The sequence below is a fragment of the Coregonus clupeaformis genome, unplaced genomic scaffold (genome assembly GCF_020615455.1).
Source record: "Coregonus clupeaformis isolate EN_2021a unplaced genomic scaffold, ASM2061545v1 scaf0433, whole genome shotgun sequence".
NCBI classification, from domain to species: domain Eukaryota; kingdom Metazoa; phylum Chordata; class Actinopteri; order Salmoniformes; family Salmonidae; genus Coregonus; species Coregonus clupeaformis.
The window spans coordinates 85,447-157,535 of NW_025533888.1; the positions used below are offsets into that span (position 1 = coordinate 85,447).

Consider the following 72,089-nt stretch of genomic DNA (forward strand, 5'->3'; position numbering starts at 1 on the left):
ACTAGACCTTAATGGGAATCTTAGCTAATGTTCTGGGAATGTTCCCAGTTTGCTGGGTTACCCTGACCACGAGGACAGCACAGACTTCACCCCAGCCCAGGTCATGAACTCCTCTCAGCTATGTTCATCACATCCTCCGCCTCCTAGACGGTGGGCCACAGCCCAGACCCGTCAGAACACCCAGATGGAAGATATCTGACCCCAGATTGACCCCCTTTAAGCTCTGTGTGTCTGTGTGTGTGTGTGTGTTTGCAGATACAGTAGGATTATTTGGGCTAGGTTGTCCTCTGGTTTGTCTTAGGTGTGCTTTTGACAATTAATTGGGGTAAGTGTATTTTTAAAGTTTTATGGATTTTCATGATCAAGTTTTGTGAATGTGTTGCAGGCTCTTACACTTCTGCTACTGTTGCTGCCGTCGCATTTAGCAAGTCTTTTCCAGTGTGACTTATCTGTAGTAGTGCTGTGTATACGGAAAGTACTGCAGGTTGATTTAAACTAAACATTGAGGCCATCCATACAAACATGTCTGCACACAAGACTGTAAGTCGCGTAGGATAAAAGGGCCTAGCATAAATAACATGTTGTGGACTTTGATTTTGATGTAGCGCACGTTCAATTAATTGATTAACTACAGCCATTCATTGGCATGCACTTAGGCTCACTTATTGGTCATACAACTTAAAGTTGATTTCCCAGGTATACTGAATGAATTGATCAATCAACAATAATGTGATACTAGAGTGACATAAGTAACTAACCTACTACTCAAGGTAGTGTATATCTCAGTTAGGGCTCCGTTTTTTAAACAGAGGCTACTGCAGAATCAAAAGTATTGAATATTTGTTCTTAGGCGACACAACAAGTCTCTAAATATGTCATAACAATTGTACAGTTATAAAGATTTAAGGTACAGAATCGTTAGCTTTAAGGGTGGTTATTTGTTTGGAGAAATCTCGTTTCCGACACCCACTCATAGATGTGTCCCAAATGTCACCCTATTTCCTATATAGTGCACTACTTTTGACCAGATAGTATACTACTAGTGTACAGTCTAAAACATGTACAGCATAGAAACACATCATTGGTCTAAACTGGAGGGTCTATTAATGCGTCCAAAAAGGCACCCTGTTCCCTAGAGCCCTTTGGGCTCTGGTCTAAAGTAGTGCCCTTTGGGCTCTGGTCTAAAGTAGTGCCCTTTGGGCTCTGGTCTAAAGTAGTGCCCTTTGGGCTCTGGTCTAAAGTAGTGCACTAAGGGCTCTGGTCTAAAGTAGTGCACTAAGGGCTCTGGTCTAAAGTAGTGCACTAAGGGCTCTGGTCTAAAGTAGTGCATTATGGGCTCTGGTCTAAAGTAGTGCACTATGGGCTCTGGTCTAAAGTAGTGCACTATGGGCTCTGGTCTAAAGTAGTGCACTATGGGCTCTGGTCTAAAGTAGTGCACTAAGGGCTCTGGTCTAAAGTAGTGCCCTTTGGGCTCTGGTCTAAAGTAGTGCCCTTTGGGCTCTGGTCTAAAGTAGTGCACTAAGGGCTCTGGTCTAAAGTAGTGCACTAAGGGCTCTGGTCTAAAGTAGTGCACTAAGGGCTCTGGTCTAAAGTAGTGCATTATGGGCTCTGGTCTCAAAGTAGTGACTAAGGGCTCTGGTCTAAAGTAGTGCACTAAGGGCTCTGGTCTAAAGTAGTGCCCTATGGGCTCTGGTCTAAAGTAGTGCACTAAGGGCTCTGGTCTAAAGTAGTGCACTATGGGCTCTGGTCTAAAGTAGTGCACTATGGGCTCTGGTCTAAAGTAGTGCACTAAGGGCTCTGGTCTAAAGTAGTGCACTAAGGGCTCTGGTCTAAAGTAGTGCACTAAGGGCTCTGGTCTAAAGTAGTGCCCTATGGGCTCTGGTCTAAAGTAGTGCACTAAGGGCTCTGGTCTAAAGTAGTGCACTAAGGGCTCTGGTCTAAAGTAGTGCACTAAGGGCTCTGGTCTAAAGTAGTGCACTAAGGGCTCTGGTCTAAAGTAGTGCACTAAGGGCTCTGGTCTAAAGTAGTGCACTAAGGGCTCTGGTCTAAAGTAGTGCACTATGGGCTCTGGTCTAAAGTAGTGCACTAAGGGCTCTGGTCTAAAGTAGTGCACTAAGGGCTCTGGTCTAAAGTAGTGCACTAAGGGCTCTGGTCTAAAGTAGTGCACTAAGGGCTCTGGTCTAAAGTAGTGCACTAAGGGCTCTGGTCTAAAGTAGTGCACTAAGGGCTCTGGTCTAAAGTAGTGCACTAAGGGCTCTGGTCCAAAGTAGTGCACTATGGGCTCTGGTCTAAAGTAGTGCACTAAGGGCTCTGGTCTAAAGTAGTGCACTAAGGGCTCTGGTCTAAAGTAGTGCACTAAGGGCTCTGGTCTAAAGTAGTGCACTAAGGGCTCTGGTCTAAAGTAGTGCACTAAGGGCTCTCTGGTCTAAAGTAGTGCACTAAGGGCTCTGGTCTAAAGTAGTGCACTAAGGGCTCTGGTCTAAAGTAGTGCACTAAGGGCTCTGGTCTAAAGTAGTGCACTAAGGGCTCTGGTCTAAAGTAGTGCACTAAGGGCTCTGGTCTAAAGTAGTGCACTAAGGGCTCTGGTCTAAAGTAGTGCACTATGGGCTCTGGTCTAAAGTAGTGCACTATGGGCTCTGGTCTAAAGTAGTGCACTAAGGGCTCTGGTCTAAAGTAGTGCACTAAGGGCTCTGGTCTAAAGTAGTGCACTAAGGGCTCTGGTCTAAAGTAGTGCACTAAGGGCTCTGGTCTAAAGTAGTGCACTAAGGGCTCTGGTCTAAAGTAGTGCACTAAGGGCTCTGGTCTAAAGTAGTGCCCTATGGGCTCTGGTCTAAAGTAGTGCACTAAGGGCTCTGGTCTAAAGTAGTGCACTATGGGCTCTGGTCTAAAGTAGTGCACTAAGGGCCCTGGTCTAAAGTAGTGCACTAAGGGCTCTCTGGTCTAAAGTAGTGCTCTAAGGGCTCTGGTCTAAAGTAGTGCACTAAGGGCTCCTGGTCTAAAGTAGTGCACTATGGGCTCTGGTCTAAAGTAGTGCACTATGGGCTCTGGTCCAAAGTAGTGCACTATGGGCTCTGGTCCAAAGTAGTGCACTAAGGGCTCTGGTCTAAAGTAGTGCACTAAGGGCTCTGGTCTAAAGTAGTGCACTAAGGGCTCTGGTCTAAAGTAGTGCACTAAGGGCTCTGGTCTAAAGTAGTGCACTATGGGCTCTGGTCTAAAGTAGTGCACTAAGGGCTCTGGTCTAAAGTAGTGCACTAAGGGTCCTGGTCTAAAGTAGTGCACTATGGGCTCTGGTCTAAAGTAGTGCACTATGGGCTCTGGTCTAAAGTAGTGCCCTATGGGCTCTGGTCTAAAGTAGTGCACTAAGGGCTCTGGTCTAAAGTAGTGCACTATGGGCTCTGGTCTAAAGTAGTGCACTATGGGCTCTGGTCTAAAGTAGTGCACTAAGGGCTCTGGTCTAAAGTAGTGCACTATGGGCTCTGGTCTAAAGTAGTGCACTATGGGCTCTGGTCTAAAGTAGTGCACTAAGGGCTCTGGTCTAAAGTAGTGCACTAAGGGCTCTGGTCTAAAGTAGTGCACTAAGGGCTCTGGTCTAAAGTAGTGCACTAAGGGCTCTGGTCTAAAGTAGTGCACTATGGGCTCTGGTCTAAAGTAGTGCACTAAGGGCTCTGGTCTAAAGTAGTGCACTAAGGGCTCTGGTCTAAAGTAGTGCACTAAGGGCTCTGGTCTAAAGTAGTGCACTAAGGGCTCTGGTCTAAAGTAGTGCACTAAGGGCTCTGGTCTAAAGTAGTGCACTAAGGGCTCTGGTCTAAAGTAGTGCACTAAGGGCTCTGGTCTAAAGTAGTGCACTATGGGCTCTGGTCTAAAGTAGTGCACTAAGGGCTCTGGTCTAAAGTAGTGCACTAAGGGTCCTGGTCTAAAGTAGTGCACTATGGGCTCTGGTCTAAAGTAGTGCACTATGGGCTCTGGTCTAAAGTAGTGCCCTATGGGCTCTGGTCTAAAGTAGTGCACTAAGGGCTCTGGTCTAAAGTAGTGCACTATGGGCTCTGGTCTAAAGTAGTGCACTATGGGCTCTGGTCTAAAGTAGTGCCCTATGGGCTCTGGTCTAAAGTAGTGCACTAAGGGCTCTGGTCTAAAGTAGTGCACTAAGGGCTCTGGTCTAAAGTAGTGCACTAAGGGCTCTGGTCTAAAGTAGTGCACTATGGGCTCTGGTCTAAAGTAGTGCATTATGGGCTCTGGTCTAAAGTAGTGCACTATGGGCTCTGGTCTAAAGTAGTGCCCTATGGGCTCTGGTCTAAAGTAGTGCATTATGGGCTCTGGTCTAAAGTAGTGCACTAAGGGCTCTGGTCTAAAGTAGTGCACTAAGGGCCCTGGTCTAAAGTAGTGCATTATGGGCTCTGGTCTAAAGTAGTGCACTAAGGGCCCTGGTCTAAAGTAGTGCATTATGGGCTCTGGTCTAAAGTAGTGCACTAAGGGCTCTGGTCTAAAGTAGTGCACTATGGGCTCTGGTCTAAAGTAGTGCACTAAGGGCTCTGGTCTAAAGTAGTGCACTATGGGCTCTGGTCTAAAGTAGTGCACTATGGGCTCTGGTCTAAAGTAGTGCACTAAGGGCTCTGGTCTAAAGTAGTGCACTAAGGGCTCTGGTCTAAAGTAGTGCACTAAGGGCCCTGGTCTAAAGTAGTGCATTATGGGCTCTGGTCTAAAGTAGTGCACTAAGGGCTCTGGTCTAAAGTAGTGCATTATGGGCTCTGGTCTAAAGTAGTGCACTATGGGCTCTGGTCTAAAGTAGTGCACTATGGGCTCTGGTCTAAAGTAGTGCACTAAGGGCTCTGGTCTAAAGTAGTGCACTAAGGGCTCTGGTCTAAAGTAGTGCACTAAGGGCCCTGGTCTAAAGTAGTGCATTATGGGCTCTGGTCTAAAGTAGTGCACTAAGGGCTCTGGTCTAAAGTAGTGCACTAAGGGCTCTGGTCTAAAGTAGTGCACTAAGGGCTCTGGTCTAAAGTAGTGCACTAAGGGCTCTGGTCTAAAGTAGTGCACTAAGGGCTCTGGTCTAAAGTAGTGCACTAAGGGCTCTGGTCTAAAGTAGTGCACTATGGGCTCTGGTCTAAAGTAGTGCACTATGGGCTCTGGTCTAAAGTAGTGCACTAAGGGCTCTGGTCTAATGTAGTGCACTAAGGGCTCTGGTCTAAAGTAGTGCACTAAGGGCTCTGGTCTAAAGTAGTGCACCAAGGGCTCTGGTCTAAAGTAGTGCACTAAGGGCTCTGGTCTAAAGTAGTGCCCTATGGGCTCTGGTCTAAAGTAGTGCACTAAGGGCTCTGGTCTAAAGTAGTGCACTAAGGGCTCTGGTCTAAAGTAGTGCACTATGGGCTCTGGTCTAAAGTAGTGCACTAAGGGCCCTGGTCTAAAGTAGTGCACTAAGGGCTCTCTGGTCTAAAGTAGTGCACTAAGGGCTCTGGTCTAAAGTAGTGCACTAAGGGCTCTGGTCTAAAGTAGTGCACTATGGGCTCTGGTCTAAAGTAGTGCACTATGGGCTCTGGTCTAAAGTAGTGCACTATGGGCTCTGGTCTAAAGTAGTGCACTAAGGGCTCTGGTCTAAAGTAGTGCACTAAGGGCTCTGGTCTAAAGTAGTGCACTAAGGGCTCTGGTCTAAAGTAGTGCACTAAGGGCTCTGGTCTAAAGTAGTGCACTATGGGCTCTGGTCTAAAGTAGTGCACTAAGGGCTCTGGTCTAAAGTAGTGCACTAAGGGTCCTGGTCTAAAGTAGTGCACTATGGGCTCTGGTCTAAAGTAGTGCACTATGGGCTCTGGTCTAAAGTAGTGCCCTATGGGCTCTGGTCTAAAGTAGTGCACTAAGGGCTCTGGTCTAAAGTAGTGCACTATGGGCTCTGGTCTAAAGTAGTGCACTATGGGCTCTGGTCTAAAGTCAGTGCACTAAGGGCTCTGGTCTAAAGTAGTGCACTATGGGCTCTGGTCTAAAGTAGTGCACTATGGGCTCTGGTCTAAAGTAGTGCACTAAGGGCTCTGGTCTAAAGTAGTGCACTAAGGGCTCTGGTCTAAAGTAGTGCACTAAGGGCTCTGGTCTAAAGTAGTGCACTAAGGGCTCTGGTCTAAAGTAGTGCACTATGGGCTCTGGTCTAAAGTAGTGCACTAAGGGCTCTGGTCTAAAGTAGTGCACTAAGGGCTCTGGTCTAAAGTAGTGCACTAAGGGCTCTGGTCTAAAGTAGTGCACTAAGGGCTCTGGTCTAAAGTAGTGCACTAAGGGCTCTGGTCTAAAGTAGTGCACTAAGGGCTCTGGTCTAAAGTAGTGCACTAAGGGCTCTGGTCTAAAGTAGTGCACTATGGGCTCTGGTCTAAAGTAGTGCACTAAGGGCTCTGGTCTAAAGTAGTGCACTAAGGGTCCTGGTCTAAAGTAGTGCACTATGGGCTCTGGTCTAAAGTAGTGCACTATGGGCTCTGGTCTAAAGTAGTGCCCTATGGGCTCTGGTCTAAAGTAGTGCACTAAGGGCTCTGGTCTAAAGTAGTGCACTATGGGCTCTGGTCTAAAGTAGTGCACTATGGGCTCTGGTCTAAAGTAGTGCCCTATGGGCTCTGGTCTAAAGTAGTGCACTAAGGGCTCTGGTCTAAAGTAGTGCACTAAGGGCTCTGGTCTAAAGTAGTGCACTAAGGGCTCTGGTCTAAAGTAGTGCACTATGGGCTCTGGTCTAAAGTAGTGCATTATGGGCTCTGGTCTAAAGTAGTGCACTATGGGCTCTGGTCTAAAGTAGTGCCCTATGGGCTCTGGTCTAAAGTAGTGCATTATGGGCTCTGGTCTAAAGTAGTGCACTAAGGGCTCTGGTCTAAAGTAGTGCACTAAGGGCCCTGGTCTAAAGTAGTGCATTATGGGCTCTGGTCTAAAGTAGTGCACTAAGGGCCCTGGTCTAAAGTAGTGCATTATGGGCTCTGGTCTAAAGTAGTGCACTAAGGGCTCTGGTCTAAAGTAGTGCACTATGGGCTCTGGTCTAAAGTAGTGCACTAAGGGCTCTGGTCTAAAGTAGTGCACTATGGGCTCTGGTCTAAAGTAGTGCACTATGGGCTCTGGTCTAAAGTAGTGCACTAAGGGCTCTGGTCTAAAGTAGTGCACTAAGGGCTCTGGTCTAAAGTAGTGCACTAAGGGCCCTGGTCTAAAGTAGTGCATTATGGGCTCTGGTCTAAAGTAGTGCACTAAGGGCTCTGGTCTAAAGTAGTGCATTATGGGCTCTGGTCTAAAGTAGTGCACTATGGGCTCTGGTCTAAAGTAGTGCACTATGGGCTCTGGTCTAAAGTAGTGCACTAAGGGCTCTGGTCTAAAGTAGTGCACTAAGGGCTCTGGTCTAAAGTAGTGCACTAAGGGCCCTGGTCTAAAGTAGTGCATTATGGGCTCTGGTCTAAAGTAGTGCACTAAGGGCTCTGGTCTAAAGTAGTGCATTATGGGCTCTGGTCTAAAGTAGTGCACTATGGGCTCTGGTCTAAAGTAATGCACTAAGGGCTCTGGTCTAAAGTAGTGCACTATGGGCTCTGGTCTAAAGTAGTGCACTATGGGCTCTGGTCTAAAGTAGTGCACTATGGGCTCTGGTCTAAAGTAGTGCACTATGGGCTCTGGTCTAAAGTAGTGCATTATGGGCTCTGGTCTAAAGTAGTGCACTATGGGCTCTGGTCTAAAGTAGTGCACTATGGGCTCTGGTCTAAAGTAGTGCACTAAGGGCTCTGGTCTAAAGTAGTGCATTATGGGCTCTGGTCTAAAGTAGTCAATCAATCAATCAATCAATTTTATTTTATATAGCCCTTCTTACATCAGCTAATATCTCGAAGTGCTGTACAGAAACCCAGCCTAAAACCCCAAACAGCTAGTAATGCAGGTGTAGAAGCACGGTGGCTAGGAAAAACTCCCTAGAAAGGCGAAAACCTAGGAAGAAACCTAGAGAGGAACCAGGCTATGAGGGGTGGCCAGTCCTCTTCTGGCTGTGCCGGGTGAAGATTATAACAGAACCATGCCAAGATGTTCAAAAATGTTCATAAGTGACAAGCATGGTCAAATAATAATCAGGAATAAATCTCAGTTGGCTTTTCATAGCCGATCATTAAGAGTTGAAAACAGCAGGTCTGGGACAGGTAGGGGGTTCCATAACCGCAGGCAGAACAGTTGAAACTGGAATAGCAGCAAGGCCAGGCGGACTGGGGACAGCAAGGAGTCACCACGGCCGGTAGTCCCGACGTATGGTCCTAGGGCTCAGGTCTCTCAGTTGGCTTTTCATAGCCGATCATTAAGAGTTGAAAACAGCAGGTCTGGGACAGGTAGGGGTTTCGTAACCGCAGGCAGAACAGTTGAAACTGGAATAGCAGCAAGGCCAGGCGGACTGGGGACAGCAAGGTGTCATCATGCCCGGTAGTCCTGACGTATGGTCCTAGGGCTCAGGTTCTCAGAGAGAAAGAGAGAACGAGAGAATTAGAGAGAGCATACTTAAATTCACACAGGACACTGGATAAGACAGGAGAAGTACTCCAGGTATAACCAACTAACCCCAGCCCCCCGACACATAAACTACTGCAGCATAAATACTGGAGGCTGAGACAGGAGCGGTCCGGAGACACTGTGGCCCCATCCGAAGAAACCCCGGACAGGGCCAAACAGGAAGGATATAACCCCACCCACTCTGCCAAAGCACAGCCCCCGCACCACTAGAGGGATATCCTCAACCACCAACTTACAATCCTGAGACAAGGCAGAGTATAGCCCACAGAGGTCTCCACCACAGCACAAACCAAGGGGGGGCGCCAACCCAGACAGGAAGATCACGTCAGTAACTCAACCCACTCAAGTGACGCACCCCTCCCAGGGACGGCATGAAAGAGCACCAGCAAGCCAGTGACTCAGCCCCTGCAACAGGGTTAGAGGCAGAGAACCCCAGTGGAGAGGGGAACCGGCCCGGCAGAGACAGCAAGGGCTGTTCGTTGCTCCAGAGCCTTTCCGTTCACCTTCACACTCCTGGGCCAGACTACACTCAATCATATGACCTACTGAAGAGATAAGTCTTCAGTAAAGACTTAAAGGTTGAGACCGAGTCTGCGTCTCTCACATGGGTAGGCAGACTGTTCCATAAAAATGGAGATCTATAGGAGAAAGCCCTGCCTCCCGCTGTTTGCTTAGAAATTCTAGGGACAATTAGGAGGCCTGCGTCTTGTGACCGTAGCGTACGTATTGGTATGTACGGCAGGACCAACTCGGAAAGATAGGTAGGAGCAAGCCCATGTAACGCTTTATAGGTTAACAGTAAAACCTTGAAATCAGCCCTTGCCTTAACAGGAAGCCAGTGTAGGGAAGCTAGCACTGGAGTAATATGATCAAATTTCTTGGTTCTAGTCAGGATTCTAGCAGCCGTATTTAGCACTAACTGAAGTTTATTTAGTGCTTTATCCGGTAGCCGGAAAATAGAGCATTGCAGTAGTCTAACCTAGAAGTAACAAATGCATGGATTAATTTTTCTGCATCATTTTTGGACAGAAAATTTCTGATTTTTGCAATGTTACGTAGATGGAAAAAAGCTGTCCTTGAAACAGTCTTGATATGTTCGTCAAAAGAGAGATCAGGGTCAAGAGTAACGCCGAGGTCCTTCACAGTTTTATTTGAGACGACTTTACAACCATCAAGATGAATTGTCAGATTTAACAGAAGATCTCTTTGTTTCTTGGGACCTAGAACAAGCATCTCTGTTTTGTCCGAGTTTAAAAGTAAAAAGTTTTCAGCCATCCACTTCCTTATGTCTGAAACTATGGGCTCTGGTCTAAAGTAGTGCACTAAGGGCCCTGGTCTAAAGTAGTGCATTATGGGCTCTGGTCTAAAGTAGTGCACTAAGGGCTCTGGTCTAAAGTAGTGCACTATGGGCTCTGGTCTAAAGTAGTGCACTAAGGGCTCTGGTCTAAAGTAGTGCACTATGGGCTCTGGTCTAAAGTAGTGCACTATGGGCTCTGGTCTAAAGTAGTGCACTAAGGGCTCTGGTCTAAAGTAGTGCACTAAGGGCTCTGGTCTAAAGTAGTGCACTAAGGGCCCTGGTCTAAAGTAGTGCATTATGGGCTCTGGTCTAAAGTAGTGCACTATGGGCTCTGGTCTAAAGTAGTGCACTAAGGGCTCTGGTCTAAAGTAGTGCACTAAGGGCTCTGGTCTAAAGTAGTGCACTAAGGGCTCTGGTCTAAAGTAGTGCACTATGGGCTCTGGTCTAAAGTAGTGCACTAAGGGCTCTGGTCTAAAGTAGTGCACTAAGGGCTCTGGTCTAAAGTAGTGCACTAAGGGCTCTGGTCTAAAGTAGTGCACTAAGGGCTCTCTGGTCTAAAGTAGTGCACTATGGGCTCTGGTCTAAAGTAGTGCACTAAGGGCTCTGGTCTAAAGTAGTGCACTAAGGGCTCTGGTCTAAAGTAGTGCACTAAGGGCTCTCTGGTCTAAAGTAGTGCACTATGGGCTCTGGTCTAAAGTAGTGCACTAAGGGCTCTGGTCTAAAGTAGTGCATTATGGGCTCTGGTCTAAAGTAGTGCACTAAGGGCCCTGGTCTAAAGTAGTGCACTAAGGGTCCTGGTCTAAAGTAGTGCACTAAGGGCTCTGGTCTAAAGTAGTGCACTATGGGCTCTGGTCTAAAGTAGTGCACTAAGGGTCCTGGTCTAAAGTAGTGCGCTGTGTAGGGAATAGGGTGACATTTGGGACAAAACCATAGCGCCTTCCTGTTTAGCTCTCTGGAGGCAGCTCAGAGAGCAGAGAGCTGACTTAAATAACATCCTGCCATCTCTGTAACCCATTATTTGGATAGTCCCAAACAGATGCTTTGAAGATTGTCCATAGATTTCAACATTTCAACTAACTATCCACTAACCCCAATCTTAACCCTTATCTTAACCCTAATCCTTATCTTAACCCTTATCTTAACCCTACCCTAACCCTAGTAAGCTGTTGCATATCAACAGAGTTACAGCTGATAGTTTGTTGATATTTGGTCATCTGTAACATTGATAACATCTCACGGCTGGGTCATAACATTACTACAACATTAACAACATCTGGATCATAACATTACTACAACATTAACAACATCTGGGCCATAACATTACTACAACATTAACAACATCTGGGTCATAACATTACTACAACATTAACAACATCTGGGCCATAACATTACTACAACATTAACAACATCTGGGCCATAACATTACTACAACATTAACAACATCTGGGCCATAACATTACTACAACATTAACAACATCTGGGCCATAACATTACTACAACATTAACAACATCTGGTCCATAACATTACTACAACATTAACAACATCTGGATCATGACATTACTACAACATTAACAACATCTGGGCCATAACATTACTACAACATTAACAACATCTGGATCATAACATTACTACAACATTAACAACATCTGGGCCATAACATTACTACAACATTACAACATCTGGGCCATAACATTACTACAACATTAACAACATCTGGATCATAACATTACTACAACATTAACAACATCTGGGCCATAACATTACTACAACATTAACAACATCTGGGCCATAACATTACTACAACATTAACAACATCTGGATCATAACATTACTACAACATTAACAACATCTGGATCATAACATTACTACAACATTAACAACATCTGGGCCATAACATTACTACAACATTAACAACATCTGGGCCATAACATTACTACAACATTAACAACATCTGGGCCATAACATTACTACAACATTAACAACATCTGGGCCATAACATTACTACAACATTAACAACATCTGGATCATAACATTACTACAACATTAACAACATCTGGGCCATAACATTACTACAACATTAACAACATCTGGGCCATAACATTACTACAACATTAACAACATCTGGATCATAACATTACTACAACATTAACAACATCTGGGCCATAACATTACTACAACATTAACAATAGGCCTGAGAAAATCAGCGTTTTTTTCACTACTGTCATTAATCTGCATGTCCAGCCCTCATATTTAGCCTCACAATGAAGTGTTTTACTGTGCTCTTTCCAGGACAACCAGGGCTACAAGTAGAACACAAAATAATTTGAAACAGTTACATTCATGAGTTTTATTGACAAATGTCAATAATAAAAACAAGGTCCGCCAAACAAAAACCTGATAATGAATTTATAAGAATGTTGTAAGTACAGAAATTGTTTGCTGAGGGGGAAATTAATATCCAAATAGTCAGTGACAACTGTGTGGAGTTTGGAGACAACAACCATGTGAGCTTATTACAGTATTATCGTCACTATGTCCTGGGATTTCCTATGATCTTCTATGTAGAAGAACCATTACCTTCTAACAACTCTACTGTGGCTTGTGAGCAGCATAGAGCAAAAATGACATGTACGTTTTTGTGAGAGTCTCAGCTTTTCATAGATGGGTCATAATAGTTTGTAGCTCAAACCGTTCTGTCTCTACATACAGCGCATTCAGAAAGTATTCAGAGCCCTTGACTTTTTCCACATTTTGTTACGTTACAGTCTTATTCTAAAATGGATTTTTTTTTAATCCTCATCAATCTATACACAATACCCCATAATGACAAAGCAAAAACAGGTTTTAAGAAATGTTAGCAAATGTATAAAAAAATATGTATCACATTTACATAAGTATTCAGACCCTTTACTCAGTACTTTGTTGAAGCACCTTTGGGCAGCGATTACAGCCTTGAGTCTTCTTGGGTATGACGCTACAAGCTTGGCACACCTGTATTTGGGGAGTTTCTCCCATTCTTCTCTGCAGATCCTCTCAAGCTCAGTCAGGTTGGATGGGGAGCATCGCTGCACAGCTATTTTCAGGTCTCTCCAGAGATGTTAGATCGGGTTCAAGTCCGGGCTCTGGCTGGGCCACTCAAGGACATTCAGAGACTTGTCCCGAAGCCACTCCTGCGTTGTCTTGGCTGTGTGCTTAGGGTCGTTGTCCTGTTGAAAGGTGAACCTTCGCCCCAGTCTGAGGTCCTGAGTGCTCTGGAGCAGGTTTTCATCAAGGATCTCTCTGTACTTTGCTCTGTTAATCTTTCCCTCGATCCTGACTAGTCTCCCAGTCCCTGCCGCTGAAAAACATCCCCACAGCATGATGCTGCCACGACCATGCTTCACTGTAGGGATGGTGCCAGGTTTCCTCCAGATGTGACGCCTGGCATTCAGGCCAAAGAGTTCAATCTTGGTTTGATCAGACCAGAGACATCATTGATATACACAGAGAATAGAGTCGGCCCGAGAATTGAACCCTGTGGCACCCCCATAGAGACTGCCAGAGGTCCAGACAACAGGCCCTCCGATTTGACATATTGAACTCTATCTGAGAAGTAGTAGGTGAACCAGGCGAGGCAGTCATTTGAGAAACCAAGGCTATTTAGTCTGCCAATAAGAATGCGGTGATTGACGGAGTTGATGCCTTGGCCAGGTCGATGAAGACGGCTGCACAGTACTGTCTATTATCAATCGCGGTTATAATATTGTTTAGGACCTTGAGCGTGACTGAGGTGCACCCATGACCAGCTCGGAAACCAGATTGCATAGAGGAGAAGGTACGGTGGGATTCGAAATGGTCGGTGATCTGTTTGTTAACTTTGCTTTCAAATACTTTCGAAAGGCAGGGCAGGATGGATATAGGTCTGTAACAGTTTGGATCTAGAGTGTCACCCCCTTTGAAGAGGGGGATGACCGTGGCAGCTTTCCAATCTCTGGGGATCTCAGACGATACGAAAGAGAGGTTGAACAGGCTAGTAATAGGGGTTGCGACAATTTCGGCGGCTAATTTTAGAAAGAAAGGGTCTAGATTGTCTAGCCCAGCTGATTTGTAGCGGTCCAGATTTTGCAGCTCTTTCAGAACATCAGCTATCTGAATTTGTGTGAAGGAGAAGCGGGGGGGGGGCATGGGCAAGTTGCAGCGGAGGGTGCAGAGCTGGTGGCCGGGGTAGGGGTAGCCAGGTGGAAAGCATGTCCAGCCGTAACAAAATGCTTGTTGAAATTCTCGATTATTGTAGATTTATCAGTAGTGACAGTGTTTCCTAGCCTCAGTGCAGTGGGCAGTTGGGAGGAGGTGCTCTTATTCTCCATGGACTTTACAGTGTCCCAAAACTTTTTGGAGTTAGTGCTACAGGATGCACATTTCTGTTTGAAACAGAGGAACTCTGTAGCTCTGTCAGAGTGACCATCGGGTTCTTGGTCACCTCCCTGACCAAGGCCCTTCTCCCCCGATTGCTCAGTTTGACCGGGCGGCCAACTCTAGGAGAGTCTTGGTGGTTCCAAACTTCTTCCATTTAAGAATGTTTTGGTACCCTTCCCCAGATCTGTGCCTCGACACAATCCTGTCTCGGCGCTCTACAGACAATTCCTTCGACCTCATGGCTTGGTTTTTGCTCTGACATGCACTGTCAACTGTGGGATCTTATATAAACAGGTGTGTGCCTTTCCAAATCATGCCCAATCAACTGAACTTACCACAGGTGGACTCCAATCAAGTTGTAAAAACATCTCAAGGATGACCAATGGAAACAGGATGCACCTGAGCTCAATTTCGAGTCTCATAGCAAAGGGTCTGAATACTTACGTAAATAAGGTATTTCTGTTTTTGATTTTTTTATGAATTTGCAAACATTTCTAATAACCTGTTTTCACTTTGTCATTATGGGGTATTGTGTGTGGACTGATGATGGAAACAATTCATTTAATCCATTTTAAAGTAAGGCTGTAACGCAACAAAATGTGGAAAAAGGGGAAGGGGTCTGAATACTTTCCGCAGGCGCTGTGAGAAGCCCCGACGCTGGAACCCTTGTCTCTAGCTCAGCCCCTGTTAATCAGACAGATGGTTGGTATCTACGGATGGTTGGTATCTACGGATGGTTGGTATCTACGGATGGTTGGTATCTACGGATGGTTGGTATCTACGGATGCAGAAGAAATAGATTACAAACACACAATGTTTAAAAGAGGTTAGAAGTGCAATATGGACTCAAGGAAACGCGTGTGTCATAATATTACTGTAAGATGAACAACATGTCATAATATTACTGACGTTGCTGTCTATTATCTCTTTCTCCAGGGCTCCAGGGCTTTCTCCAGTGCTCCAGGGCTTTCTCCAGTGCTCCAGGGCTTTCTCCAGTGCTCCAGGGCTTTCTCCAGTGCTCCAGGGCTTTCTCCGGGGCTCCAGGGCTTTCTCCAGCGCTCCAGGGCTTTCTCCAGGGCTCCAGGGCTTTCTCCAGCGCTCCAGGGCTTTCTCTGGGGCTCCAGGGCTTTCTCCAGCGCTCCAGGGCTTTCTCCAGTGCTACAGGGCTTTCTCCAGGGCTCCAGGGCTTTCTCCAGTGTTCCAGGGCTTTCTCTGGGGCTCCAGGGCTTTCTCCGGGGCTGGAGGAACCATGAAACATGTGTTTCTGTTTCTGTGCTGCCTCGCAGCAACCCTTTCACAACAACCTGGAAGAATAGACCCACATGAAGATCCCAAACTTCACGAAGGACCAGGACCCCACACTCACACACACACAGAAACCGTCGTTATCACATACAATTGGACACACGTAGATAACCACTCTACACCCAAACCTCCATCCCCCTGTGATCGTAAGTACTTTAAAGCCCTGTCTATGAACTATCCTATCTTAAACTTTGAAGAAATAATTACTTCTCATAAGATACATTAAATCAATGTCTCTTAAAGACAAACTACACTAAAAAACTATATTTTAGTATATTGTGCATTAATCCACTGTTACTACAATCCCAAACAATTGTGCATGTCAGCAGGCAAGTTTTCAAGATAAAGCACTTTCAATAGAGCAAAAATCTTCCTTGATGCATCATATGATACAAAACGCATTTTTATACATTTTTGATAAGTTGATAAGATTTCCAGTGTAGAAGATAAGCATGCAGGAATCTGACAGTGTATTTCAGTGTGAATAAGCTTGTGTCACTATGATCAAACACAATCAAATACAATTCTATTTGTCACATGCTTCATAGACAACAGGTGTAGACTAACAGTGAAATGCAAACAGGAAGTACCAGGTAATAACATGGATATATACAGGGAGTTCCAGGTAATAACGTGGCAATATACAGGAAGTACCAGGTAATAACGTGGCTATATACAGGAAGTACCAGGTAATAACATGGCTGTATACAGGGAGTACCAGGTAATAACATGGCTATATACAGGAAGTACCAGGTAATAACGTGGCTATATACAGGAAGTACCAGGTAATAACATGGCTATATACAGGGAGTACCAGGTAATAACGTGGCTATATACAGGAAGTACCAGGTAATAACATGGCTATTTACAGGGAGTACCAGGTAATGACATGGCTATATACAGGGAGTACCAGGAAATAACATGGCTATATACAGGAAGTACCAGGTAATAACATGGTTATAAACAGGGAGTACCAGGTAATAACATGGATATATACAGGAAGTACCAGGTAATAACATGGCTATATACAGGAAGTACCAGGTAATAACATGGCTATATACAGGAAGTACCAGGTAATAACATGGCTATATACAGGACGTACCAGGTAATAACATGGATATATACAGGAAGTACCAGGTAAAAACATGGCTATATACAGGAAGTACCAGGTAATAACGTTGCTATATATAGGAAGTACCAGGTAATAACGTCGCTATATACAGGAAGTACCAGGTAATAACATGGCTATATACAGGAAGTACCAGGTAATAACATGGCTGTATACAGGGAGTTCCAGGTAATAACGTGGCAATATACAGGAAGTACCAGGTAATAACGTGGCTATATACAGGAAGTACCAGGTAATAACATGGCTGTATACAGGGAGTACCAGGTAATAACATGGCTATATACAGGAAGTACCAGGTAATAACGTGGCTATATACAGGAAGTACCAGGTAATAACATGGCTATATACAGGGAGTACCAGGTAATAACGTGGCTATATACAGGAAGTACCAGGTAATAACATGGCTATTTACAGGGAGTACCAGGTAATGACATGGCTATATACAGGGAGTACCAGGAAATAACATGGCTATATACAGGAAGTACCAGGTAATAACATGGTTATATACAGGGAGTACCAGGTAATAACATGGATATATACAGGAAGTACCAGGTAATAACATGGCTATATACAGGAAGTACCAGGTAATAACATGGCTATATACAGGAAGTACCAGGTAATAACATGGCTATATACAGGACGTACCAGGTAATAACATGGATATATACAGGAAGTACCAGGTAAAAACATGGCTATATACAGGAAGTACCAGGTAATAACGTTGCTATATATAGGAAGTACCAGGTAATAACGTCGCTATATACAGGAAGTACCAGGTAATAACATGGCTATATACAGGAAGTACCAGGTAATAACATGGCTATATACTGGAAGCACCAGGTAATAACATGGCTATATACAGGAAGTACCAGGTAATAACGTTGCTATATACAGGAAGTACCAGGTATTAACGTTGCTATATACAGGAAGTACCAGGTAATAACGTTGCTATATACAGGAAGTACCAGGTAATAACGTCGCTATATACAGGAAGTACCAGGTAATAACGTGGCTATATACAGGAAGTACCAGGTAATAACATGGCTATATACAGGAAGTACCAGGAAATAACATGGCTATATACTGGAAGCACCAGGTAATAACATGGCTATATACAGGAAGCACCAGGTAATAACGTTGCTATATACAGGAAGTACCAGGTAATAACGTTGCTATATACAGGAAGTACCAGGTAATAACGTGGCTATATACAGGAAGTAACAGGTAATAACGTGGCTATATACAGGAAGTACCAGGTAATAACGTGGCTATATACAGGAAGTACCAGGTAATAACATGGCTATATACAGGAAGTACCAGGTAATAACATGGCTATATACTGGAAGCACCAGGTAATAACATGGCTATATACAGGAAGTACCAGGTAATAACATGGCTATATACAGGGAGTACCAGGTAATAACATGGCTATATACAGGGAGTACCAGGTAATAACATGGCTATATACAGGAAGTACCAGGTAACAACATGGCTATATACAGGAAGTACCAGGTATTATCATGGCTATATACAGGGAGTACGAGGTAATAACATGGCTTTTTAAAGGAAGTACCAGGTAGTAACATGGCTATATACAGGAAGTACCAGGTAATAACATGGCTATATACAGGAAGTACCAGGTAATAACATGGCTATATACTGGAAGCACCAGGTAATAACATGGCTATATACAGGAAGTATCAGGTAATAACATGGCTATATACAGGGAGTACCAGGTAATAACATTGCTATATACAGGAAGTACCAGGTAATAACGTGGCTATATACTGGAAGCACCAGGTAATAACATGGCTATATACAGGAAGTACCAGGAAATAACATGGCTATATACAGGAAGTACCAGGTAATAACATGGCTATATACAGGAAGTACCAGGTAATAACATGGCTATATACTGGAAGTACCAGGTAATAACGTGGCTATATACAGGAAGTACCAGGTAATAACATGGCTATATACAGGAGGTACCAGGTAATAACATGGCTATATACTGGAAGCACCAGGTAATAACATGGCTATATACAGGAAGCACCAGGTAATAACTTTGCTATATACAGGAAGTACCAGGTAATAACGTGGCTATATACAGGAAGTAACAGGTAATAACGTGGCTATATACAGGGAGTACCAGGTAATAACATGGCTATATACAGGAAGTACCAGGTAATAACATGGCTATATACAGGGAGTACCAGGTAATAACATGGCTATATATAGGAAGTACCAGGTAGTAACATGGCTATATACAGGAAGTACCAGGTAATAACGTGGCTATATACAGGAAGTACCAGGTAATAACATGGCCATATACAGGAAGTACCAGGTAATAACATGGCTATATACAGGGAGTACGAGGTAATAACATGGCTTTATAAAGGAAGTACCAGGTAATACCGTGGCTATATACAGAAAGTACCAGGAAATAACTTGGCTATATACAGGGAGTACCAGGTAATAACATGGCTATATATAGGAAGTACCAGGTAGTAACATGGCTATATACAGGAAGTACCAGGTAATAACGTGGCTATATACAGGAAGTACCAGGTAATAACATGGCTTTATAAAGGAAGTACCAGGTAATATTGTGGCTATATACAGGAAGTACCAGGTAATAACATGGCTATATACTGGAAGCATCAGGTAATAACATGGCTATATACAGGAAGTACCAGGTAATAATGTTGCTATATACAGGAAGTACCAGGTAATAACATGGCTTTATACAGGAAGTACCAGGTAATAACGTCTTTATATACAGGAAGTACCAGGTAATAACGTTGCTATATACAGGAAGTACCAGGTATTAACGTTGCTATATACAGGAAGTACCAGGTAATAACATGGCTTTATAAAGGAAGTACCAGGTAATAATGTGGCTATATACAGGGAGTACCAGGTAATAACATGGCTTTATAAAGGAAGTACCAGGTAATAACGTCTTTATATACAGGAAGTACCAGGTAATAACGTCTTTATATACAGGAAGTACCAGGTAATAACATGGCTTTATACAGGAAGTACCAGGTAATAACGTCTTTATATACAGGAAGTACCAGGTAATAACGTTGCTATATACAGGAAGTACCAGGTAATAACATGGCTTTATAAAGGAAGTACCAGGTAATAATGTGGCTATATACAGGGAGTACCAGGTAATAACATGGCTTTATAAAGGAAGTACCAGGTAATAACGTCTTTATATACAGGAAGTACCAGGTAATAACGTCTTTATATACAGGAAGTACCAGCACTGAGTCGATGTGCAGTGGTACCAGGTAATAACATGGCTATATACAGGAAGTACCAGGTAATAACATGGCTATATACAGGAAGTACCAGGTAATAACGTCGCTATATACAGGAAGTACCAGGTAATAACATGGCTATATACAGGAAGTACCAGGTAATAATGTCGCTATATACAGGAAGTACCAGGTAATAACATGGCTTTATAAAGGAAGTACCAGGTAATAATGGCTATATACAGGGAGTACCAGGTAATAACATGGCTTTATAAAGGAAGTACCAGGTAATAATGTCGCTATATACAGGAAGTACCAGGTAATAACATGGCTTTATAAAGGAAGTACCAGGTAATAATGTGGCTATATACAGGGAGTACCAGGTAATAACATGGCTTTATAAAGGAAGTACCAGGTAATAATGTCGCTATATACAGGAAGTACCAGGTAATAACATGGCTTTATAAAGGAAGTACCAGGTAATAATGTGGCTATATACAGGGAGTACCAGGTAATAACATGGCTATATACAGGAAGTACCAGGTAATAACGTGGCTATATACAGGAAGTATCCCCATTAGCTGCTGCCAACATTACATTACATTCATAACAGATTTCACAACAAATTAAGTGTGTGCCCTCAGGCCTCTACTCCACTACCACATATCTATAACACAACATATGTTATAGTGTGTTTGTATGCGTGTCTATGTTTTTGTTGCTTCAAGTCCCCGCTGTTACATAAGGCGTATTTGTATCTGTTTTTTAAATCTGATTCTACTGCTTGCATCAGTTACTTGATGTGGAATAGAGTTCCATGTTGTCATGGCTCTATGTACACTGCTCAAAAAAATAAAGGGAACACTAAAATAACACATCCTAGATCTGAATGAATGAAATAATCTTATTAAATACTTGTTTCTTTACATAGTTGAATGTGCTGACAACAAAATCACACAAAAATTATCAATGGAGATCAAATGTATCAACCCATGGACGTCTGGATTTGGAGTCACCCTCAAAATTAAAGTGGAAAACCACACTACAGGCTGATCCCACTTTGATGTAATGTCCTTAAAACAAGTCAAAATGAGGCTCAGTAGTGTGTGTGGCCTCCACGTGCCTGTATGACCTCCCTACAACGCCTGGGCATGCCCCTGATGAGGTGGCGGATGGTCTCCTGAGGGATCTCCTCCCAGACCTGGACTAAAGCATCCGCCAACTCCTGGACAGTCTGTGGTGCAACGTGGCGTTGGTGGATGGAGCGAGACATGATGTCCCAGATGTGCTCAATTGGATTCAGGTCTGGGGAACGGGCGGTCCATAGCATCAATGCCTTCCTCTTGCAGGAACTGCTGACACACTCCAGCCACATGAGGTCTAGCATTGTCTTGCATTAGGAGGAACCCAGGGCCAACCGCACCAGCATATGGTCTCACAAGGGGTCTGAGGATCTCAGCTCGGTACCTAATGGCAGTCAGGCTACCTCTGGCGAGCACATGGAGGGCTGTGCGGCCCCCCAAAGAAATGCCACCCCACACCATGACTGACCCACCGCCAAACCGGTCATGCTGGAAGATGTTGCAGGCAGCAGAACGTTCTCCACAGCGTCTCCAGACTCTGTCACGTCTGTCACATGTGCTCAGTGTGAACCTGCTTTCATCTGTGAAGAGCACAGGGCGCCAGTGGCGAATTTGCCAATCTTGGTGTTCTCTGGCAAATGCCAAACGTCCTGCACGGTGTTGGGCTGTAAGCACAACCCCCACCTGTGGACGTCGGGCCCTCATACCACCTCATGGAGTCTGTTTCTGACCGTTTGAGGAGACACATGCACATTTGTGGCCTGCTGGAGGTCATTTTGCAGGGCTCTGGCAGTGCTCCTCCTGCTCCTCCTTGCACAAAGGCGGAGGTAGCAGTCCTGCTGCTGGGTTGTTGCCCTCCTACGGCCTCCTCCACGTCTCATGATGTACTGGCCTGTCTCCTGGTAGCGCCTCCATGCTCTGGACACTACGCTGACAGACACAGCAAACCTTCTTGCCACAGCTCGCATTGATGTGCCATCCTGGATGAGCTGCACTACCTGAGCCACTTGTGTGGGTTGTAGACTCCGTCTCATGCTACCACTAGAGTGAAAGCACCGCCAGCATTCAAAAGTGACCAAAACATCAGCCAGGAAGCATAGGAACTGAGAAGTGGTCTGTGGTCACCACCTGCAAAACCAGTCCTTTATTGGGGGTGTCTTGCTAATTGCCTATAATTTCCACCTGTTGTATATTCCATTTGCACAACAGCATGTGACATTTATTGTCAATCAGTGTTGCTTCCTAAGTGGACAGTTTGATTTCACAGAAGTGTGATTGACTTGGAGTTACATTGTGTTGTTTAAGTGTTCCCTTTATTTTTTTGAGCAGTGTAGTTCTGTGCGCCTCCCATAGTCTGTTCTTGACTTGGGGACTGTGAAGAGACCTCTGGTGGCATGTCTTGTGGGGTATGCATGGGTGTCCGAGCTGTGTGCCAGTAGTTCAAACAGACAGCTTGGTACATTCAACATGTCTCACAAAAACAAGTAATGATGAAGTCAATCTCTCCTCCACTTTGAGCCATGAGAGTTTGATATGCATAGTATTAATTTTAGCTCTCTGTGTACATCCAAGGGCCAGCCGTGCTGCCCTGTTCTGAGCCAATTGTAATTTTCCGAGGTCCCTCTTTGTGGCACCTAACCACACGACTGAACAGTAGTCCAGGTGCGACAAAACTAGGGCCTGTAGGACCTGCCTTGTTGATAGTGCTGTTAAGAAGGTAGCGCAGCGCTTTATTATGGACAGACTAGCTACTGTTCTATCAATATGTTTTGACCATGACAGTTTACAATCCAGGGTTACTCCAAGCAGTTTAATCTCCTGAACTTGCTCAATTTCCACATTATTCATTACAAGATTTAGTTGAGGATAGGGTTTAGTGAATGATTTGTCCCAAATACAATACTTTAGTTTTGGAAATATTTAGGACTAACTTATTCCTTGCCACCCATTCTGAAACTAACTGCAGTTCTTTGTTAAGTGTGGCAGTCATTTCAGTTGCTGTAGTAGCTGACGTGTATAGTGTTGAGTCATCCGCATACATAGACACTCTGGCTTTACTCAAAGCCAGTGGCATGTCGTTAGTAAAGATTGAATAAAGTAAGGGGCCTAAACAGCTTATGCAGTATGTTTGCCAATCGGTTGTGCAGGCAGACCTATTTGCCATCTCTTTTGCCTCATCCCTCTTAGCCATACAATTTTCAGTTCCTCATCAATCCACAGGGATTTAACAGTTTTTACAGTCATTTTCTTAATGGTTACATGCTTATTAGTAACTGGGATAAGCAATTTCATAAATGTGTCAATTGCAGCATCTGGTTGCTCCTCATTACACACCACAGACCAACAAATATTATTTACATCAACAACATAGGAATCACTACAGAACGTATTGTATGACCTCTTATACACTATATTAGGCCCAGCCTTTGGAACTTTGGTTTTCCTAGATATGGCTACTATATTGTGATCACTACATCCGATGGATTTGGATACTGCTTTCCAACAAATCTCTGCAGCATTAGTAGGGATATGATCAATACATTGTGGTCCTCTGTAGCTCAGCTGGTAGAGCATGGCGCTTGTAACGCCAGGGTAGTGGGTTCGATCCCCAGGACCACCCATACACAAAAAAAAATTATACCACGCATGACTGTAAGTCGCTTTGGATAAAAGCGTCTGCTAAACGGCATATTATTATTATTGATGATTTAATTCCTGTACTGTTTGTAACTACCCTGGTAGGTTGACTGATAACCTGAACCAGGTTGCAGGCACTGGTTACAGTTTGAAGCTTTCTCTTGAGTGGGCAGCCTGATGAAGCCAGTCAATATTTAAATCACCCAGAAAGTATACCTCTCAATTGATATCAAATACATTATCAAGTATTTCACAACTGTTATCCAGATACTGACTGTTAGCACTTGGTGGTCTATAGCAGCTTCCCACCAGAATGGGCTTTAGGTGAGGCGGATGAACCTGTAGCCATATTACTTCAACAGTATTTAACACGAGATCCTCTCTAAGCTTTACAGGAATGTGGTTCTGAATATAAACAGCCACACCTCCACCGTTGGCATTTCTGTATTTTCTGTAGATCTTATAACCTTGTATTGCTACCACTGTATCATCAAAGGTATTATCTAAGTGAGTTTCAGAGATCGTCAGAATATGAATGTCATCTGTTACAAGCAAATGATTGATTTCATGAACCTTGTTTCTTAAACTACATATGTTAACGTGGGCTATTTTTAACACTGTTCTGGGATGCTTGATTATTTTTCTTGCTACACTGGGAAGCTTAGCAGAGTGTCAAGGCATCAGTGTAATGCGGTAGGACAAAATCAGGCGCAGGACACAGAGCTAATCGAAAAACGTACTTTACTCGTAGGTATCTTAATGAGCATACCTCCACGCAGGGAGGAAAACACCCGCTCACATACGACAACCAAAACACGGACAAACACGCACAACACACAGTGTGAGCCAGCGGGTTAAATAGGGAAGACATAACTACATGATGGGAAACAGGTGAGACCAAAACAGACAAAACAAGTAGAACATAGACACATGGATCGGTGGCAGCTAGTACTCCGGTGACGACGAACGCCGAAGCCTGCCCGAGCAAGGAGGAGGGGCAGCCTCGGCTGAATTCGTGACACTTGATTATTTTTTATTAGTGCAGGGTAAGCTGCACACAGTGGACTTCCAACTAGGGCACACCACCTCAGTGATAACAGTATTACTCTGGTTCATAGGCATATGATTACTGCATGCAATAGCTGTAGGATCAGCAGAGACATTCAAGGCAGTAAGAGGGACATAAATTAGGTTATTTATATACACGCCCCTGGGATCATGTACATTTGCTGAAGCATTATGCCAACTCAGCGTCACAGTGGTAGGGATTAAATGAGCTGGGCTTGGGTCATTGATAAGTCATTGTCTCAACGCAGCCTTATAATACTGTGAAAGGATCCAGGAACCCAAATGATTTGGGTGGATCAGGTAATAACATGGCTATATACAGGAAGTAGATGTCCTCTGTCTTCCTGTAGAAGTGATTGAGTGTCCCATTGACCTGTGCTTCAAAAGCAGTGCACTATGTAGGGAATAGGGTGCCATTTGGGACACAGATAATATGATGTCCTCTATCTTCCTGTAGAAGTGATTGAGTGTCCCATTGACCTATACTTCGTGATGGACTCCTCTGAGAGCATCGCCCTGCAGCAGCCCCCTCCAGGAAGCCTGGTGAAGAGGGTGGCAGAGTGGACCAGGGAGTTTGCCCTGAGGCTCCGGGAGGAGGTGTACAACAGACAGGTGAAGATCAGCTGGTTTATGGGGGGACTCCACTTCTCCCAGACACAGGAGCTCTTCAGTGAGATCACCAGCAGAGATAAATTTGTCAAGAATATGGATGCTATCGACTGGTTAAAGTCTTACCTGGGCAAAGGTAAGACCGCCAACCCACATTAGCATACTTCTTCTTTATGGATCTAGCATACTTCCAGTCAGCATGTCAATGTTCTGAACAGTAGTGTGTTGAGAACCTTCCAGTCAGCATGTCAATGTTCTGAACAGTAGTGTGTTGAGAACCTTCCAGTCAGCATGTCAATGTTCTGAACAGTAGTGTGTTGAGAACCTTCCAGTCAGCATGTCAATGTTCTGAACAGTAGTGTGTTGAGAACCTTCCAGTCAGCATGTCAATGTTCTGTACAGTAGTGTGTATCCTGTGCATATGACAAATGAACATTGATTTGATTTCAGGTACCTACACTGACTGTGCCCTGGACAAGATGACCGAGGAGATGCAGCGCCACGATCTCCGGGGACACAACTCTGTCCGCTTCGCTGTGGTGGTCACTGACGGCCATGTGACTGGTGCCCCCTGTGGGGGGGTCAAGGTGTCTGCAGAACGGGCTAGAGACCAGGTACGAGGGGCAGACACAGTACAGGTCTTTAAATCGAGGGGCAGACACAGTACAGGTCTTTAAATCGAGGGGCAGACACAGTACAGGTCTTTAAATCGAGGGGCAGACACAGTACAGGTCTTTAAATCGAGGGGCAGACGCAGTACAGGTCTTTAAATCGAGGGGCAGACGCAGTACAGGTCTTTAAATCGAGGGGCAGACGCAATGCAGGTCTTTAAATCGAGGGGCAGACGCAGTACAGGTCTTTAAATCGAAGGGCAGACGCAATGCAGGTCTTTAAATCGAGGGGCAGACGCAGTACAGGTCTTTAAATCGAGGGGCAGACGCAATGCAGGTCTTTAAATCGAGGGGCAGACGCAGTACAGGTCTTTAAATCGAGGGGCAGACGCAGTACAGGTCTTTAAATCGAGGGGCAGACACAGTACAGGTCTTTAAATCAAGTTTGCAAATCCATATTTTTAGCCTTTAATCAGTGATGTTACTGTATAGGTCAGTGATGTTGCTGTACAGGTCAGTGATGTTGCTGTACAGGTCAGTGATGTTGCTGTACAGGTCAGTGATGTTGCTGTACAGGTCAGTGATGTTGCTGTACAGGTCAGTGATGTTGCTGTACAGGTCAGTGATGTTGCTGTACAGGTCAGTGATGTTGCTGTACAGGTCAGTGATGTTACTGTTTATTCATCTTGTTTTATATTACTTTATTCATCCATTTTATTCTTTTCGCTTGTTGTTTTACTGTAAATGTATTGATTGGAAATGCTCTTGAAATAGTTGATTTGATTTGACCAATCACAGCGCATCAGCTTGTTCTCAGTAGCTGCTTCCAAGGTGGTGGAGGAAGCAGGGATGGGGCTGATCGCTAGCTCTCCTGCAGGGGTCTACCGCTCCGACTACATGGCTGTCAATGTCACAGGTGGGACTCATTTGCATGTTTAACCTAACACGTCATTTAATTGGTTAATTGACAGATCATGTCATCCTAACTCTGTGTATTTAAACCCCCAGTTTTTTTTTTTTTTTTGGGTTGTGGACAGCTGCCCACAGGAAGTGAATGCAGTCTAGAGGCATGCTGGATCCCAGGGTTTTTAGGATGTGACTGCTTTGTTTGTTGAGATCACGTGGATAATGGAGTTGTTTGAGCTATGGAGATTTTGAGAAAATGGACGCCTGCCTCCTGGGCTGCATCACTTCCTGTATCCCTTTTTATTTTCTTGGTTTGTTTGTTTGTCTGATTTAAACTAGCATAGTAGTTACAGTTCAAAAGTAAGATAAATTATATTTATAGAAGCAAAGCAATTGAACGAAAATGGGGACTGGAATGTGTTTGGAACTAAATAATGGAAAACATGCCTTAAAAAATGTAATGTTGAAAACTGTCCTTTTGTTGTCTGCCTCTGTTTCACTGTGCCTGCTCAACCCAGACCTTAAAGCCTGTCACAGTCCACCATGTGACTCCTCCACTGGGAAAATAGTCACATCATCCATCAACAACATTATCAAAGCTATGGTGATTATATGTAGTGTTTTATCCAGCTTTGAATATTCATGTCTGAAACATTTTCTATGATCATATATCTAGGGCTGTCAAACGATTTGCTATTAATCGCAAATTCCGAATTTTGGTCAAAGTGTGCTGTATTTTAAGATTTTTCATACAAAAAAACATTACAAAAATATTGACATCTTGATTTTGTCTAAAGTAGGAAAATTGAGAAATCACACTTTATTTAAAAATGTGCAATTAAAAATGTGCACTAAAATTACAAAAAGTGAACTAGAGTTAACTGAATAACGCTGACAGCCCTAGATATTTCATTTAGTATTCTATTTTTGATACCAGTTTTTCCAAAACAAACATCTTCAAGTATTTTTGTTTGCACTTCTCTACAGAAATATCAAGCCTATCTGCAGGTAACTAAGAGTCTGTAACCTGATGCTTCTGAACATTTCTATCCAACGGATATAGCTTCATTTTCCTTGTGTGTAACGCTGTTTACTTCACAATGTTTTTCTCCATGAATTCTCCAGTGTTCCAAACTCCAGTGTCTGGAGCTTCCAGGTCCCCCAGGTCCGAAGGGAAACCCAGGACCAAAGGTGAGCTTCCTTAATTAAGTAAAACATCTGAGATTTTTGCAAGAATGAAATGTGTTTATTCATGTTTGTTTTATGAAGAGTTTGTTTATGTTTATTGTAATGTATCTGTTTATTTTAGGGAGTGAAAGGAGGAGTTGGGCTTTCAGGCGCTAAAGGAACCAAAGGAAAACAGGTAGGTGTTCTGACTACAGAAACACTGACAAGGGAACCTACACATTTATATATATTTCCATATTTAAAAAAACAAACATATTTTCTTCCAAAGAATGTAGATGATAATGTTTTTATTATTTGTGTTCAGGGGGACTCTGGTATTGAAGGTCCGATTGGTCCCGCAGGTCACAAGGTTGGTGTGTGTTTGGCTTTCCTCCCTAACCAATACAGATATTCACCTTATAGTGGATCCGGACTATTTTTTTCAACCTGTCTTTGTTTGCTTCTGTTTAGGGTGCGATTGGTCTGAAAGGTGAAAAGGTAAGAATAACTCAACATTATTCTAGTAATTATCATGTGTAAATCTTATCATTTTTTTAATCAACATTTTTAAATGAGACACGGATTTGATCTTTCCCCAGGGTGAATTTGGATCAGGTGGAACCAAGGTAAACTACACTATTGATTCTGACATAAACGTTCTGAGTGTGTACGCCTTCACTTCTATTTCTTACCGGATATGCTATACTTTCCTATTTTAACACTCTGAATGACGTCTCAATCACCAGGGAGTGTCAGGAGAACACGGCAGGGATGGGACAGATGGGCAGAAGGTACGAGGTGCTGGCACACATCCCCTTGAACTGTAGCAGGCGCCAAGGGGAACCCTGAGAAGATGACCACCAACCTGTCACTCGGGTCCAGGCCCATTGGGTCTATACGGGAGGGTTGACTCATGTGGATACAAGCATTTCGCTACACCCGCAATAACATCTGCTAAAAAAAAAATGGATTTGTTTTAATTTAATTTGATACTAATAGGAATCTTTTCTGTGGTCATTCTCAGGGTAAAATTGGTCGGATCGGAACTTATGGTTGTAAAGGAGATCCGGGTGAAAGGGTAAGTGAAACGTTATCCTACAGTACGTTACGTATACAGTACACACACACACACACACACACACACAAAATAATGAATGCAGTAAAATGTTGATGTGATAACAAGGAATGGCCTCTTACTACTGATGTTTTTGAAAGGGCCCAGATGGTTATCCGGGAGGTGCTGGTGATATAGGACCGCCCGGTGACCACGGAGAGAAGGTACCTGAGAGAACCCTCAGTCCGTCAAGGCTACTACAAGACCTCCTGTACCACAGAAACTCCAGACTTAGTTTATGTAGTGTTTTAAAGACAACTGCGTTTACTAAACTTTGTTTATGTACAGTTTTTTATAGACCACTGTGTTTAATGTGTGAATGTTGATGATCCCAGGGAGACCCTGGTCATAATGGCAAACCAGGTCCCGCTGGACCTCCTGGAGAAGCTGGACTACCGGTACAGTAATGGCATCATAATACACTCTCACCTGGACCTAACAGTAACAACAATACAATACATGCAGATGTGAGGTACGCCATCTAACGACATCACAACACAACTCAAGGAGGATTCTCTCTCTGAAGATGACATGAAGAGTCAGTTGTTATCACATTGATACATCCTCTAATCGTTCTTCTTCCTTGCAGAGTTATCCAGGAAGCCCTGGAATTCCAGGCTCACCGGGAATAAAAGGAAAACCAGTGAGTGACTTACATAGACCTGGCTATCCTTATCATTAGAAGTGACTTACATAGACCTGGCTATCCTTATCATTAGAAGTGACTTACATAGACCTGGCTATCCTTATCATTAGAAGTGACTTACATAGACCTGGCTATCCTTATCATTAGAAGTGACTTACATAGACCTGGCTATCCTTATCATTAGAAGTGACTTACATAGACCTGGCAATCCTTATCATTAGAAGTTACTTACATAGACCTGGCTATCCTTATCATTAGAAGTGACTTACATAGACCTGGCTATCCTTATCATTAGAAGTGACTTACATAGACCTGGCTATCCTTATCATTAGAAGTGACTTACATAGACCTGGCTATCCTTATCATTAGAAGAGACTTACATAGACCTGGCTATCCTTATCATTAGAAGTGACTTACATAGACCTGGCTATCCTTATCATTAGAAGTGACTTACATAGACCTGGCTATCCTTATCATTAGAAGTGACTTACATAGACCTGGCTATCCTTATCATTAGAAGTGACTTACATAGACCTGGCTATCCTTATCATTAGAAGTGACTTACATAGACCTGGCTATCCTTATCATTAGAAGAGACTTACATAGACCTGGCTATCCTTATCATTAGAAGTGACTTACATAGACCTGGCTATCCTTATCATTAGAAGTGTAGTGTTGTAGTGTTGTAGTGCTGTAGTTCAGTAGTGTTGTAGTGTTGTAGTTCAGTAGTGTTGTAGTTCAGTAGTGTTGTAGTGTTGTAGTGTTGTAGTTCAGTAGTGTTGTAGTTCAGTAGTTCAGTAGTGCTGTAGTTCAGTAGTGTTGTAGTGTTGTAGTTCAGTAGTGTTGTAGTTCAGTAGTGTTGTAGTGTTGTAGTTCAGTAGTGTTGTAGTTCAGTAGTGTTGTAGTGTTGTAGTTCAGTAGTGTTGTAGTTCAGTAGTGTTGTAGTGTTGTAGTTCAGTAGTGTTGTAGTTCAGTAGTGTTGTAGTGTTGTAGTTCAGTAGTGTTGTAGTTCAGTAGTGTTGTAGTGTTGTAGTTCAGTAGTGTTGTAGTTCAGTAGTGCTGTAGTTCAGTAGTGTTGTAGTTCAGTAGTGTTGTAGTGTTGTAGTTCAGTAGTGTTGTAGTTCAGTAGTGTTGTAGTGTTGTAGTTCAGTAGTGTTGTAGTGTTGTAGTTCAGTAGTGTTGTAGTTCAGTAGTGTTGTAGTGTTGTAGTTCAGTAGTGCTGTAGTTCAGTAGTGTTGTAGTGTTGTAGTTCAGTAGTGTTGTAGTTCAGTAGTGTTGTAGTGTTGTAGTTCAGTAGTGTTGTAGTTCAGTAGTGCTGTAGTTCAGTAGTTCAGTAGTGTTGTAGTGTTGTAGTTCAGTAGTGTTGTAGTTCAGTAGTGTTGTAGTTCAGTAGTGTTGTAGTTCAGTAGTGCTGTAGTTCAGTAGTTCAGTAGTGTTGTAGTTCAGTAGTGTTGTAGTTCAGTAGTGTTGTAGTTCAGTAGTGCTGTAGTTCAGTAGTTCAGTAGTGTTGTAGTTCAGTAGTGTTGTAGTTCAGTAGTGTTGTAGTTCAGTAGTGTTGTAGTTCAGTAGTTCAGTAGTGTTGTAGTTCAGTAGTGTTGTAGTTCAGTAGTGTTGTAGTTCAGTAGTGTTGTAGTTCAGTAGTGTTGTAGTTCAGTAGTGCTGTAGTTCAGTAGTTCAGTAGTGTTGTAGTTCAGTAGTGTTGTAGTTCAGTAGTTCAGTAGTGCTGTAGTTCAGTAGTGTTGTAGTGTTGTAGTGTTGTAGTTCAGTAGTGTTGTAGTTCAGTAGTGTTGTAGTGTTGTAGTTCAGTAGTGTTGTAGTTCAGTAGTGTTGTAGTGTTGTAGTTCAGTAGTGTTGTAGTTCAGTAGTGTTGTAGTGTTGTAGTTCAATAGTGTTGTAGTTCAGTAGTGTTGTAGTGTTGTAGTTCAGTAGTGTTGTAGTTCAGTAGTGTTGTAGTGTTGTAGTTCAGTAGTGTTGTAGTGTTGTAGTGTTGTAATTCAGTAGTGTTGTAGTTCAGTAGTGTTGTAGTTCAGTAGTGTTGTAGTTCAGTAGTGCTGTAGTTCAGTAGTGTTGTAGTTCAGTAGTGTTGTAGTGTTGTAGTTCAGTAGTGTTGTAGTTCAGTAGTGTTGTAGTGTTGTAGTTCAGTAGTGTTGTAGTGTTGTAGTTCAGTAGTGTTGTAGTTCAGTAGTGTTGTAGTGTTGTAGTTCAGTAGTGTTGTAGTTCAGTAGTGTTGTAGTGTTGTAGTTCAGTAGTGTTGTAGTTCAGTAGTGTTGTAGTGTTGTAGTTCAGTAGTGTTGTAGTTCAGTAGTGTTGTAGTGTTGTAGTTCAGTAGTGTTGTAGTGTTGTAGTTCAGTAGTGTTGTAGTTCAGTAGTGTTGTAGTTCAGTAGTGTTGTAGTTCAGTAGTGTTGTAGTTCAGTAGTGTTGTAGTTCAGTAGTGCTGTAGTTCAGTAGTTCAGTAGTGTTTTAGTTCAGTAGTGTTGTAGTTCAGTAGTGTTGTAGTTCAGTAGTGTTGTAGTTCAGTAGTTCAGTAGTGTTGTAGTTCAGTAGTGTTGTAGTTCAGTAGTGTTGTAGTTCAGTAGTGTTGTAGTGCTGTAGTTCAGTAGTTCAGTAGTGTTGTAGTTCAGTAGTGTTGTAGTTCAGTTGTTCAGTAGTGTTGTAGTTCAGTAGTGTTGTAGTTCAGTAGTGTTGTAGTTCAGTAGTGCTGTAGTTCAGTAGTTCAGTAGTGTTGTAGTTCAGTAGTGTTGTAGTTCAGTAGTGCTGTAGTTCAGTAGTGCTGTAGTTTAGTAGTTCAGTAGTTCAGTAGTGTTGTAGTTCAGTAGTGTTGTAGTTCAGTAGTGTTGTAGTTCAGTAGTGCTGTAGTTCAGTAGTTCAGTAGTGTTGTAGTTCAGTAGTGTTGTAGTTCAGTAGTGTTGTAGTTCAGTAGTGTTGTAGTTCAGTAGTGTTGTAGTTCAGTAGTTCAGTAGTGTTGTAGTTCAGTAGTGTTGTAGTTCAGTAGTGTTGTAGTTCAGTAGTGCTGTAGTTCAGTAGTGTTGTAGTGTTGTAGTTCAGTAGTGTTGTAGTTCAGTAGTGTTGTAGTTCAGTAGTGTTGTAGTTCAGTAGTGTTGTAGTTCAGTAGTGTTGTATTTCAGTAGTTCAGTAGTGCTGTAGTTCAGTAGTGTTGTAGTGTTGTAGTTCAGTAGTGTTGTAGTGTTGTAGTTCAGTAGTTCAGTAGTTCAGTAGTGTTGTAGTTCAGTAGTGCTGTAGTTCAGTAGTTCAGTAGTTCAGTAGTTCAGTAGTGCTGTAGTTCAGTAGTTCAGTAGTTCAGTAGTATTGTAGTTCAGTAGTTCAGTAGTGTTGTAGTGTTGTAGTTCAGTAGTTCAGTAGTGTTGTAGTTCAGTAGTGTTGTAGTTCAGTAGTTCAGTAGATCAGTAGTGTTGTAGTTCAGTAGTTCAGTAGTTCAGTAGTGTTGTAGTTCAGTAGTTCAGTAGTTCAGTAGTTCAGTAGTGTTGTAGTTCAGTAGTTCAGTAGTTCAGTAGTTCTTCAATCTAAACTAACTGATTCCTAATTCCTATTCCTGATTCTTTCAGGGACTCAACGGTGGACCGGGACCAAAAGGCCAAGCTGTACGCTGACTTGGCTAAGTGATACATTCTGAAATGATAAGTTAAATATTAAATGCAAAGGGATGGCTTTTGTTAAACAATAAATATTGTCTACATGTCTGTCGTTAGGGGCGACCAGGAGACCCTGGACCTAAGGGACTTCATGGACGAGCTGGACCTAAAGGAGGAGAGGTCTGTCACCGTTCACAACCCCAGGCTTCTACCATGCATTCACAGGGCATACTATATAGGAAATGTTATGCTACACTCTTAGAAATGTCTTTTCCCACCTAGATCCTCGTGGGAGAACCCTTTGAAGATGTAGAACCCTTTCCGCAGAGGCTTCTAAATGTTGTACATGGAAACCAAAAGGGTTCTTAAAAGGGTTCTCCGACGGGAACAGTCGAATAACCTTTTTGGAACCTTAATTTCTAAGAGTGTACATTCTGTAATACCAATAGATAAAATACAGTTGAAGTCTGTTTCAGTTCCTGCTGCGTTCAGACAGATTCCAGGCAAACTGCCCATAACAAAAACAATGGCTGACTGAAAATATGATGTCTGTTTGTGTAAATATTTGACCATGAATATTGAGTTCAAACTAAGCCTAATGTATTCTGTCATTCCCAGGGTGAACCTGGTCTACAAGGGAAGCCAGGTCCTCATGGGGATATCGGCCTCAAAGGATCTAAGGTCAGAGAAACGGAGAAGAGAATGTTGCATTCTGGGTACATGATTCAGCAGTAACTCCCATGGAAACATAGACAGACAACACAGGGGGTTTCTCACTAAGATACAGTACGTAACTCCCATGGAAACATAGACAACACAGGGGGTTTCTCACTAAGATACAGTACGTAACTCCCATGGAAACATAGACAGACAACATAGGGGGTTTCTCACTAAGATACAGTACGTAACTCCCATGGAAACATAGACAACACAGGGGGTTTCTCACTAAGATACAGTACGTAACTCCCATGGAAACATAGACAGACAACACAGGGGGTTTCTCACCAAGATACAGTACGTAACTCCCATGGAAACATAGACAACACAGGGGGTTTCTCACTAAGATACAGTACGTAACTCCCATGGAAACATAGACAGACAACACAGGGGGTTTCTCACTAAGATACAGTACGTAACTCCCATGGAAACATAGACAGACAACACAGGGGGTTTCTCACTAAGATACAGTACGTAACTCCCATGGAAACATAGACAGACAACACAGGGGTTTCTCACTAAGATACAGTACGTAACTCCCATGGAAACATAGACAGACAACACAGGGGGTTTCTCACTAAGATACAGTACGTAACTCCCATGGAAACATAGACAGACAACACAGGGGGTTTCTCACTAAGATACAGTACGTAACTCCCATGGAAACATAGACAGACAACACAGGGGGTTTCTCACTAAGATACAGTACGTAACTCCCATGGAAACATAGACAGACAACACAGGGGGTTTCTCACCAAGATACAGTACGTAACTCCCATGGAAACATAGACAACACAGGGGGTTTCTCACTAAGATACAGTACGTAACTCCCATGGAAACATAGACAGACAACACAGGGGGTTTCTCACTAAGATACAGTACGTAACTCCCATGGAAACATAGACAGACAACATAGGGGTTTCTCACTAAGATACAGTACGTAACTCCCATGGAAACATAGACAGACAACACAGGGGGTTTCTCACTAAGATACAGTACGTAACTCCCATGGAAACATAGACAGACAACATAGGGGGTTTCTCACTAAGATACAGTACGTAACTCCCATGGAAACATAGACAACACAGGGGTTTCTCACTAAGATACAGTACGTAACTCCCATGGAAACATAGACAGACAACACAGGGGGTTTCTCACCAAGATACAGTACGTAACTCCCATGGAAACATAGACAACACAGGGGGTTTCTCACTAAGATACAGTACGTAACTCCCATGGAAACATAGACAGACAACACAGGGGGTTTCTCACTAAGATACAGTACGTAACTCCCATGGAAACATAGACAGACAACACAGGGGGTTTCTCACTAAGATACAGTACGTAACTCCCATGGAAACATAGACAGACAACACAGGGGATTTCTCACTAAGATACAGTACGTAACTCCCATGGAAACATAGACAGACAACACAGGGGGGTTCTCACTAAGATACAGTACGTAACTCCCATGGAAACATAGACAGACAACATAGGGGGTTTCTCACTAAGATACAGTACGTAACTCCCATGGAAACATAGACAGACAACACAGGGGGTTTCTCACTAAGATACAGTACGTAACTCCCATGGAAACATAGACAGACAACACAGGGGGTTTCTCACTAAGATACAGTACGTAACTCCCATGGAAACATAGACAGACAACACAGGGGTTTCTCACTAAGATACAGTACGTAACTCCCATGGAAACATAGACAACACAGGGGTTTCTCACTAAGATACAGTACGTAACTCCCATGGAAACATAGACAGACAACACAGGGGGTTTCTCACTAAGATACAGTACGTAACTCCCATGGAAACATAGACAGACAACACAGGGGGGTTCTCACTAAGATACAGTACGTAACTCCCATGGAAACATAGACAGACAACATAGGGGGTTTCTCACTAAGATACAGTACGTAACTCCCATGGAAACATAGACAGACAACACAGGGGGTTTCTCACTAAGATACAGTACGTAACTCCCATGGAAACATAGACAGACAACACAGGGGGTTTCTCACTAAGATACAGTACGTAACTCCCATGGAAACATAGACAGACAACACAGGGGGTTTCTCACTAAGATACAGTACGTAACTCCCATGGAAACATAGACAGACAACATAGGGGGTTTCTCACTAAGATACAGTACGTAACTCCCATGGAAACATAGACAGACAACACAGGGGGTTTCTCACTAAGATACAGTACGTAACTCCCATGGAAACATAGACAGACAACACAGGGGGTTTCTCACTAAGATACAGTACGTAACTCCCATGGAAACATAGACAGACAACACAGGAGGTTTCTCACTAAGATACAGTACGTAACTCCCATGGAAACATAGACAACACAGGGGGTTTCTCACTAAGATACAGTACGTAACTCCCATGGAAACATAGACAGACAACACAGGGGGTTTCTCACTAAGATACAGTACGTAACTCCCATGGAAACATAGACAACACAGGGGGTTTCTCACTAAGATACAGTACGTAACTCCCATGGAAACATAGACAGACAACATAGGGGGTTTCTCACTAAGATACAGTACACTCCTTCTTTCATAGAACATTGGAATTCTTGGTGCACTGACAAATCATTCTGGCTGAAATACCAATATCTTTCAACCCACACATATTACAAAACATTGATATTTTAAGGATGTTATTAATCATTCTAAATTGTTCATATTTGTACTGTAGTCAGTGATTCCAAATGCATGTCAAAATGAGTAATGATGAGTTTTGAGATGAAGCCATTCCAGAGCTAATGAGAAGCTATTTTGGGGATTTTCAAGACCTCAGCGCCTGATTCCACTTTTTTGTTTAAACTGGGCTGAAGCAAGTTTGGGTACCTCTCTCTCTCTCTCTCTCTCTCTCTCTCTCTGTCTGTCTCTCTGTCTCTCTGTCTCTCTCTGTGTCTCTGTCTCTGTCTCTGTCTCTCTCTGCTCAGAAGTTCCAAAATAATAAAGACATTTCAAATGTCATATTATGTCTATATACAGTGTTGTAACGCTGTGCAAATAGTTAAGATACGAAAGGAAAAATAAATAAACATAAATATGGTGTTATGATGAGTTTCTCTGGTGTCAAGTAATTCAGGATGCAAGAATATACTTAAACAATTACAAGGGGAGTTAATACAAAATATTGAATAGATACAGTACCGGGTTCGTCTAACAAATGGCACATGCTTTGCCTCTTGTCATCCGAACTCCTAGACAAAGAAAACCTCTCAGTTTATATACTTCATGTTACACGTTTCTTCAACAACATCTGTTAACCATCAGTGGGCACTCCCTCCTTTGATGGTATTACCTTGTACCCCAAGTCAGTATATTCTATCTGTCAATCATTCTAAGATAAACCCCAGTCATCTCCCTCGATATACTGGAATCCTTGTTATTCAGACTCTGCGGCACCAAGAGTCACTTATCTAGTAAATGTAACCTTGTTTACATTTACATTTTAGTCATTTAGCAGACGTTCTTATCCAGAGCGACTTACAGTTAGTGAGTGCATACATTTTCTTTTATACCCCCCGTGGGAATCGAACCCACAACCCTGGCGTTGCAAACGCCATGCTCTACCAACTGAGCTACATCCCTGCCGGCCATTCCCTCCCCTACCCTGGACGACGCAGGGCCAATTGTGCGCCGCCCCATGGGTCTCCCGGTCGCGGCCGGCTACGACAGAGCCTGGATAATTGTTCCCACAACACCATGAAAAGACATCATAACATATGGGTTGAATTTACAATGGTGTTTGATCTTCACTGGTTGCCCTTTTCCTGGCCTCTTCTCTCTGTGTGCGTGTGCGTGTGCGTGTCCCCTCCCTCTGTTTGTTTAGGGAGGTCCAGGGCTGCCAGGTCCAAGAGGACATCATGGAGATAATGGACCAGATGGACCGATGGTATGTTGCTACTATGACGAATGCTACTCTACGACCACTACTCTACTATCGTTACTGCTACTCTGATACTGCTTATACTACTCTACTACTACTAATATTGCTACTACTACTACTACTACTCTTACTACTACTACTGTTACTACTACTACTACCACTACTACTACTACTGCTACTACTACTACTACTACTACTCTTACTACTACTACTGTTACTACTACTACTGCTACTACTACTGCTACTGCTACTACTACTACTACTACTACTACTACCACTACTACTACCACTACTACTACTGCTACTGTTACCACTACTACTACCACTACTACTACTGCTACTGTTACTACTACTACTGTTACTACTACTACTGCTACTACTACTACTACTACCACTACTACTACTACTGCTACTACTACTACTACTACTACTACTGCTACTACTACCACTACTACTACTACCACTACTACTACTACTGCTACTGCTACTACTACTACTACTACTACTACTACTACTGCTACTACTACTACTACTACTACTACTACTACTACTACTACTACTCTACTCTATTCTAAGATATCCTCCTGTTCTGATCTTATTGTTTGGCTGTTGCCATGTCTACATTTTGAGCATACTGCGACAGTCTTCTTATCTAAATAAAGGTTAAATAAATACATCTACATTTTGGAAATTGTTTATTTATTGATGGTAGTCTATACCTATGTATTTCAGTGACTATGACTGCCATGTGGGTATATAAAAAAAAGAAAAAAGGAACTTGAATACTTTATGCAGCTAGTACTCAGTATGGCATCTCTGTGTTACAGGGAGCTGCTGGAGAGACTGGCGATCCTGGACAGACTGGACCTCATGGAGATCCTGGACCAAAGGTTGGGTTATATAGATCCTGGACCTAGGGTTGGGTTATATAGATCCTGGACCTAGGGTTGGGTTATATAGATCCTGGACCTAGTGTTGGGTTATATAGATCCTGGACCTAGGGTTGGGTTATATAGATCCTGGACCAAAGGTTGGGTTATATAGATCCTGGACCTAGGGTTGGGTTATATAGATCCTGGACCTAGGGTTGGGTTATATAGATCCTGGACCTAGGGTTGGGTTATATAGATCCTGGACCTAGTGTTGGGTTATATAGATCCTGGACCTAGGGTTGGGTTATATAGATCCTGGACCTAGGGTTGGGTTATATAGATCCTGGACCTAGGGTTGGGTTATATAGATCCTGGACCTAGGGTTGGGTTATATAGATCCTGGACCAAAGGTAGGGTTGGGTTATATAGATCCTGGACCAAAGGTAGGGTTGGGTTATATAGATCCTGGACCTAGGGTTGGGTTATATAGATCCTGGACCTAGTGTTGGGTTACATAGATCCTGGACCAAAGGTAGCGTTGGGTTATATAGATCCTGGACCAAAGGTAGGGTTGGGTTATATAGATCCTGGACCTAGGGTTGGGTTGTATAGATCCTGGACCTAGTGTTGGGTTATATAGATCCTGGACCTAGGGTTGGGTTATATAGATCCTGGACCTAGTGTTGGGTTACATAGATCCTGGACCAAAGGTAGGGTTGGGTTATATAGATCCTGGACCAAAGGTAGGGTTGGGTTATATAGATCCTGGACCTAGGGTTGGGTTATATAGATCCTGGACCTAGGGCTGGGTTATATAGATCCTAGACCTAGGGTTGGGTTATAGATCCTGGACCTAGTGTTGGGTTATATAGATCCTGGACCTAGGGTTGGGTTATATAGATCCTGGACCAAAGGTAGGGTTGGGTTATATAGATCCTGGACCTAGGGTTGGGTTATATAGATCCTGGACCTAGGGTTGGGTTATATAGATCCTGGACCTAGGGTTGGGTTATATAGATCCTGGACCTAGGGTTGGGTTATATAGATCCTGGACCTAGGGTTGGGTTATATAGATCCTGGACCTAGGGTTGGGTTATATAGATCCTGGACCTAGGGTTGGGTTATATAGATCCTGGACCTAGGGTTGGGTTATATAGATCCTGGACCTAGTGTTGGGTTATATAGATCCTGGACCAAAGGTAGGGTTGGGTTATATAGATCCTGGACCTAGTGTTGGGTTACATAGATCCTGGACCAAAGGTAGCGTTGGGTTATATAGATCCTGGACCAAAGGTAGGGTTGGGTTATATAGATCCTGGACCTAGGGTTGGGTTGTATAGATCCTGGACCTAGTGTTGGGTTATATAGATCCTGGACCTAGGGTTGGGTTATATAGATCCTGGACCTAGTGTTGGGTTACATAGATCCTGGACCAAAGGTAGGGTTGGGCTATATAGATCCTGGACCAAAGGTAGGGTTGGGTTATATAGATCCTGGACCTAGGGTTGGGTTATATAGATCCTGGACCTAGGGCTGGGTTATATAGATCCTAGACCTAGGGTTGGGTTATAGATCCTGGACCTAGTGTTGGGTTATATAGATCCTGGACCTAGGGTTGGGTTATATAGATCCTGGACCAAAGGTAGGGTTGGGTTATATAGATCCTGGACCTAGGGTTGGGTTATATAGATCCTGGACCTAGGGTTGGGTTATATAGATCCTGGACCTAGGGTTGGGTTATATAGATCCTGGACCTAGGGTTGGGTTATATAGATCCTGGACCAAAGGTAGGGTTGGGTTATATAGATCCTGAACCTAGGGTTGGGTTATATAGATCCTGGACCTAGTGTTGGGTTATATAGATCCTGGACCTAGGGTTGGGTTATATAGATCCTGGACCTAGTGTTGGGTTATATAGATCCTGGACCTAGTGTTGGGTTATATAGATCCTGGACCAAAGGTAGGGTTGGGTTATATAGATCCTGGACCTAGGGTTGGGTTATATAGATCCTGGACCTAGGGTTGGGTTATATAGATCCTGGACCTAGGGTTGGGTTATATAGATCCTGGACCTAGTGTTGGGTTATATAGATCCTGGACCTAGGGTTGGGTTATATAGATCCTGGACCAAAGGTTGGGTTGGGTTATATAGATCCTGGACCAAAGGCGGGATTGAGTCATGTAGATCCTTGACTAAAAGTGGGGTTGGGTTACAATATAGATCCTGGACCAAAGGTTGGTTTGGGTTATATACAGTACCAGTCAAAAGTTTGGACACACCTACTCATTCAAGGGTTTTTCTTATTTTTTAAAACTATTTTATACATTGTAGAATAATAGTGAAGACTTCAAAACTATGAAATAACACATATGGAATCATGTAGTAACCAAAAAAGTGTTAAACAAATCAAAATATATTTTATATTTGAGATTCTTTGCCTTGATGACAGCTTTGCACACTCTTGGCATTCTCTCAACCAGCTTCATGAGGTAGTCACCTGGAATGCATTTCAATTAGCAGGTTTACCTTCTTAAAGTTAAGTTGTGGAATTTATTTCCTTCTTAATGCGTTTGAGCCAATCAATTGTGTTGTGACAAGGTAGTGGGGTATACAGAAGATAGCCCTATTTGGTAAAAGACCAAGTCCATATTATGGCAAGAAAAGCTCAAATAAGCAAAGAGAAATTACAGTCCATCATTACTTTAAGACATGAAGGTCAGTCAATACTGAACATTTCAAGAACTTTTAAAGTTTCTTCAAGTGCAGTTGCAAAAACCATCAAGAGGTATGATACAACTGGCTCTCATGAGGACTGCCACAGGAATGGAAGACCCAGAGTTACCTCTGCTGCAGAGGTCAAGCTCATTAGAGTTACCAGCCTCAGAAATTGCAGCCCAAATAAATGCTTCACAGAGTTCAAGTAACAGACACATCTCAACATCAACTGTTCAGAGGAGACTGTGTGAATCAGGCCTTCAATGTCGAATTGCTGCAAAGAAACCACTACTAAAGGACACCAATAAGAAGAAGAGACCTGCTTGGGCCAAGAAACACGAGCAATGGACATTAGACCGGTGGAAATCTGTCCTTTGGTCTGGACTCCAAATTTGAGATTTTTGGTTCAAACCGCCGTGTCTTTGTGAGACGCGGTGTGGGTGAACGGATGATCTCTGCATGTGTAGCTCCCACCGTAAAGCATGGAGGAGGAGGTGTTATGGTGTGGGGGTGCTTTGCTGGTGAAACTGTCTGTGATTTGATTTAGAATTCAAGGCACACTTAACCAGCATGGCTACCACAGCATTCTGCAGCGATACGCCATCCCATCTGGTTTGGGCTTAGTGGGACTGTCATTTGTTTTTCAACAGGACAATGACCCAACACACCTCCAGGCTGTGTAAGGGCTATTTGACCAAGAAGGAGAGTGATGGAGTGCTGCATCAGATGACCTGGCCTCCACAATCCCCTGACCTCAACCCAATTGAGATGGTTTGGGATGAGTCGGACTGCAGAGTGAAGGAAAAGCAGCCAACAAGTGCTCAGCATATGTGGGAACTCCTTCAAGACTGTTGGAAAAGCATTCCAGGTGAAGCTGGTTGAGAGAATGCCAAGAGTGTGCAAAGCTGTCATCAAGGCAAAGGGTGGCTATTTTAAGAATCTCAAATATATTTTGATTTGTTTAACACTTTTTTGGTTACTACATGATTCCATGTGTGTTATTTCATAGATTTGATGTCTTCACTATTATTCTACAATGTAGAAAATAGTCAAAATAAAGAAAAACTCTTGAATGAGTAGGTGTGTCCAGACTTTGGACTGGTAGTGTAGATCCTGACCCAAAGATTGGTCCAGGATCTATATAATCACCCCTAAGGTAGTGTTGAATTATAATAAACACTATATGTGCAAAAGTATTGGCAGTAGAATCGCCTTACTGAAGAGCTCAGTGACTTTCAACGTGGCACCATCATAGGATGCCACCTTTCCAAGAAGTCAGTTCGTCAAATTTCTGTCCTGCTAGATCTGCCACAGTCAACTGTAAGTGATGTTATTGTGAAGTGGAAACGTCTAGGAGCAACAACGGCTCAGCCGTGAAGTGGTAGGCCACACAAGCTCACAGAACGGGACTGCTGAAACGCGTAGCGCATAAAAATCGTCTGTCTTCGGTTGCAACACTCACTACCGAGTTCCAAACTGCCTCTGGAAGCAACGTCAGCACAATAACTGTTTGAAATGGGTTTCCATGGCCGAGCATCCACACACAAGCCTAAGATCACCATGCGCAATGCCAAGCGTCGGCTGGAGTGGTGTAAAGCTCGCCGCCATTGGACTCTGGAGCAGTGGAAACGCGTTCTCTGGAGTGATGAATCACGCTTCACCATCTGGCAGTCCGACAGACGAATCTGGGTTTGGCGGATGCCAGGAGAACTCTACTTGCCCCAATGCATAGTGCCAACTGTAAAGTTTGGTGGAAGAGGAATAATGGTCTGGGGCTGTTTTTAACGGTTCGGGCTAGGTCCCTTAGTTCCAGTGAAGGGAAATCTTAACGCTACAACATACAATGACATTCTAGATGATTCTGTGCTTCCAACTTTGTGGCAACAGTTTGGGGAAGGCCCTTTCCTTAGTGGACACTTCCCACAGTGTAATATAGTTAGTGGACACTTCCCACAGTGTAATGTAGTTAGTGGACACTTCCCACAGTGTAATATAGTTAGTGGACACTTCCCACAGTGTAATATAGTTAGTGGACACTTCCCACAGTGTAATATAGTTAGTGGACACTTCCCACAGTGTAAAATAGTTAGTGGACATTTCCCACAGTGTAATGTAGTTCATCATCTTCTGTGTTTTAGGGTGACAAAGGAAGAGATGGGTTCAACTATCCTGGACAAAGAGGAGAAACGGTACAGTTTGACATTTCACAAGATGAATGTGGTCAGCTCAAGAGTTCAAAATACTGTTGTATTGTGATGCTGTCTGTCTGTCTGTCTGTCTGTCTGTCTGTCTGTCTGTCTGTCTGTCTGTCTGTCTGTCTGTCTGTCTGTCTGTCTGTCTGCCAGGGAGTCAGAGGGGATAAAGGGCATCCAGGCCCTTTGGGAAGCAGAGGGAACTGTGGCAGCAAAGGAGAAGCTGGGAAGAAAGGACCAAATGGTGAACCGGTAAGCTCCAGCTGCTGTCGTGAACAGCTGAATATACACTTGGAAGATGTTATATCCATTAATGTGGATGGTTAGCCTAGGATTAGTTTATATCTATTATAATAATATAATAATATGCCATTTAGCAGACGCTTTTATCCAAAGCGACTTACAGTCATGCGTGCATACATTTTTGTATATGGGTGGTCCCGGGGATCAAACCCACTACCTTGACGTTACAAGCGCCGTGCTCTACCAGCTGAGCTACAGAGGACCACTATTAATGTGGATAGTTAGCCTAGGATTAGTTTATATCCATTAATGTGGATAGTTAGCCTAGGATTAGTTTATATCCATTAATGTGGATAGTTAGCCTAGGATTAGTTTATATCCATTAATGTGGATGGTTAGCCTAGGATTAGTTTATATCCATTAATGTGGATGGTTAGCCTAGGATTAGTTTATATCCATTAATGTGGATGGTTAGCCTAGGATTAGTTTATATCCATTAATGTGGATAGTTAGCCTAGGATTAGTTTATATCCATTAATGTGGATAGTTAGCCTAGGATTAGTTTATATCCATTAATGTGGATAGTTAGCCTAGGATTAGTTTATATCCATTAATGTGGATAGTTAGCCTAGGATTAGTTTATATCCATTATCCATCAGTTGTGTACTACGTCATCCAGTTGTGTACTACGTCATCCAGTTGTGTACTACGTCATCCAGTTGTGTACTACGTCATCCAGTTGTGTACTACGTCATCCAGTTGTGTACTACGTCATCCAGTAGTGTACTACGTCATCCAGTTGTGTACTACGTCATCCAGTTGTGTACGACGTCATCCAATTTGTGCAATATGTTAGGAATGTTGTGCTTAAGATCCCAGAGTGCATCTTTAAGTGGTGAAGTTCAGGGTTACCCTGGTAGTTGCTAACCTTAGAGCATTCTGGAAGGGAGGAGTCAGTGCTCTAAAGAACACGTTTGTGTTCTATTCTTGAGAAGTGGTGAGCTGAGTAACGTGTTTGGGCTCACTGAAGTCACTGAAGAACCTGTCTTTGTGTTGTTGTTGTCCAGGGGCATCCAGGTCAACAGGGAGTGGATGGGAGGAGAGGAGCCAGAGGAGGACCTGGGGCTCCTGTAAGACAGTCATCAGCGGCTGGCTGCGTTACTCAGACTCTGATCAGACATTACAACTGTAGAAGAACATTATGCTCACTGTTCAAGCTCCCCTCAATGTCTGTTTACCCATCGGTACACTTTTTTCTTACAGGGTGATCCTGGACCAGAGGGAGACCCTGGCCTTTCTGTAAGTCAACTGTATAAACTTTATATTAAAACATCCTAATATGAAGACATTCAACCTGTTTTTGTAGTGTCATATCTGATTAAAAATACTACTGATCTGATCCTGTAGAGTCTGATTGTATTAGATTATAATACTGATCTGTTCCTGGTTTTGATTTTAGGACTGTGATGTCATGAGCTACATCAGAGAGACATGTGGTTGTTGTGGTAAGTGATGAGGATGATATCCGGGTATGTTGTCTTCTATGTGAAGGCCCTCAGAGGAAGGCCCCCAGAGGAAGGCCCTCAGAGGAAGGCCCCCAGAGGAAGGCCCCCAGAGGAAGGCCCCCAGAGGAAAGCCCCCAGAGGAAGGCCCTCAGAGGAAGGCCCCCAGAGGAAGGCCCCCAGAGGAAGGCCCCCAGAGGAAGGCCCTCAGAGGAAGGCCCTCAGAGGAAGGCCCTCAGAGGAAGGCCCTCAGAGGAAGGCCCTCAGAGGAAAGCCCCCAGAGGAAGGCCCCCAGAGGAAAGCCCCCAGAGGAAGGCCCTCAGAGGAAGGCCCTCAGAGGAAAGCCCCCAGAGGAAGGCCCTCAGAGGAAGGCCCTCAGAGGAAAGCCCCCAGAGGAAGGCCCTCAGAGGAAGGCCCCCAGAGGAAGGCCCTCAGAGGAAGGCCCTCAGAGGAAGGCCCCCAGAGGAAGGCCCTCAGAGGAAGGCCCCCAGAGGAAGGCCCTCAGAGGAAGGCCCCCAGAGGAAGGCCCTCAGAGGAAGGCCCTCAGAGGGAGGCCCTCAGAGGAAGGCCCTCAAAATGGTCAAAGACTCCAGCCACCCTAGTCATAGACTGTTCTCTCTGCTACCGCACGGCAAGCGGTACCGGAGCGCCAAGTCTAGGTCCAAAAGGCTTCTCAACAGCTTCTACCCCCAAGCCATAAGACTCCTGAACAGCTAATCATGGCTACCCGGACTATTTGCACTGCCCCCCCCCACCCCGTCCTCCTTTTTACTCTGCTGCTACTCTGTTAATTATTTATGTATAGTCACTTTAATAACTCTACCCACATGTACATATTACCTCAACTAGCCGGTGCCCCCGCACATTGACTCTGCACCGGTACCCCCCTGTATATATAGCCTCCCTACTGTTATTTTATTTTACTTCTGCTCTTTTTTTCTCAACACTTTTTTGTTGTTGTTGTTTTATTTTACTTTTTTATTAAAAATAAATGCATTGTTGTTTAAGGGCTGTAATTAAGCATTTCACGGTAAAGTCTACAGCTGTTGTATTCGGCGCATGTGGCAAATACAATTTGATTTGATTTGATATGCCAAATGAAATTTCCCCTCGAGGGACAACGACATTGTATTGAATTGACAGGCATTTTGGTGGATATGAAATGCATAAAGATTTAAAGCTCCAAAACTGTTTCCAATGTTGTTCCTGTTTCTGTGTTGCCCCTGCAGACTGTGAGAAGCGGTGTGGGGCGCTGGACATCGTGTTTGTGATTGACAGCTCAGAGTCGGTGGGTCTGACCAACTTCACCCTGGAGAAGAACTTTGTCATCAACACCATCAACAGGCTGGGCTCCATGGCAACACACCCACATTCAGAGACGGGTAAAAGATGACCACTTCAGATACAGCACTTTCCAACTACCTGTGTAACATGGGTCTCCTGGTAGTCTGCTGAGCTAAAGCCCAGGCAATAAAGCAAGTCTCATGGATGATGACTCATCACATCAGCATGGTTCACCAAACCACTTCTGGTTCACAGGTACAGACATTGTCATAGATCCCTTCTTCTCTCCTCAGGAACCAGGGTTGGCGTTGTGCAGTACAGTCACAACGGGACCTTCGAGGCCATCCGACTCAACGACTCCAACATAGACTCCATCGCTGCCTTCAAGGTACATGTAGCTGGTTCAGTGACTGGCACTACTCCGCAAGCTAATGCCTTTAGCTCAGCAGGCTAACAGTCTCCATCTCTGCCTTGCAGGTGGCTGTGAAGAACCTCCAGTGGATAGCCGGGGGCACCTGGACTCCCTCCGCTCTGAAGTTCGCCTACGACCACCTGATCAGGGACAGCCGGCGGACCAGAGCCAAGGTGTGTTGTGAACCACTTAGCCAGCCAATGATTATGTATGTTCTTGCTATACAGTATCTAGGGGTCTGTGGCTAAATAATCTGTAACCTATCTGAACGGTTGCTGCTGCCCCCATGTGGAAGGGAAAGTGAACTCTGTCTTGATGTGGCCTAACGCTCCATTCATAACAGGTGTCGGTCGTGGTCATCACGGACGGGCGCTTCGACCCGCGGGATGATGACTCTCTGCTGACCTACCTCTGTGCCGACCCCAGCGTGGACGTGAACGCCATCGGGGTCGGGGACATGTTCGGCCGGGAGGGACAGCATGAGAGCCTGGAGTCCATTGCGTGCCAGAGGCATGATCGCGTGACGGGGATGACGCGTTTCGCTGACCTTGTGGCGGATAACTTTATAGACAGGATGGAGACCGTGCTCTGCCCCGGTAAGACTATTAGACAGGATGGAGACCATGCTCTGCCCCGGTAAGACTATTAGACAGGATGGAGACCGTGCTCTGCCCCGGTAAGACTATTAGACAGGATGGAGACCGTGCTCTGCCCCGGTAAGACTATTAGACACGATGGAGACCGTGCTCTGCCCCGGTAAGACTATTAGACAGGATGGAGACCGTGCTCTGCCCCGGTAAGACTATTAGACAGGATGGAGACCGTGCTCTGCCTCGGTGAGACTATTAGACAGGATGGAGACCGTGCTCTGCTCCAGTGAGACTATTATTAATATAAGTGTTACTCCTAAAGCAAGAGATGATATCTTAAGACATGTCAAAATTGGCCTCCCGAGTGGTGCAGCGGTCTAAGGCACTGCATCGCAGTGCTAGAGGCGTCACTACAGACCTGGGTTCGATCCCGGGCTGTGTCGCAGCCGGCCGCCACCGGGAGAACCATGAGGCGGCGCACAATTGGCCCTGCGTCGTTCGGGTTAGGGGAGGGTTTGGCCGGCCGGGATGTCCTTGTCCCATCGCGCTCTAGCGACTCCTTGTGGCGTGCCGGGCGCCTGCAAGCTGACACGGTCACCAGCTGTACGGTGTTTCCTCCATTGGTGCGGCTTCCGGGTTAAACGAGCAAATGTGTCAAGAAGCAGTGCGGCTTGGCGGGGTCGTGTTTCGGAGGATGCATGGCTCTCAACCTTCACCTCTCCCGAGTCCGTACGGGAGTTGCAGCGATGGGACAAGACTGTAACTACCAATTGGAAATCACGAAATTGGGGAGAAAAAGGAGTAAAAATTTTAAAAATAATAATAATTTGACATGTCAACATCCTCCTGTTGAATCGGTAAGTGGTGAGCCTCAGACTGGTGTTATAGACTAGAGCAGGACATGACGGGGGTCTCTGGCTGGTGTTATAGACTAGAGCAGGACATGACGGGGGTCTGACTGGTGTTATAGACTAGAGCAGGACATGACGGGGGTCTCTGGCTGGTGTTATAGACTAGAGCAGGACATGACGGGGGTCTGGCTGGTGTTATAGACTAGAGCAGGACATGACGGGGGTCTCTGACTGGTGTTCTAGACTAGAGTAGGACATGACGGGGGTCTCTGGCTGGTGTTATAGACTAGAGCAGGACATGACGGGGGTCTGACTGGTGTTATAGACTAGAGCAGGACATGACGGGGGTCTGACTGGTGTTATAGACTAGAGCAGGACATGACGGGGGTCTGACTGGTGTTATAGACTAGAGCAGGACATGACGGGGGTCTCTGACTGGTGTTATAGACTAGAGCAGGACGTGACGGGGGTCTGACTGGTGTTATAGACTAGAGCAGGACATGACGGGGGTCTGACTGGTGTTATAGACTAGAGCAGGACATGACGGGGGTCTCTGACTGGTGTTATAGACTAGAGCAGGACATGACGGGGGTCTCTGACTGGTGTTATAGACTAGAGCAGGACATGACGGGGGTCTCTGACTGGTGTTATAGACTAGAGCAGGACATGACGGGGGTCTCTGACTGGTGTTATAGACTAGAACAGGACATGACGGGGGTCTCTGACTGGTGTTATAGACTAGAGCAGGACATGACGGGGGTCTGACTGGTGTTATAGACTAGAGCAGGACATGACGGGGGTCTCTGACTGGTGTTATAGACTAGAGCAGGACATGACGGGGGTCTGACTGGTGTTATAGACTAGAGCAGGACATGACGGGGGTCTCTGACTGGTGTTATAGACTAGAGCAGGACATGACGGGGGTCTCTGACTGGTGTTATAGACTAGAGCAGGACATGACGGGGGTCTCTGGCTGGTGTTATAGACTAGAGCAGGACATGACGGGGGTCTCTGGCTGGTGTTATAGACTAGAGCAGGACATGACGGGGGTCTGACTGGTGTTATAGACTAGAGCAGGACATGACGGGGGTCTGACTGGTGTTATAGACTAGAGCAGGACATGACGGGGGTCTGACTGGTGTTATAGACTAGAGCAGGACATGACGGGGGTCTCTGACTGGTGTTATAGACTAGAGTAGGACATGACGGGGGTCTCTGGCTGGTGTTATAGACTAGAGCAGGACGTGACGGGGGTCTGACTGGTGTTATAGACTAGAGCAGGACATGACGGGGGTCTGACTGGTGTTATAGACTAGAGCAGGACATGACGGGGGTCTGACTGGTGTTATAGACTAGAGCAGGACATGACGGGGGTCTCTGACTGGTGTTATAGACTAGAGCAGGACATGACGGGGGTCTGGCTGGTGTTATAGACTAGAGCAGGACATGACGGGGGTCTCTGACTGGTGTTCTAGACTAGAGTAGGACATGACGGGGGTCTCTGGCTGGTGTTATAGACTAGAGCAGGACATGACGGGGGTCTCTGACTGGTGTTATAGACTAGAGCAGGACATGACGGGGGTCTGGCTGGTGTTATAGACTAGAGCAGGACATGACGGGGGTCTCTGACTGGTGTTCTAGACTAGAGTAGGACATGACGGGGGTCTCTGGCTGGTGTTATAGACTAGAGCAGGACATGACGGGGGTCTGACTGGTGTTATAGACTAGAGCAGGACGTGACGGGGGTCTGACTGGTGTTATAGACTAGAGCAGGACATGACGGGGTCTCTGACTGGTGTTATAGACTAGAGCAGGACATGACGGGGGTCTCTGACTGGTGTTATAGACTAGAGCAGGACATGACGGGGTCTCTGACTGGTGTTATAGACTAGAGCAGGACATGACGGGGGTCTCTGACTGGTGTTATAGACTAGAGCAGGACATGACGGGGGTCTCTGACTGGTGTTATAGACTAGAGTAGGACATGACGGGGGTCTCTGGCTGGTGTTATAGACTAGAGCAGGACATGACGGGGGTCTGACTGGTGTTATAGACTAGAGCAGGACATGACGGGGGTCTCTGACTGGTGTTATAGACTAGAGCAGGACATGACGGGGGTCTGACTGGTGTTATAGACTAGAGCAGGACATGACGGGGTCTCTGACTGGTGTTATAGACTAGAGCAGGACATGACGGGGGTCTCTGACTGGTGTTATAGACTAGAGCAGGACGTGACGGGGGTCTCTGACTGGTGTTATAGACTAGAGCAGGACATGACGGGGGTCTGGCTGGTGTTATAGACTAGAGCAGGACATGACGGGGGTCTCTGACTGGTGTTATAGACTAGAGCAGGACATGACGGGGGTCTCTGACTGGTGTTATAGACTAGAGCAGGACATGACGGGGGTCTCTGGCTGGTGTTATAGACTAGAGCAGGACATGACGGGGGTCTGACTGGTGTTATAGACTAGAGCAGGACATGACGGGGGTCTGACTGGTGTTATAGACTAGAGCAGGACATGACGGGGGTCTCTGACTGGTGTTATAGACTAGAGCAGGACATGACGGGGGACTGACTGGTGTTATAGACTAGAGCAGGACATGACGGGGGTCTCTGACTGGTGTTATAGACTAGAGCAGGACATGACGGGGGTCTCTGACTGGTGTTATAGACTAGAGCAGGACATGACGGGGGTCTGACTGGTGTTATAGACTAGAGCAGGACATGACGGGGGTCTGGCTGGTGTTATAGACTAGAGCAGGACATGACGGGGGTCTCTGACTGGTGTTATAGACTAGAGCAGGACATGACGGGGGTCTCTGACTGGTGTTATAGACTAGAGCAGGACATGACGGGGGACTGACTGGTGTTATAGACTAGAGCAGGACATGACGGGGGTCTCTGACTGGTGTTATAGACTAGAGCAGGACATGACGGGGGTCTCTGATAGGACTCGGTCTAGAGCAGGACGTGACGGGTTTCTCTGATAGGACTCGGTCTAGAGCAGGACGTGACGGGGGTCTCTGATAGGACTCGGTCTAGAGCAGGACGTGACGGGGGTCTCTGATAGGACTCGGTCTAGAGCAGGACGTGACGGGGGTCTCTGATAGGACTCGGTCTAGAGCAGGACGTGACGGGGGTCTCTGATTGGACTCGGTCTAGAGCAGGACGTGACGGGGGTCTCTGATTGGACAGCTCAGACTCGGTCTAGAGCTTGTAATGGCACCACCAGTTGTGGGTAGAACCTAACCTTTTTCATTTCTCTTCTAGAACCCATTATTGTATGTCCTGACATTCCCTGCGTAACAGGTAAGGTTTTCCTTGCTACTGCATACTCTATTGTCATTGCCCAAGATTACTCCATCATCCGAGTTATACTACCTGACAATATACACATTTTGTCAATTTGTAGTACATTATACAGTAATGATAAGGTTTCTGAGGGTTCATTGACTTTGCCTTCATCAGAACCAGCGGTGGCACAGTGTGTTGATCGACCTGTAGACCTGGTGTTCCTTCTGGACGGTTCTGAGCGTCTCGGTCATGAGAACTTCAACCAAGTCCGTGACTTCGTCCAGCACTTGGCGAACCGCTTGACGCTGGCGCAGAACAAGAACGCCGGCCAGGGAGCCCGCATGGCGCTGCTGCAGTACGGAGGAGAAGAGGAGCACCACCTGGCCTTTTATCTGACACACGACCTCCCGTCCATCCTAGAGGGCCTGGCCAGCATGGACTATCATGACATGTCTTCTTCTGTGGTGGGGCCGGCCATCTCACACACCGTAGACCACGTCTTGTTGCAGCTCAACGTCCGCCAGACCAGACGCAACGCCGAGCTCAACTTCGTCTTCATCACTGACGGCGTCACCGGGAGGAAGGGGCTGAAGGAGGGGGTCGACGCCATGCGAAACAACCAGGCAGTCTCCACGGTGATCGCCATGGGGACCGACGTGGAACAGGAAGTGTTGGAGAAGCTGGCCTTAAAGGACCAGCACGCCATCTTTAAAGGAACAGACTTCTCTGAGCTCAACAAGCACAGCTTCCTAGATCGGTTCCTTCAGTGGGTCTGTTAGAGAGATCTCACTGTTTTAAAAGGTTAGAGGTCAAGTTAATGTTGGTAATTAATGGATTAGGGTTAGTTTGAGGGTTAGGGTGTAAGGGTTAGGGTGTAGGGGTTAGGGTGTAAGGGTTAGGGTGTAGGGGTTAGGGTGTAAGGGTTAGGGTGTAAGGGTTAGGGTGTAGGGTGTAGGGGTTAGGGTGTAGGGGTTAGGGTGTAAGGGTTAGGGTGTAAGGGTTAGGGTGTAAGGGTTAGGGTGTAGGGGTTAGGGTGTAAGGGTTAGGGTGTAGGGGTTAGGGTGTAAGGGTTAGGGTGTAAGGGTTAGGGTGTAGGGGTTAGGGTGTAGGGGTTAGGGTGTAAGGGTTAGGGTGTAGGGGTTAGGGTGTAGGGGTTAGGGTGTAAGGGTTAGGGGTGTAAGGGTTAGGGTGTAAGGGTTAGGGTGTAGGGGTTAGGGTGTAAGGGGTTAGGGTGTAGGGGTTAGGGTGTAGGGGTTAGGGTGTAAGGGTTAGGGTGTAGGGTGTAGGGGTTAGGGTGTAGGGTGTAGGGTGTAGGGTGTAGGGGTTAGGGTGTAGGGGTTAGGGTGTAAGGGTTAGGGTGTAGGGGTTAGGGTGTAAGGGTTAGGGTGTAGGGGTTAGGGTGTAAGGGTTAGGGTGTAGGGGTTAGGGTGTAAGGGTTAGGGTGTAGGGGTTAGGGTGTAAGGGTTAGGGTGTAAGGGTTAGGGTGTAGGGGTTAGGGTGTAAGGGTAAGGGGTTATGGTGTAGGGGTTAGGGTGTAGGGGTTAGGGTGTAAGGGTTAGGGTTAGGGTGTAGGGGTTAGGGTGTACATTACCCCCATTGAGATCATCCATGTCTGCGTTGATTTACCATCAAGTGAAATGTCAAGCAGAAAGCAATAGTCATTACAAGATCATTCACAGGGCTGTTTGTTTGTGTTTCAATGGATTTAGCAGAATAATGTATTCATTACGTGCAAATTGGATGTTTTATAAGAATTTATTAAAGACATGTAAGAACTGTTCAGCAAACATGAACGGCTGAATATGTTCTGTTTGGTCACGTTTACATTCTTCTTGTCACGAACTCTGATGCGGATGTGGTGCGAATCAATATCAGGACACAGGAGCTAAGTCAATCCAGACTTTACTAGAAAATCCAAAAATCATAACACGGGTCAAACAACCCGGAGGCGAAACATACGCCACAGTGCGTAAAACACTCCCAAACCGAACTGCGCACGAACAATAGTGCGACGGTAACACAAAGAGAGTCTAGCAAACAGCACTGCACCAAACGACAGGAAAACAATTACACACAACACATGACAAACAAATGGAACAATATATAGGGTACATAATCACACTAACAGGGAACAGGTGCACAACAACTAGACAAAACCAAACGAACATCGAAAACATCCAACGGTGGCAGCTAGTACTCCGGAGACGACGACCGCCGAAGCCTGCCCGAGCAAGGAGGAGGAGCAGCCTCGGCCGAAACCGTGACAGTACCCCCCTTGACGCGCGGCTCCAGCCGTGCGCCGACCCCGGCCTCGGGGACGACCAGGAGGACGCGGAGCAGGGCGCGCGGGGTGGCCCCGGTGGAACTCCGACAGGAGAGACGGGTCTAGGATGTCCCTCCGCGGCACCCACCACCGTTCCTCCGGGCCGTACCCCTCCCACTCCACTAGATATTGGAGACCACCCATCCGACGTCTCGAGTCCAAGATGGACCGAACGGTGTACGCCGGAGCCCCCTCAATGTCCAGTGGGGGCGGAGGAGTCTCTCCTATCTCACCTTCCTGGAGTGGACCAGCTACCACCGGCATGAGAAGAGACACATGGAACGAGGGGTTAATATTCTTATAATCAATAGGCAGTTGTAACTTATAACACACCTCGTTCAATCTTCTCAGGACTTTAAAAGGCCCCACAAACCGCCGACCCAGCTTCCGGCAGGGCAGGCGGAGGGGCAGGTTTCTGGTCGAGAGCCAGACTCGATCTCCAGGTGCGTACACCGGCCCCTCACTGCGGTGGAGATCGGCGCTCGCCTTGTGTCGACGGATGGCCCGCTGCAGGTGGACGTGTGCAGCGTTCCACGTCTCCTCCGAGCGCCTCACCCACTCATCCACCGCAGGGGCCTCGATCTGGCTCTGCTGCCATGGTGCCAGAACCGGCTGGTAACCTAATACACATTGGAAGGGGGTTAGGTTGGTAGAGGAGTGGCGGAGAGAGTTTTGGGCCATCTCCGCCCAGGGAATATACCTAGCCCACTCCTCCGGCCGGTCCTGGCAATACGACCTCAGAAACCTACCCACATCCTGGTTCACTCGTTCTACCTGCCCATTGCTCTCCGGGTGGTACCCCGAGGTAAGGCTCACCGAGACCCCCAAACACTCCATGAACGCTCTCCTGACTCGGGAGGTAAACTGGGGGCCTCGATCAGACACTATATCCTCGGGTACCCCGTAATGCCGGAAGACGTGGGTAAATAGTGCCTCAGCGGTCTGTAGGGCAGTAGGAAGACCCGACATAGGGAGGAGGCGACAGGCCTTAGAGAACTGGTCCACAACGACCAGGATGGTGGTATTCCCCTGAGAAGGGGGAAGGTCTGTCACAAAATCCACCGAGAGGTGGGACCAGGGTCGTTGTGGAACGGGCAGGGGTTGTAACTTACCCCTGGGCAAATGTCTGGGCGCCTTACACTGGGCGCACACCGAGCAGGAGGAGACATAAACCCTCACATCCCTAGCCAAAGTGGGCCACCAGTACTTAGTACTAAGACAATGCACTGTCCGGCCAATACCTGGATGTCCAGAGGAGGGTGACGTGTGAGCCCAGTAAATGAGTCGATCCCGAACCTCGAGCGGAACGTACGTCCGACCCACAGGACACTGTGGAGGGCTAGGGTCGGCACGCAACGCCCGCTCGATTTCAGCATCGACCTCCCACACAACCGGTGCCACTAGACAAGACGCCGGTAGTATGGGGGTAGGCTAAACGGACCTCTCCTCTGTGTCATAGCGCCGGGACAGAGCGTCTGCCTTCCTGTTCTGGGACCCAGGGATGTACGTGATTTTAAAGACGAACCTGGCTAGAAACATGCTCCAACGAGCCTGGCGAGGGTTCAGTCTCCTAGCTGCCCGGATGTACTCCAGGTTCCGATGGTCAGTCAAAATGAGGAAAGGGTGTTGAGCCCCCTCAAGCCAATGCCTCCACACCTTAAGGGCCTGTACCACAGCTAACAGCTCTCTGTCCCACACGTCATAATTTCGCTCCGCCGGGCTGAGCTTCTTAGAGTAAAAAGCACAGGGGCGGAGTTTAGGTGGCGTGCCGGACCGTTGAGAGAGAACGGCCCCTATACCGGCCTCAGACGCGTCCACCTCAACCTGAAAGGGTAAGGCGGGATCCGGATGCGCCAGCACCGGAGCCGAAGTAAACAGGTCCTTCAGTCTCCCAAAAGCCCTGTCCGCCTCAGCCGACCACTGCAGGCACACCGGACCCCCTTTCAGCAGAGACGTTATGGGAGCTGCCACCTGTCCAAAACCCCGGATAAACCTCCGGTAGTAATTCGCAAAGCCCAAGAACTGCTGCACCTCTTTAACAGTGGTTGGGGTTTGCCAATTACGCACGGCTGACACACGGTCCACCTCCATCTTCACCCCTGACGCGGACAACCGATAACCCAAAAAGGAGACCGACTCCTGGAAAAACAGACATTTCTCTGCCTTGATATACAGGTCGTGCTCCAACAGCCTCCTCAATACACGACGCACCAGGGCTACATGCTTGGCACGGGTAGATGAGTACACTAGAATGTTATCAATGTACACGACCACCCCTTGCCCCTGCATATCTCGGAAGATCTCATCCACGAAGGATTGGAAGACTGAAGGAGCATTCATCAACCCGTATGGCATGACGAGATATTCGTAATGACCCGAAGTGGTACTAAATGCTGTTTTCCATTCGTCGCCCTCCCTAATGCGCACCAAATTATACGCGCTCCTGAGATCCAGTTTTGTGAAAAACCGCGCTTCGTGCAATGACTCCGTCATGGTCGCAATCAGAGGGAGTGGATAACTGTATTTCACAGTAATCTGATTGATACCACAGTAATCAATGCACGGGCGCAAACCTCCATCTTTTTTCTTCACAAAAAATAAGCTTGAGGACGCAGGGGAAGTGGAGGGCCGTATGTATCCCTGTTTCAAAGATTCGGCTATGTAAGTCTCCATAGCCTTTCTCTCCTCTTGAGACAAAGGATACACGTGGCTCCGTGGAAGCGCTGCTCCTGCCTGGAGGTCTATCGCACACTCCCCCTGTCTATGAGGAGGCAACCGCGTCGCCCTCGCCTTACTGAACACAAGTGCCAAATCCCCATATTCAGGTGGAATGTGCAATGCGGGCACTTGGTTTGGACTTTCCACCGAGGTCGCCCCCACGGAAACACCCAGACATCGCCCCTCACACTGAGCAGACCACTCCTTAAGAGCTCTCTGTTGCCACGAAATGGCAGGGTTATGGGTACTTAACCAGGGAATTCCCAGCACCACCGGATACGCAGGGGAGTCGATCAGATATAGCTGAATAGTCTCCTCATGACCCCCCTGCGCACACATCCTAAGTGGCGCTGTGACTTCCCTAATCAACCCCGACCCCAACGGGCGGCTATCTAACGCATGAACGGGAAAAGGATCGTCGACAGGCAGGAGGGGAATCCCTAACTCTAAACAAAACTTCCGGTCAACAAAATTCCCAGCTGCGCCTGAATCTACTAGCGCCTTATGCTGGGAATGAGGTGCAACCTGTGGAAAACTAACAGGTATACAAAAGTGCACAACAGAGAGCTCTGGGTAAGTGGGGCGTCTACTCACCTGGGAGGTCTCCCCAGTGCGTGGCCTGTTGTCCCCTCCTCCTGGAGACCCTCCCCAGCACCTGGCCGCAGTGTGCCCCCTACGGCCGCAGTTGGTGCAGGGGACAGGCCCCCTCGGGCTCCTTCTCCTCCTTTCTCTAGCGCCAGCACCCCCGAGCTCCATGGGGCTCGGCTCGGAGGTGCTGGAGGATGGAATGGACGGACCCCACTCGGAACGTCCACGGGTGGCCAGCAGGGTGTCCAGACGGATGGACATGTCGACCAACTGGTCGAAGGTGAAATTGGTGTCCCTGCAGGCCAACTCACGTTGAACGTCCTCCCGTAGGCTACATCGAAAATGATCGATGAGGGCCCGTTCATTCCACCCTGCATCTGCCGCTAGAGTCCGGAACTCCAGTGCGAACGCCTGTGCGCTCCTCTTCCCCTGTCGGAGGTAGAATAGACGCTCCCCCGCCGCTTTGCCCTCTGGTGGATGGTCGAACATGGCCTTGAAGCGACGGGAGAACTCCGCGTAGGAGATGGTGGTGGCGTCTATCCTCCTCCACTCGGCGTTAGCCCACTCCAACGCCTTGCCCGTGAGACAGGAGATGAGGGCGGAAACGCTCTCGTGTCCCGAGGGCACCGGGTGTACAGTGGCCAGGTAGAGCTCCACCTGCAGGAGGAACCCCTGACACCCGGCAGCTGTTCCGTCATACGCCCTCGGGAGTGAGAGCCGAATCCCACTGGGTTCCGGGCCTGGGACGGGCGGACCGACCGATGGTGGTGGTAAGGTAGGTGGAGGTGTGGGTACCCCTCTGGACTCCAAACGGTGCAGGGTGTTGATGACGTCCTGCAGAGCGGTCCCCAGTTGTCGGATCTGGTCATCCTGGCCGCGGACATGCTCCTCAAGCGACCCAGGTGCTGCTGCTCCTGCTGATTCCATATAGTGGTGTGTAATTCTGTCACGAACTCTGATGCGGATGTGGTGCGAATCAATAGCAGGACACAGGAGCTCAGTTAATCCAGACTTTACTAGAAAATCCAAAAATCATAACACGGGTCAAACAACCCGGAGGCGAAACATACGCCACAGTGCGTAAAACACTCCCAAACCGAACTGCGCACGAACAATAGTGCGACGGTAAAACAAAGAGAGTCTAGCAAACAGCACTGCACCAAACGACAGGAAAGCAATTACACACAACACATGACAAACAAATGGAACAATATATAGGGTACATAATCACACTAACAGGGAACAGGTGCACAACAACTAGACAAAACCAAACGAACATCGAAAACATCCAACGGTGGCAGCTAGTACTCCGGAGACGACGACCGCCGAAGCCTGCCCGAGCAAGGAGGAGGAGCAGCCTCGGCCGAAACCGTGACACTTCTCCTTCCTCCTCCTCCTCCTCCTCCTGCTCCTCCTTCTCCTTCCTCCTGCTCCTCCTTCTCCTTCCTCCTGCTCCTCCTTCTCCTTCCTCCTGCTCCTCCTCCTCCTCCTCCTGCTCCTTCTCCTCCTGCTCCTCCTCCTCCTTCTCCCTCCTCCTCCTCCTCCTCCTCCTCCTTGTCTTCTACCTCACATCATGTCCAGCTGGACAGGTAGAGGCGCAGAACCATGTTAGAACTCACATCACACACAAGGTAGAGTGCCCCTACAATACAAGTGGTCCACATCTCCAGTATCGTCCACCACAGGTGCTGCTGCCATCTCTCTTCTCCTCCGCAGTCAGGACCTGAGGACAGAATCAAGCTCCAGTCAGGATAAAGGAACAGCTAGGTTGAAGGTAAAGGAACAGCTAGGTTGAAGATAAATATTAAGACGAGGATTCTAATATTCCATAACTCTGCATAAATGAGGAATTCTAAACAATGTTTTATTTTAAAAAGCTTCCACATGGAATTATTAGGTTTTCCTAACCTGGGTATCTTCAACCCTGTAATACAGGAGCTAGTTAGCAACTCTACTGCACCTGGCTGGTGCTTCCATCCACCTCATCCGTGCTGATCAGAGTCAGGCCATCTGTCAATCAAAACCACAGATGAATTACCTGCACACAGAACGCTGCTTTAAATCAGGTACATTTCACATGAGGCCTGTTAACCTACCTTGGACTAGTATATCCTAGAACTCCTTAAAGCCTCTAACTGGGGTACCCCTCTTCAGAGACTGCAGGCAGCTGTTGTAGCCTCTAACTGGGGTACCCCTCTTCAGAGACTGCAGGCAGCTGTTGTAGCCTCTAACTGGGGTACCCCTCTTCAGAGACTGCAGGCAGCTGTTGTAGTGATCAGCATTCCCTACCTACAGGAGAGAAGGATTACCAAAATCTTATTCAAGCATTTACACACCAGTGGAGGCTGGTGATGGGAGGACAGCTCACAATGAATGTCCATTAATTCCATCTGTTACTATGAGCCCGTCATCCCATTTAAAGTGACCCCATCCTTCACTGCTGCACATACATTATGAAACATTTCCACTGTAAACATCAATAAACATACAGTGAGGGAAAAAATATTTGACCCCCTGCTGATTTTGTACGTTTGCCCACTGACAAAGAAATGATCAGTCTATAATTTTAATGGTAGGTTTATTTGAACAGTGAAAAACACATGTCAAAAATGTCATAAATTGATTTGCATTTTAATGAGGGAAATAAGTATTTGACATCCTCTCAATCAGAAAGATTTCTGGCTCACAGGTGTCTTTTATACAGGTAACGAGCTGAGATTAGGAGCACACTCTTAAAGGGAGTGCTCCTAATCTCAGCTTGTTACCTGTATAAAAGACACCTGTCCACAGAAGCAATCAATCAATCAGATTCCAAACTCTCCACCATGGCCAAGACCAAAGAGCTCTCCAAGGATGTCAGGTACAAGATTGTAGACCTACACAAGGCTGGAATGGGCTACAAGACCATCGCCAAGCAGCTTGGTGAGAAGGTGACAACAGTTGGTGCAATTATTCGCAAATGGAAGAAACCCAAAATAACTGTCAATCTCCCTCGGCCTGGGGCTCCATGCAAGATCTCACCTCGTGGAGTTGCAATGATCATGAGAACGGTGAGGAATCAGCCCAGAACTACACGAGAGGATCTTGTCAATGATCTCAAGGCAGCTGGGACCATAGTCACCAAGAAAACAATTGGTAACACACTATGCCGTGAAGGACTGAAATCCTGCAACGCCCGCAAGGTCCCCCTGCTCAAGAAAGCATATATACATGCCCGTCTGAAGTTTGCCAATGAACATCTGAATGATTCAGAGGAAAACTGGGTGAAAGTGTTGTTGTCAGATGAGACCAAAATTGAGCTCTTTGGCATCAACTCAACTTGCCGTGTTTGGAGGAGGAGGTATGCTGCCTATGACCCCAAGAACACCATCCCCACCGTCAAACATGGAGGTGGAAACATTATGCTTTGGGGGTTTTTTTCTGCTAAGGGGACAGGACAACTTCACCGCATCAAAGGGACGATGGACGTGGCCATGTACCGTCAAATCTTGGGTGAGAACCTCCTTCCCTCAGCCAGGGCATTGAAAATGGGTCGTGGATGGGTATTCCAGCATGACAATGACCCAAAACACACGGCCAAGGCAACAAAGGAGTGGCTCAAGAAGAAGAACATTAAGGTCCTGGAGTGGCCTAGCCAGTCTCCAGACCTTAGTCCCATAGAAAATCTGTGGAGGGAGCTGAAGGTTCGAGTTGCCAAACGTCAGCCTCGAAACCTTAATGTCTTGGAGAAGATCTGCAAAGAGGAGTGGGACAAAATCCCTCCTGAGATGTGTGCAAACCTGGTGGCCAACTACAAGAAATGTCTGACCTCTGTGATTGCCAACAAGGGTTTTGCCACCAAGTACTTAGTCATGTTTTGCAGAGGGGTCAAAGACTTATTTCCCTCATTAAAATGCAAATCTATTTATAACATTTTTGACATGGGTTTTTCTGGATTTTGTTGTTGTTATTCTGTCTCTCACTGTTCAAATAAACCTAAAATTAAAATGATAGACTGATCATTTCTTTGTCAGTGGGCAAACGTACAAAATCAGCAGGGGATCAAATATTTTTTTCCCATCACCGTAGGTAGAGTTATTAAAGTGACTATGCATTGATAATAAACAGAGAGTAGCAGCAGCGTAAAAGAGGGGTGAGGTGCTCGCTCAAGGGCACATCGACAGATTATTCACCTAGTCAGCTCGGGGATTAAAACCAGCAACTTTACAATTACTGGCCCAACCTCTTAACCACTAGGCTAGATCAGAGCCACTCCAAAATGGTGCATAAATGAGATGACTGGGAATGGAGCTAGTAGCTATAACGTGTGTTTTCCCAGCCCCACCCAGAGCCTGAACTGTAATCTGTTCCCAAACAGCTCCTTGCTGGTCTTCAGTTCTTTCTGCTTGATCCTTCAGAGGGAACTTCTTCTTTAGTGTCTCCAGAGGGGCGTGACAGAGGGCGGCAACAGCTAGGGGGCACTGGAGAGCTGTGGTCAGCCAGGGGTCCACGGAGAGCTGTGGTCAGCCAGGGGTCCACGGAGAGCTGTGGTCAGCCAGGGGTCCATGGAGAGCTGTGGTCAGCCAGGGGTCCATGGAGAGCTGTGGTCAGCCAGGGGTCCATGGAGAACTGTGGTCAGCCAGGGGTCCATGGAGAGCTGTGGTCAGCCAGGGGTCCATGGAGAGCTGTGGTCAGCCAGGGGTCCATGGAGAGCTGTGGTCAGCCAGGGGTCCATGGAGAACTGTGGTCAGCCAGGGGTCCACGGAGAGCTGTGGTCAGCCAGGGGTCCATGGAGAGCTGTGGTCAGCCAGGGGTCCATGGAGAGCTGTGGTCAGCCAGGGGTCCATGGAGAGGGGGGCCGGCGGTGCAGGCACTATAGAGAAGGGGGAGGGGAGGGTTGAGGGAGAGAGACAGAGCATGAGCAGGGAGAAAAGTCATTCATACAATAGCAGAATAAGAGATCATTGGAGGTTAAAATAACAAGACTGTATTGAAGTTTTAAAAAAAGACAAATTACCCTGCAAGCCTACCTGGAACAGGATGTGGTAACTACCTGGAACAGGATGTGGTAACTACCTGGAACAGGATGTGGTAACTACCTGGAATAGTCGTTGGTACTGGGGGTTGGGGGTGTGGTAACTACCTGGAATAGTCATTGGTACTGGGGGTTGAAGATGTGGTGACTACCTGGAATAGTCGTTGGTACTGGGGGTTGAAGATGTGGTGACTACCTGGAATAGTCTCAGGTACTGGGGGTTGGGAATGTGGTAACTACCTGGAATAGTCTCTGGTACGGGGGTTGGGGATGTGGTAACTACCTGGAATAGTCTCTGGTACTGGGGTTGGGGATGTGGTAACTACCTGGAATAGTCTCTGGTACTGGGGGTTGAAGATGTGGTAACTACCTGGAATAGTCTCTGGTACTGGGGGTTGGGGATGTGGTAACTACCTGGAATAGTCTCTGGTACTGGGGGTTGAAGATGTGGTGACTACCTGGAATAGTCTCTGGTACTGGGGGTTGGGGATGTGGTAACTACCTGGAATAGTCTCTGGTACTGGGGTTGGGGATGTGGTAACTACCTGGAATAGTCTCTGGTACTGGGGTTGGGGATGTGGTAACTACCTGGAATAGTCTCTGGTACTGGGGGTTGAAGATGTGGTAACTACCTGGAATAGTCTCTGGTACTGGGGGTTGGGGATGTGGTAACTACCTGGAATAGTCGTTGGTACTGGGGGTTGAAGATGTGGTGACTACCTGGAATAGTCTCTGGTACTGGGGGTTGGGGATGTGGTAACTACCTGGAATAGTCTCTGGTACGGGGGGTTGAAGATGTGGTAACTACCTGGAATAGTCTCTGGTACTGGGGGTTGAAGATGTGGTAACTACCTGGAATAGTCTCTGGTACTGGGGGTTGGGGATGTGGTAACTACCTGGAATAGTCTCTGGTACTGGGGGTTGGGGATGTGGTAACTACCTGGAATAGTCTCTGGTACTGGGGGTTGGGGATGTGGTGACTACCTGGAATAGTCTCTGGTACTGGGGTTGGGGATGTGGTAACTACCTGGAATAGTCTCTGGTACTGGGGGTTGGGGATGTGGTGACTACCTGGAATAGTCATTGGTACTGGAGGTTGGGGATGTGGTAACTACCTGGAATAGTCACTGGTACTGGGGGTTGGGGATGTGGTAACTACCTGGAATAGTCTCTGGTACTGGGGGTTGGGGGTGTGGTAACTACCTGGAATAGTCTCTGGTACTGGGGGTTGGGGATGTGGTAACTACCTGGAATAGTCTCTGGTACTGGGGGGTTGGGGATGTGGTGACTACCTGGAATAGTCATTGGTACTGGAGGTTGGGGATGTGGTAACTACCTGGAATAGTCACTGGTACTGGGGGTTGGGGATGTGGTAACTACCTGGAATAGTCTCTGGTACTGGGGGTTGGGGATGTGGTAACTACCTGGAATAGTCTCTGGTACTGGGGGTTGGGGATGTGGTGACTACCTGGAATAGTCTCTGGTACTGGGGTTGGGGATGTGGTAACTACCTGGAATAGTCTCTGGTACTGGGGGTTGGGGATGTGGTAACTACCTGGAATAGTCTCTGGTACTGGGGGTTGGGGATGTGGTAACTACTTGGAATAGTCGTTGGTACTGGGGGTTGAAAATGTGGTGACTACCTGGAATAGTCTCTGGTACTGGGGGTTGGGGATGTGGTAACTACCTGGAATAGTCTCTGGTACGGGGGTTGAAGATGTGGTAACTACCTGGAATAGTCTCTGGTACTGGGGGTTGAAGATGTGGTAACTACCTGGAATAGTCTCTGGTACTGGGGGTTGGGGATGTGGTAACTACCTGGAATAGTCTCTGGTACTGGGGGTTGGGGATGTGGTAACTACCTGGAATAGTCTCTGGTACTGGGGGTTGGGGATGTGGTGACTACCTGGAATAGTCTCTGGTACTGGGGTTGGGGATGTGGTAACTACCTGGAATAGTCTCTGGTACTGGGGGTTGGGGATGTGGTGACTACCTGGAATAGTCATTGGTACTGGAGGTTGGGGATGTGGTAACTACCTGGAATAGTCACTGGTACTGGGGGTTGGGGATGTGGTAACTACCTGGAATAGTCTCTGGTACTGGGGGTTGGGGGGTGTGGTAACTACCTGGAATAGTCTCTGGTACTGGGGGTTGGGGATGTGGTAACTACCTGGAATAGTCTCTGGTACTGGGGGTTGGGGATGTGGTGACTACCTGGAATAGTCATTGGTACTGGAGGTTGGGGATGTGGTAACTACCTGGAATAGTCACTGGTACTGGGGGTTGGGGATGTGGTAACTACCTGGAATAGTCTCTGGTACTGGGGGTTGGGGATGTGGTAACTACCTGGAATAGTCTCTGGTACTGGGGGTTGAAGATGTGGTAACTACCTGGAATAGTCTCTGGTACTGGGGGTTGGGGATGTGGTAACTACCTGGAATAGTCTCTGGTACTGGGGGTTGAAGATGTGGTGACTACCTGGAATAGTCTCTGGTACTGGGGGTTGGGGATGTGGTAACTACCTGGAATAGTCTCTGGTACTGGGGTTGGGGATGTGGTAACTACCTGGAATAGTCTCTGGTACTGGGGTTGGGGATGTGGTAACTACCTGGAATAGTCTCTGGTACTGGGGGTTGAAGATGTGGTAACTACCTGGAATAGTCTCTGGTACTGGGGGTTGGGGATGTGGTAACTACCTGGAATAGTCGTTGGTACTGGGGGTTGAAGATGTGGTGACTACCTGGAATAGTCTCTGGTACTGGGGGTTGGGGATGTGGTAACTACCTGGAATAGTCTCTGGTACGGGGGTTGAAGATGTGGTAACTACCTGGAATAGTCTCTGGTACTGGGGGTTGAAGATGTGGTAACTACCTGGAATAGTCTCTGGTACTGGGGGTTGGGGATGTGGTAACTACCTGGAATAGTCTCTGGTACTGGGGGTTGGGGATGTGGTAACTACCTGGAATAGTCTCTGGTACTGGGGGTTGGGGATGTGGTGACTACCTGGAATAGTCTCTGGTACTGGGGTTGGGGATGTGGTAACTACCTGGAATAGTCTCTGGTACTGGGGGTTGGGGGATGTGGTGACTACCTGGAATAGTCATTGGTACTGGAGGTTGGGGATGTGGTAACTACCTGGAATAGTCACTGGTACTGGGGGTTGGGGATGTGGTAACTACCTGGAATAGTCTCTGGTACTGGGGGTTGGGGGTGTGGTAACTACCTGGAATAGTCTCTGGTACTGGGGGTTGGGGATGTGGTAACTACCTGGAATAGTCTCTGGTACTGGGGGTTGGGGATGTGGTGACTACCTGGAATAGTCATTGGTACTGGAGGTTGGGGATGTGGTAACTACCTGGAATAGTCACTGGTACTGGGGGTTGGGGATGTGGTAACTACCTGGAATAGTCTCTGGTACTGGGGGTTGGGGATGTGGTAACTACCTGGAATAGTCTCTGGTACTGGGGGTTGGGGGTGTGGTAACTACCTGGAATAGTCTCTGGTACGGGGGTTGGGGATGTGGTAACTACCTGGAATAGTCTCTGGTACTGGGGTTGGGGATGTGGTAACTACCTGGAATAGTCTCTGGTACTGGGGGTTGGGGATGTGGTAACTACCTGGAATAGTCTCTGGTACTGGGGGTTGAAGATGTGGTGACTACCTGGAATAGTCTCTGGTACTGGGGGTTGGGGGTGTGGTAACTACCTGGAATAGTCTCTGGTACTGGGGGTTGAAGATGTGGTAACTACCTGGAATAGTCTCTGGTACTGGGGGTTGGGGATGTGGTAACTACCTGGAATAGTCTCTGGTACTGGGGGTTGGGGGTGTGGTAACTACCTGGAATAGTCTCTGGTACTGGGGGTTGGGGATGTGGTAACTACCTGGAATAGTCTCTGGTACTGGGGGTTGGGGGTGTGGTAAGGTGTAGACTAACAGTTAAGGTGAAGACTAACAGTGAAGGTGAGGACTAACAGTGAAAGTGAGGACTAACAGTGAAGATAAAGACTAACAGTGAAGGTGTAGACTAACAGTTAAGGTGAAAACTAACAGTGAAGGTGAGGACTAACGGTGAAGGTGAGGACTAACAGTGAAAGTGAGGACTAACAGTGAAGGTGAGGACTAACAGTGAAGGTGAAGACTAACAGTGAAGTTATAGACTAACAATGAAAGTGAGGACTAACAGTGAAGGTGAGGACTAACAGTGAAGGTGAAGACTAACAGTGAAGGTGAAAAACTAACAGTGAAGGTGAAGACTAACAGTGAAGGTGTAGACTAACAGTGAAGGTGTAGACTAACAGTGAAAGTGAGGACTAACAGTGAAGATGAGGACTAACAGTGAAGGTGAGGACTAACAGTGAAGGTGAGGACTAACAGTGAAGGTGAGGACTAACAGTGAAGGTGTAGACTAACAGTGAAGGTGTAGACTAACAGTGAAAGTGAGGACTAACAGTGAAGGTGAGGACTAACAGTGAAGGTGTAGACTAACAGTGAAGGTGAGGACTAACAGTGAAGATGAGGACTAACAGTGAAGGTGAGGACTAACAGTGAAGGTGAAGACTAACAGTGAAGGTGTAGACTAACAGTGAAGGTGTAGACTAACAACAATGCAGAGAGAAATAAAGAGAAATAATAGAAAAATAATAACAATTAAAACAGTAAATCCACAATGAGTAACGATAACATGGCTATATACACAGGGTACCAGTACCAGGGGAACGAGGTGATAACATGGCTATATACACAGGGTACCAGTACCAGGGGAACGAGGTAATAACATGGCTATATACACAGGGTACCAGGGGAACGAGGTGATAACATGGCTATATACACAGGGTACCAGTACCAGGGGAATGAGGTGATAACATGGCTATATACACAGGGTACCAGTACCAGGGGAACGAGGTAATAACATGGCTATATACACAGGGTACCAGGGGAACGAGGTGATAACATGGCTATATACACAGGGTACCAGGGGAACGAGGTAATAACATGGCTATATACACAGGGTACCAGTACCAGGGGAACGAGGTGATAACATGGCTATATACACAGGGTACCAGTACCAGGGGAACGAGGTAATAACATGGCTATATACACAGGGTACCAGTACCAGGGGAACGAGGTGATAACATGGCTATATACACAGGGTACCAGGGGAACGAGGTAATAACATGGCTATATACACAGGGTACCAGTACCAGGGGAACGAGGTGATAACATGGCTATATACACAGGGTACCAGTACCAGGGGAACGAGGTAATAACATGGCTATATACACAGGGTACCAGTACCAGGGGAACGAGGTGATAACATGGCTATATACACAGGGTACCAGTACCAGGGGAACGAGGTAATAACATGGCTATATACACAGGGTACCAGTACCAGGGGAACAAGGTAATAACATGGCTATATACACAGGGTACCAGGGGAACGAGGTAATAACATGGCTATATACACAGGGTACCAGGGGAACGAGGTAATAACATGGCTATATACACAGGGTACCAGGGGAACGAGGTAATAACATGGCTATATACACAGGGTACCAGTACCAGGGGAACGAGGTAATAACATGGCTATATACACAGGGTACCAGGGGAACGAGGTAATAACATGGCTATATACACAGGGTACCAGTACCAGGGGAACGAGGTGATAACATGGCTATATACACAGGGTACCAGTACCAGGGGAACAAGGTAATAACATGGCTATATACACAGGGTACCAGGGGAACGAGGTAATAACATGGCTATATACACAGGGTACCAGTACCAGGGGAATGAGGTAATAACATGGCTATATACACAGGGTACCAGGGGAACGAGGTAATAACATGGCTATATACACAGGGTACCAGTACCAGGGGAACGAGGTAATAACATGGCTATATACACAGGGTACCAGGGGAACGAGGTAATAACATGGCTATATACACAGGGTACCAGTACCAGGGGAACGAGGTAATAACATGGCTATATACACAGGGTACCAGGGGAACGAGGTAATAACATGGCTATATACACAGGGTACCAGGGGAACGAGGTAATAACATGGCTATATACACAGGGTACCAGGGGAACGAGGTAATAACATGGCTATATACACAGGGTACCAGGGGAACGAGGTAATAACATGGCTATATACACAGGGTACCAGTACCAGGGGAACGAGGTAATAACATGGCTATATACACAGGGTACCAGGGGAACGAGGTAATAACATGGCTATATACACAGGGTACCAGGGGAACGAGGTAATAACATGGCTATATACACAGGGTACCAGGGGAACGAGGTAATAACATGGCTATATACACAGGGTACCAGGGGAACGAGGTAATAACATGGCTATATACACAGGGTACCAGGGGAACGAGGTAATAACATGGCTATATACACAGGGTACCAGGGGAACGAGGTAATAACATGGCTATATACACAGGGTACCAGGGGGAACGAGGTAATAACATGGCTATATACACAGGGTACCAGGGGAACGAGGTAATAACATGGCTATATACACAGGGTACCAGGGGAACGAGGTGATAACATGGCTATATACACAGGGTACCAGGGGAACGAGGTAATAACATGGCTATATACACAGGGTACCAGGGGAACGAGGTAATAACATGGCTATATACACAGGGTACCAGGGGAACGAGGTAATAACATGGCTATATACACAGGGTACCAGGGGAACGAGGTGATAACATGGCTATATACACAGGGTACCAGGGGAACGAGGTAATAACATGGCTATATACACAGGGTACCAGTACCAGGGGAACGAGGTAATAACATGGCTATATACACAGGGTACCAGTACCAGGGGAACGAGGTAATAACATGGCTATATACACAGGGTACCAGGGGAACGAGGTAATAACATGGCTAAATACACAGGGTACCAGGGGAACGAGGTAATAACATGGCTATATACACAGGGTACCAGGGGAACGAGGTAATAACATGGCTATATACACATGGTACCAGTACCAGGGGAACGAGGTAATAACATGGATATATACACAGGGTACCAGGGGAACGAGGTAATAACATGGCTATATACACAGGGTACCAGGGGAACGAGGTAATAACATGGCTATATACACAGGGTACCAGTACCAGGGGAACGAGGTAATAACATGGATATATACACAGGGTACCAGGGGAACGAGGTAATAACATGGCTATATACACAGGGTACCAGTACCAGGGGAACGAGGTGATAACATGGCTATATACACAGGGTACCAGTACCAGGGGAACGAGGTGATAACATGGCTATATACACAGGGTACCAGTACCAGGGGAACGAGGTAATAACATGGCTATATACACAGGGTACCAGGGGAACGAGGTAATAACATGGCTATATACACAGGGTACCAGTACCAGGGGAACGAGGTAATAACATGGATATATACACAGGGTACCAGGGGAACGAGGTAATAACATGGCTATATACACAGGGTACCAGTACCAGGGGAACGAGGTGATAACATGGCTATATACACAGGGTACCAGTACCAGGGGAACGAGGTGATAACATGGCTATATACACAGGGTACCAGTACCAGGGGAACGAGGTAATAACATGGCTATATACACAGGGTACCAGGGGAACGAGGTAATAACATGGCTATATACACAGGGTACCAGTACCAGGGGAACAAGGTAATAACATGGCTATATACACAGGGTACCAGTACCAGGGGAACGAGGTAATAACATGGCTATATACACAGGGTACCAGTACCAGGGGAACGAGGTAATAACATGGCTATATACACAGGGTACCAGTACCAGGGGAACGAGGTGATAACATGGCTATATACACAGGGTACCAGGGGAACGAGGTGATAACATGGCTATATACACAGGGTACCAGTACCAGGGGAACGAGGTAATAACATGGCTATATACACAGGGTACCAGTACCAGGGGAACGAGGTAATAACATGGCTATATACACAGGGTACCAGTACCAGGGGAACAAGGTAATAACATGGCTATATACACAGGGTACCAGGGGAACAAGGTAATAACATGGCTATGTACACAGGCTACCAGTAACAGGGGTCAATGTCCGCCCCCCAGCGGAAATCTAATTTGCATAATAAAAACATCCCCATAAATATCCATCAGTTTAAGTGATATATAGAGACTAGGGGTGTAACGATCCATCTACTACATCGATGTATCGATTTATATTCCTATGATCCAACAACATCGATCTGTGCTCGGCGAGTTGGCCTTTTGGACAACATATATCGATCTAACATCGTTTTAAAATGTAATAAATCGATTGTATCGATACTAGGAAATAACCCATTGGATTTAAGCACGTCAGACTTTATATGGATGTTTTTTCTTAGCACTTTTAATGATAAAGGCTTTAAACATTACTCGATTCAGTCTGCCTATCCGTGACGTCATTGCGCCAGCAGCAGCGCAAAGGCGCCAAGACAACAAAACAAAGCATGGCGGACAACAGAGGAGAAGCGGACAACAGAGGAGAAGCGGACAACAGAGGAGAAGCGGACAACAGAGGAGAAGCGGACAACAGAGGAGAAGCCGACAACAGAGGAGAAGCCGACAACAGAGGAGAAGCGGACAACAGAGGAGAAGCGGACAACAGAGGAGAAGCGGACAACAGAGGAGAAGCGGACAACAGAGGAGAAGCCGACGAGCGAGAAATTATCAAGCCACCATTGCGGTCCTTACAAGAAACAGGAATCTAGGAAACTTCACCTGCACTGTCCAGTATCCAGGTATTTATTTCAGTCACACTGGTTGAATTTTTGGCTAAAAGGTTACTGAATCGATTTCAAGTCACTGAATCGTTTCGGATCGTATCGTTCTAAATGAACCAATATCGTCCTTGAATCGTATCGACAACCACGAATCGTGATACAAATCGAATCGTTGTTAAAACGAATCGTTACACCCCTAATAGAGACATCTGTTTTTTTTTGCATTGGATGCGTCTCAATCCACCACATCCACCAATGTCACACTTCCGCATCTGCGGTGAAAGGTGAGACTCTCACGAACATGTGGGTTGTTCTGCTCTAGGACGCCCACAGGCCACACCAGACTCGTCTGAAGGTCTCCTGGTACCAGTTGAAAAAATGTATGGAAGTATACAGTGAATGGAGACTGTTTAGTGACAAAAATAAGGGGTTAACTACATGTAAAATTGTCACGGATTCTGCCGAGGCTGCTGCTCCTCCTTGCTCGGGCAGGCTTTGGCGTTCGTCGTCCCCGGAGTACTAGCTACCACCGTTGGATGTTTCGATGTTTGTTTGGTTGGGTCTGTCTGTTGCACCTGTGTCCGTTTGTGTCTAATTAGGTGTCCTATAAGTTTTCTGCTTTGTGTATGTGAGTTTGTGTGTTGTTGTCCGCCTGTCCGTTGATGTCAGAGTTTTGTGCTCATTTAGTTAGTGTTTTACGCACTGCTTGCGTAATCGCTCGCCTCCAGTGTTTGAGGCCCGTTTATTTTTGTATTGTATATTTGACTAGTAAA

At 46.1% G+C, this 72,089-nt stretch overlaps 1 protein-coding gene and 1 long non-coding RNA gene across 2 annotated transcripts; one reads left to right on the forward strand and one right to left on the reverse strand.

Annotated features, from left to right (window-relative positions):
• The first annotated feature begins 268 nt into the window (after positions 1-268).
• On the forward strand, positions 269-52,766 carry LOC121562597 (collagen alpha-2(VI) chain). Its single transcript, XM_045215372.1, has 33 exons — positions 269-325; positions 15,114-15,628; positions 25,122-25,409; positions 25,724-25,887; positions 26,683-26,800; positions 27,309-27,394; positions 27,778-27,798; positions 27,916-27,981; positions 28,100-28,153; positions 28,283-28,327; positions 28,429-28,455; positions 28,557-28,583; positions 28,704-28,748; positions 28,982-29,035; positions 29,173-29,235; positions 29,407-29,469; positions 29,661-29,714; positions 33,282-33,317; positions 33,426-33,488; positions 33,927-33,989; positions 37,892-37,954; positions 38,776-38,838; positions 43,675-43,725; positions 43,882-43,980; positions 45,039-45,101; positions 45,235-45,270; positions 45,431-45,476; positions 46,703-46,855; positions 47,051-47,145; positions 47,235-47,342; positions 47,513-47,765; positions 51,882-51,920; positions 52,080-52,766. Exons 2-33 carry the CDS (start codon positions 15,427-15,429, stop codon positions 52,682-52,684), a joined length of 3,213 nt encoding a protein of 1,070 aa, XP_045071307.1. The 5' UTR covers positions 269-325; positions 15,114-15,426; the 3' UTR covers positions 52,685-52,766.
• Positions 52,767-59,101: 6,335 nt separating this feature from the next.
• LOC121562595 lies at positions 59,102-60,057 on the reverse strand. Its single transcript, XR_005999580.1, has 3 exons — positions 59,631-60,057; positions 59,443-59,544; positions 59,102-59,257 (listed from the first exon to the last, which is right to left on the reverse strand). It is a non-coding gene; the product is annotated as an uncharacterized LOC121562595 (long non-coding RNA).
• Between the last annotated feature and the right edge of the window lie 12,032 nt (positions 60,058-72,089).

Bases quoted from the DNA above. Each gene is read 5' to 3' on its own strand.
- LOC121562597 (XM_045215372.1), top strand. From the start codon at position 15,427: ATGAAACATGTGTTTCTGTTTCTGTGCTGCCTCGCAGCAACCCTTTCA. The intron at 15,629-25,121 runs GTAAGTACTTTA...ATCTTCCTGTAG, and splicing joins ACCTCCATCCCCCTGTGATC to AAGTGATTGAGTGTCCCATT. The intron at 45,477-46,702 runs GTAAGTGATGAG...TTGCCCCTGCAG, and splicing joins AGAGACATGTGGTTGTTGTG to ACTGTGAGAAGCGGTGTGGG.